Source organism: Monodelphis domestica, chromosome 5, assembly GCF_027887165.1.
Source record: "Monodelphis domestica isolate mMonDom1 chromosome 5, mMonDom1.pri, whole genome shotgun sequence".
NCBI classification, from domain to species: Eukaryota; Metazoa; Chordata; class Mammalia; order Didelphimorphia; family Didelphidae; genus Monodelphis; species Monodelphis domestica.
The window spans coordinates 311,737,727-311,809,313 of record NC_077231.1 but is presented as its reverse complement, the minus strand read 5'-3'; the positions used below and the strand labels follow the sequence as shown (position 1 = coordinate 311,809,313).

At 43.1% G+C, this 71,587-nt stretch overlaps 1 protein-coding gene and 3 long non-coding RNA genes across 5 annotated transcripts; 1 reads left to right on the top strand and 3 right to left on the bottom strand.

The window, feature by feature from the left end:
* Nucleotides 1-19,458: 19,458 nt before the first annotated feature.
* NPVF (neuropeptide VF precursor) lies at nt 19,459-23,066 on the bottom strand. Its single transcript, XM_007505337.2, has 3 exons — nt 22,894-23,066; nt 20,959-21,362; nt 19,459-19,927 (listed from the first exon to the last, which is right to left on the bottom strand). Exons 1-3 carry the CDS (start codon nt 23,029-23,031, stop codon nt 19,834-19,836), a joined length of 636 nt encoding a protein of 211 aa, XP_007505399.2. The 5' UTR covers nt 23,032-23,066; the 3' UTR covers nt 19,459-19,833.
* Nucleotides 23,067-30,182: 7,116 nt separating this feature from the next.
* Nucleotides 30,183-35,414, top strand: LOC103094033 (uncharacterized). Of its 2 annotated transcripts, XR_008912525.1 has the most exons (4): nt 30,183-30,432; nt 31,291-31,387; nt 33,261-33,406; nt 34,811-35,414. It is a non-coding gene; the product is annotated as an uncharacterized LOC103094033 (long non-coding RNA). The 2 variants fall into 2 exon arrangements; XR_008912524.1 differs by lacking the exon at nt 33,261-33,406.
* LOC130454680 (uncharacterized) lies at nt 33,227-36,132 on the bottom strand. Its single transcript, XR_008912526.1, has 3 exons — nt 35,677-36,132; nt 34,202-34,505; nt 33,227-33,365 (listed from the first exon to the last, which is right to left on the bottom strand). It is a non-coding gene; the product is annotated as an uncharacterized LOC130454680 (long non-coding RNA).
* A 13,158-nt stretch (nt 36,133-49,290) lies between these two features.
* Nucleotides 49,291-51,285, bottom strand: LOC103093917 (uncharacterized). Its single transcript, XR_008911929.1, has 3 exons — nt 50,621-51,285; nt 49,983-50,101; nt 49,291-49,799 (listed from the first exon to the last, which is right to left on the bottom strand). It is a non-coding gene; the product is annotated as an uncharacterized LOC103093917 (long non-coding RNA).
* Between the last annotated feature and the right edge of the window lie 20,302 nt (nt 51,286-71,587).

Here is a 71,587-nt window from a genome sequence, read left to right as displayed (position 1 = left end):
ACTCTCTATAGCAATTACTTTCTTATTTCTTTGTTGTTGCTGTTGTTCAGTCATGTCTGATTCTTAGTTAATTCTATTTTATTTTCTTGGCAAAGATATTGGAGTGGTTTGCCATTTCCCTTCTCTAGCTCATTTTACAGATGAGGAAACAGAGGCCAACAGGAGTAAGTGACTTGCCCAGGGTCATATGGATTATAAATGTCTGAAGCAAATTTCACCAGATCCAGTGGTCTAGCCACTATTCCACCTTGCTGCCCCCTAATTTCTTTAGGTCTCTCCTAATTTTTTTTCTTTTTTGACCTTGGCTCCCCTAGACCTTCCCACTTTGGACCTAGGTTTTTTTTTTCTTCTGAGAGGAGGGGTTTAAGAAGTGTTCCCTAAATTCCTCCTAGGCCTGGAGAGTCATCTTTATGTCTTTGAATCTTCAGAGCTTGGTCACTGCTAAGAGACCCTCTTTAAAAAGCTGGGGTGAGTGGGTTAGTTAGATATTTTTCCATGGTTACATGATTCATGATTCCCCCCCCCCCACCCCAGGCCACTTTCTCCTCCCTCCTCCCTCCTCCCAAAGCCGAAAAGCAGTCCCACTGGATTATACATGTATCATTGTTCAAAACCTATTTCCATGTTATTCAAATTTGCTGTAGAGTGATTCTTTAACATCAAAACCCTAATCATATCCCTATTGCACTACGTGGTCACTCATATATTTTTCTTTTTTTCCTCTATCTTTTTTTTTTGAAAATTTTATTTAATTAGTTGATTTAGAATATTTTAGAATATTTAGAATATTTTTCATGGTTACAAGATTCATATTCTTTCCCTCTCCTGCCCCAACCCACTCCCATAGCTGGCACACGATTCCACTGGGTTTGACTCAATCATATATTTTTCTAATGCATTTCTGCTCCCACTGTTCTTTCTTCTAAGTTCCTCTGGATTGTCCTTAGTCATTGCATTGTTACTAGTAGAGAAGTCAGTTACATTTGATTGTGCCACAATGTATTCATCTCTGTGTATAATGTTCTCCTGGCTCTGCTCCTCTCACTCTGCATCACTTCCTGACGGTTGTTCCAGTCTCCATGGAATTCCTCCACTTTATTATTCCTTTTAGCACAATAGTATTCCATCACCAACATATACCACAATTTGTTCAGCCATTCCCCAATTGAAGGGCATTCCCTCATTTTCCAATTTTTTTTTTGCCACCACAAAAAGCACAGCTATGAATATTTTTGTGCAATCTTTTTCCTTATTATCTCTTTGGGTAGACTACACAGTCTTTAGACCAGAGACGATGCTACCTGGCAGCCTCTCTTCAAACACAGCTGAGAATGAGGAAGTAACAAGACATATTTTCTTTTGGGACAAAGGGGGTATCCATCGATGCACCATCAAGCTAAATGGGAGAATTCTTAGAGCCTACTGACTCATATTTTAGGTATAACATAAACAAGCTTGGTTATTTGGGTTATTTCTTATCCTACTACAAATTAGAAGCAGTAAATTTCCAGGGGATTATTATCCTAAACACTTCTGTGACTAAAGTCACAGTGGTGATTCAGGGTCTCAGAGTTCTTCCCTAGAATGGAACAAATTTCCTTTTCTTGGTGCCTGACTCGTCAGAATTAAGCTTTATCCAGAACAGTGAAAGACACGCAGGTGGGAACTCGCTAAGGTAGGATTCATGTCACTGTCTGGAAGGAGCTCTGCTTTCTGAGAAGAACTTCCTCAGCTCAACTCTAAGCATCTCTTTGGAAGAGGAGGCCCCTGACTGGCTCGCCACTGGAAGGATGACTCTCAGGCAGCAGTTTTTGGAAAAGAGAATTGCTTCTCTCAAAGCTGCGTAGCCAGTCCGCAGGATGAAGGATCGTCTCTTTCTGGGATAAGTACAGAGCCATTCATCACTGGGCTAACTACCCTGCTGCCACCATCAGAGTTTACAGGCAGGAAAATGGAAAGCCCTCCTGGAGCGGAGGCAGGTTTTTGGCTCCCCCTTCCTTCCCTCAATACCAGCCATTGAGAAATGGGGCTCGGGGACTGTTGTCCTTCACATGCCTATTAAAGTAACCCCTAGCAGAGCCCAGAAAAAATTCATTTGTCCTCAGCCTGGGATGGCATGAAAGCAATGGCCTGATGGTTAGGTGTAGGGTTAGGTTAGGTATAGGTACAACCAATACTGCTATTTGCTGGTCAGAGAAAACCAGAATAAATGATTCCCCCAAACCTCTGGTGACCCCTACTTCATCTGGATAACTTTCAAGGTCTGAGATGAAAGTGAGCTTAGCTTTTGGCCCCCATGTCTGGGGAAGAGGCTGCCAGGGAGAATGTTCCCCAGGAATCTGTAAATATTTTGGGGGCAGCTAACTATCTCGAGTACTAGACCTGGAATCAAGGAAGACTTATCTTTCTGAGTTCAAATCCAGCCTCAGACGCTTACTAGCTGTGTGACCCTGGGCAAGTCACTTCACCCTGTTGGCCTCAGTTTCCTCAGCTGTCCATAAACTGGAGAAGGAAATGGCAAACCATTCCAGTATCTCTGCCAAGAAAACCCCAAATGGGGTCACAAAGAGTCAGACACAAGTGAAACGACTGAATAACAGCAGAAATAATACACTGGCATACAATATTATTAATCTATACCATATTAACACAGATAGTCTAATATATCAACATAAGAGCACCTACCGCCCAGAGCTGCCATAGCATTAAATGAGATAGTAATCATAAAGTGCTTTGCAAACCCTAAAATCCTATACAAATGTTATTCTTATAGATTGTGAGGGTTATAGGGTGAGAGCACAAAGAAACCTCAGCTGAGAGAACATACATAGAGATTTTTGCAAATTTTAAAGCTTTATTTAAATGTTGGCTGTTGTTCTTATTATAATAGTTTACATAATAATATTAGGTTGCTAGGTGGTTCTGCAGATGGAGCACTGGGTTTGGAGTCAGGAAGGATCTGAATTCAAATCCAGCCTCAGACACTTGCTAGCTGTGTGACCTTGGGCAAGTCACTTCACCCTGTCTGCTTTAATCTATTGGAGAAGGAGATAGCCGACCATTCCAGTATTTTCACCAAGAAAACCCAAGGACAGTATGGTCTACAAAGTCACAAAGAGTCGGACATGACTGAATGACTGAACAACAACAATAAACTACAATAACAGTACCCACTTCCAAGGGTTGTTGTGAGGATCAGATGAGATAATATTTGCAAAGAGCTTAGCACAATGCCTTCTGGCACAGAGTAAACGCTATAGAAACGTTAGCTATTGGGATTGCTAGGTAGCCCAGTAGATGGGGCACCAGGTGGCTTGGAGACAGGAAGACCTGGGCTTAAATCGAGTCTCAGACACTATGGGCATGTCACTTAACCCCCATTGCCTAGCCCTTGGTGCTCTTCTGACTTGGAATTAACACTGAGGGTTTTAAAAAATTAGCTATTATTATTGTTGTTGCTATTGCTAGGTATTCCCCAGGTTACTCTTAACTTCCGCGTCACAGTTTAGAAAACTGGGACCCCCAGAAGGGAAACAGGACTTTGGAGGTCCTATAGGCGACTGCACCCCCATTTCACAGATGAACATGTTGAGACCCAGAAAGGTGAAATGGTTTGTTTAAAAATACAAAGTAAAAAACCAAACAAACCAGGACTCCAGCCTGAGTCTTTTGACTTCACTTCCCACTTGCTGTCTTGCCCACGGTAACACAGGGAGCATCTAAAGGAACATGACAGTCCACCAGCCCCCGTAAGAGAGAGCTGGTGCTGTGGAAAGGATGGAGGGCTGGATTGGGAGTCAGGAAGACCCGGGGGGCCTCAGGTTTTTCCTGGAATTGTAAAAACTTTCACATTATAGAGGGTTCCTTTGCCTTTGTCAATGGGGAGCACGTCTGTGCCGGGAGCTCCATACAAGGGTTCAGTCCAAAGAGCTGACTCAAAAGCGTACCTGAATGCGCGTTTCACAGCTCTCTTCTTCTGGACGCTGAAACTCCAGACAGTCAAGGTTTGTTTCAGACTTTTCTTTGTCATGTTTATCTCATCAGTGCCATGGAGGCTCCTCCTCTAGTGGGTCCCCTGGGTACTAAGTCCTGTGCCCCCAGGCAGCTTGCCTTAGAAGTAAGTGTAAACTAGAAACCATATTTTTTTCTCTTTCTGAAGGGTCATGGCCACTGGGGGTGGTGGGTGGTCATTAGGAAAGGACTCAAGTTAAAGAGGGTACATGAGGCAAGATCTGACCTGAAGGAAGGGAAGAGGGAAAGCAAAGCAAAGAAAGAAGTAGCTGGAGGTCGGGATGTAGATGCAGCGTAATTCAGACCTGAGTTCAAATCTCATCTCATATCCTGCCTTTCTATCTCTTTCCCTAATCAAGTCACTTAATCACTATCGGCCTCAGTTTTCTCATCTGTAAAATGGGGGTAATAGTAATAGCACCCACCTCCCAGGATTAGTGTGAGACTCAAGTGAAATAATATAGGCAAAGTGCTTTACAAACCATCAACAATTCACATTATAATATGATATTTCAAAGGACCTCAGGCCCTGTCTTCTCATTTGGAGCAAAAATTCTTTCTATTGTATCTCTTACAAATAGTCTTTCTTGAACATGAATCATGTAACCATGGAAAAATATTCTAAATTAATTTAAAAGTGAATGAGCATGTAAAGATAAAATTTTAAAATCTGAATTAAAAAATAAATTAAAAAACCAAAAAAGTCTTTCTTTAAAAATTAAAAAAAAAACCCACAAAATAACCATTACCTTATGTCTTAGAGTCAATACTAAGAATCAGTTACAAGGCAGATGAACTGTAAGGGCTAGACAATTGGGATTAAATGACTTTCCCAGGGTCTTACAGTTAGGAAGAGTCTGAGTCCAGATTTGAACCCGTGTTCCTTATTCCAGGCCTAGTTCTCTGTCCACTGAGCCACCTAGCTGCCCCTTGAAAGACAGTCTCAAGTTTTAAAATGTAAGGAATTAAATTAAGGGTTTGACTAAATATATGATAATTCTAAGATAAAACTGTGGTCGCCGATTTAAAAATATTGTCGTTCAAGTCAAATTGACTTTTAATAGTTCTATTTACAAAAAAGTAGAAAGAATGAAAGTAGAGAAATGTAAAAGAGGGTAGAGAAGAATTCTAGCCTATCACCGTAAATGCTGCTCAGGTCCCAGCTCACCCCAGGCAGGGCTCATTAACCCCTCAGCCAGAGGTCTCGATAGTGAATTAAGGAAGGGTTCAACCCCTGTGGCATCCTCCAACAAGGGGAGACCTCTCTGAAACTAATCTCTCCAGAAGTCAGGAAAGGAAGGTCAGTTTCTCACTCATCCAAGCCAAAGCTCCAAAGGGAGAAGATCCAGGAGCAGTCTTATCAGAAGCAGTCTAAGAGCCAGAGTCCCAGGTTGAAGACCTCTTAGGCAGGAAGTTCAGGACTTTTATAGTCATTTTTCCATATCACTTCCTGTACAGGAGTTGATTACAGTCTTTAAATTTGCTTAGCACTGTCTAGGGGGTGGTCAGTCGCTTCTGGAGTTGTCACCCACTTTTAGTAAGTAGCTTGCTGATCTCCCCTACTTAGTGTTAAGTAGGGGTGTTTTCAGTTTTTGTTGATTAATTTAAAAATGGGCAAGGGGAGAGTTAATCCTATCTTCACAGTAAGAATACCTTAAATCAAATTTGTTCCATTTCAAAAGCATTAATTAGATGTCTACCATGCACATTCCATGGACTGAAAGTTGCAGAGCACACACTACATCCTATTTTTTGTTCACTATCCAAACAAGTTGGTTCAGTTGAACAAGATGCATAGGCTTCTGCTTAAATCCCAAATGACTCCTTGAAATATGCAATAGAAATAATCCTATTCAATGGCTGGCAGAACATCATGAATATCCAATCAAACCCAGGAAAAACTGCAGACTTGCATTCACTAAATGTATTTGTCAATGTCACGGATGACAATCATTGGATGGTGACATCCTCAGGTAGAGAACATTGTCCTTGTCATGTCCAACTCCAGAATATGGTAAGTCTTCATGTAGAAAATCCACAACTGCTCTAGAGAGGATGGCCTGACTACCTACCAGAAAGACTAAGTGGAAGCCTGCCTATAGATTAGACCAGTACTGTCAAACTCAAATGGAATCAATTGGTGCCAGCCCCCTGTTGACTTAGAAAATGAAAAAGAATTAAAAATACAGTTTGGCATAGATAATTGATGTTATCTGTGCTGAACTGTATTTTTAGTTATTTTTGAAAACATTTTCTAATTACATTTTAATCTGGTTAAAACCTCATTCAAGAGTTCTGGGGGCTAGTCACTGGCCAGTGGCCTGAGGGTTTGATATTTCATACTTAATGGTGTAAGAGTTAAATTTAGGGTTTTTAACTAAATATGAGAATTATAAAGTAATATTGTGGTCACCAATTAAAAAATACAGCTTAAATCAAAATGACTTTTAGAAGCTTGATTTACAAAGAGGTAGAAAGAGTGAAAGTAGAAAAATGTAAGAAGAAGGTAGAGGATTGTCTAGCTTATTACCCTAAGTGCTGCTCCAGTATTTGGCTCAGCCCCAACAGGGCGTCCCTAAATCCAATCTCCATGTGGATTTCCCAGTAATCCTCAGCCAGAGGTCCTGATGGTGTCTTCAGCCAGAGTTCTACCAATGCAGCCTCCTCCAAAGCCATGGCAGGGATCTCAGCCACTCACTCCAAATGCAAGGAAGGAAGGAATCTCTGAAACCAATCTCTCCAGAAGCCAGGAAAGGAATGAATCTAGACCATGCTGGTTCCTTTGTTTTTATGCTTCTTTTCTCATCATTTCCTATCACTTCCTATCATTTTCTCTTTTTCTCAGAAGTCAATGGTAGTCTTTCAATTTGCCTAGCACTGCCCAAGGGGGTGGCACAGTGGCCTTTGGAGGTGTGAGCTTACTCTAATAAGTGACTCATGAACTCTTATATTTAATAGTAAGTAGGGGTACTTTAAGTTCCTGATTTGATTAGCTAAAAATAGATAAGGAGAGAATTAATCCTATCTTTACAATGCCCAATGGTAGAATGAATAAATTCCCCTGTTATTTTATATGAAGGGTTCCAGGTATAAATGAATCATGAAGATATTAAAGATGTATTCAAAAACTGGCTCTATTCAGCAAACATTCCTGGACCAGACTTATGGATATATTTCTAATATTTCACATGATTTTCAGAATCCTTAAATTATATGGAGCTTAAATTTTGTTGATATTAAAAACCAAACCTCTGCTTTTATCTCTTGTGTGTAAGCTGACAGACAAGTTTCAAGGGTCCGTTGTAATGTTAAAGATTTACACCTGCATTCCTAAGATAAGCCCATTGCCAGCATCCTGGAAAAGAGAAGAGTTCTGTCCCAGACGCCTGGCAACCTAGTGTGTTATCATCTGCTCTTTTGGCTTTGTCATTAACATGTTAAAACTTCTGATGGTGATTGCCACCCTGCCACCCCTCCTTAAACAGATCAGCTCCCTCACACTCTTTCTCTCTGACCATCTGAGGAGGAAGAACTGACTTGCTGACATGCTGAGACCACGCTAAAGTTTTGTCCTTGTGCTCCTTCTCTCTCTCTCTGTTCCTTCTATGACTTACTTTCTCTAGCCTGTAAGCTTAACCCATTACTTTCCACTTTCTAGCTTCTTTCCACAGGTGATTCAAACGCATGTTCTCTACATTATATATATGTATATATGTACACACACATATATGTATATGTGACACATGGCAAATGGACAATGAACTGGGTCAAAAACTGCACAGGAGGTTCCCCAAGGGCTAGACCACCTTCAGCAGTTTTGCAGAATTCTTATGTTCCTCCCTGAAACAGCAGCCCATTTAAAGAAATACTAATATTCTTCTGATAAAAAATACTAATATTCTTCTGATAAAAAATACTAATATTCTGTGTGCCTGGCTGTCATGTTCTTTATGGTTTCCAAAGAATTGAATTTGTAGCTCATTTAAAGGGTGACAGGGGGGCAACTGGGCAGCTCAGTGGATTGAGAGTCAGGTCCAGAGATGGGAGGTCCTGGGTTCAAATCTGGCCTCAGACACTTCCCATCTGGGTGACCCTGGGCAAGTCACTTGAACCCCTTTGCCTAGCCCTTACCCCTCTTCTGCCTTGGAACCAGTATACAGTATTGACTCCAAGATGGAAGGTGATGGTTTAAAAAAAAAGGGTGACAGAGTTGAAGGATGAAGGCAGAGGCCACAAGGTTTCTGCTTCAGCTTAGAACAGAGATCTTTGACTGAAGCTACTGATTGGACTCAAGTCTCCCAGGAGTGAAGGAAACTCCAGAAAAGGGCTGCTTTCCCCCCTCTTTTCCCTTCCCACACCTGTCCAGTAACAGACAGTTTGATAGGTTCTGCTCATTCCTTTTACCTAAATGTCTCCTATATTCTGATTTTGCCTGAAATATCGATAGGTGGGGGATTAGCTGCAGAGAGGCAAAAGTTTCAGTGAAGGCAGAGACCTCCACATCTATCAGAATATTAATACTTCAAAAAGTACCAAGGACTCTGAGCTATGTGAAATGTGCTAACAACTTATTGTCAGATAGAAAGTCCTTAAAATAGCAGAGGAAGGGATCATATAGACTTCTATTTGTTCAGTCCATTTTTTTTTCAGTTGTATCTGACTCTTTGTGACCCCTTTTGGGGTTTTCTTTTTTTTGGAAAATTTTATTTAGTCAATTTAGAACATTATTCCTTGGTTATAAGAATCATATTCTTTCCCTCCCTTCCCTCTCCCCGTCCCTTCCCATAGCTGACAAGCAATTCCACTGGGTATCTCATGTGTCCTTGATCAGAACCTGTTTCCATGTTGTTGGTGTTTGCACTAGGATGTTCATTTAGAGTCTCCATCCCCAACCATATCCCCTCGACCCATGTATTCAAGCAGTTGTTTTTCTTCTTTGTTTCTACTCCCACAGTTTTTCCACTGAATGTGGATAGTGGTTTTTCTCGTAGGTTCCTCCTAGTAGTTCAGGATCACTGCATTGCCACTAATGGAGAAGCCCATTACATTCGATTGTACCACAGTGTATCCGTCTCTGTGTACAATGTTCTCCTGGGGTTCTGCTCCTTTCATTCTGCATCAATTCCTGGAAGTCGTCCCAGTTCACATGGAATCCCTCCAGTTCATCATTCCTTTGATAGTATTCCATCACCAACATATACCACAATGTATTCAGCCATTCTCCAATTGAAGGGCATCCCCTCATTTTCCAATTTTTGGCCACCACAAAGAGCGCAGCTAGGAATATTCTTGTACAAGTCTTTTTCCTTATTATTTCTTTGGGGTATAAACCCAGCAGTGGCATGGCTGGATCAAAGGGCGGATAGTCTTTTATTGCCCTTTGGGCATAGTTCCAAATTGTTGGGGTTTTCTTGGCAAAGATACTGGAGTGGTTTGTCATTTCCTTCCTGAGCCATCTTACAGATGAGGAAACTGAGGCCAGCAGGGTTAAGTGATTTGATTAAGGTCATCATACAGCTAGTGTTTGAGGCTTGAGGGCCATTCTATTTCCCATAGACTAAAAAGCAAGCTAATTATTGTAATAGAATATAATTGATTAACCCTTCAGAGAGAAGGGAATAGTGATGAGAGGGTGGGGACTGAGATCTTTCCCTAAGCCACTCCCAAGGAAAGAGCCAGGTAAGAACTGAGAGTCATCCATCTCTGTTCTGCCTAGCAGGGAGGAAAGAGAAGAAGGATCAACAAGAAGATGGCCAACATTTACCTTTACAGCGATGCCCACTGCTGTTGCCTATGTATACTGAAAAACGACGATGGGCTGTTCAAGGGGGAAAATGAGGGAAAACCAATGGTCACCACATGGATATTGTTATAATACCTATAATTACCTACTATTTGGTCAGACTCTCTTATTGACTGTGAGGCTTTGGGTAAATGTCTTAAGAAGAGAGACTGCTGTCAAAATATCTTAAAAGAAATGCACTAGAGAGGTCTGCATCTAAGTGTGCAAGTGATACAGTGGAAAGAATTCTGGATCTGAAGTCAGAGGACTTGGGTTCAAATGCTATCTTTGCTATGTATTTCCCCGTGCGCTCATTGGAAAGTCTTTCCACCTCTGGGACTCAGTTTCCTCAAATGCTTTAAATTGTTAGATCCTGTGAAGAGAGTCCAAGGACTAGGAAAACTTGAGTGCCCGCATTTGCTTTGGTAGGAAACAAGACTTCAGCAGTGATTTACCATCCTGGGTCAGGTCATCTAGAATTCACCCAGGGAAAAGCCCTAGCAGGTTTGATTGGCAGGCGAAGGAGTCATCCATCTCCCTGAAGTCTCCTCCTCTGTGATAAATAACTTCTGGCGCTGTGCCTGCCATCTACCTCAGCGAGTTAAAGCCATTTTCTAGTCCCTCCTGGGTGCATGATGGAGGAAACAGCCCGATCGACAAGGAAGGGGGTTGCAGAGGTAGTCATTAAAACGTCACCTGCTCAGGCTGAACTTCAAGCAGCTTAATTTAGAATGATGGCGCTTCAATCAAGGCAAGTGAAAAGGGAAGAGGTGAGGGCTTCTCATCAAATTAAATTCCTGGGATGAAAATGCCCTGATTGGCCATGGGGAGAGCGCAAGAATGAAGGACGCCCTGAAGTGAAGTTAGCAGGAAACCAGAGCCAAGTGGGTTTGCCACCTTGTAAGCTCTTCTTTGGGGAGAATATTCAGTGAAGGATGTGAGATTTAAAGATTTCAGGCACTCAACCAATTTACCAAGTAATAAACATTTATTAGGCACCTAATATGTGCCAGGCTGCATTCTGGCTGAAAGGCTAGATTTCGAAGCTGAAGCTTCAAAGTCTGAGGCTTAATGACTGTGTGACTCTTTTGTATTTTTTCCCATTTCTGCTACCAACAATTTAATAGAAAAATGACCAGGCTGACTCCTGCTTTAGAGAGGCTCAGAGCACTGATCTAGCAGTTAGGAAGACCCGAGGTTGAATCCTTCCTTCAATATTGAACAGTTTTGTGATGTTGAGCCAGAAATAGAGAAATGAGAGATGTTGAGCCAGAAATAGGAGAGAGAGAGAGAGAGAGAGAGAGAAAGAGAGAGAGAGAGAGAGAGAGAGAGAGAGAGAGAGAGAGAGAGAGAGAGAGAGAGAGAGAGAGAGAGAAGGTAAGTGGGGATATTTAGACTAGGCAAAGAGAAAACTAAGAGGGGGACATGGGAGCTGGGTTCAAGTATCTGAAGCACATCATGCAGAAGAGAGGCTCAACTTGATTAGAAGCAAAGAAGAGAAGATGTGAAGAGGACAATTTACAAGAGATGGCAGGAAAAACTTCCTCACAAGTATAGCTGCCCAACAGCAGTTAGGGGGCTTAGTGAATAGAGTGCTGGCCCTGGAATCATGAGGATATGAATTCAAATCTAGTCTCAAACACTTACTAGCTGTGTGATCCTGGGTAAGTCACTTAACTCTACCTCTGTTTCCTCAAGTGTAAAATAGGTCCTATAGAACTACAATCAGGATAATGCAAGAGTTAGCAGCTTCTACATTAAAACAATGAAGGGCATGGAATACAACATTTTGAAGAGCGAAGAAGCTGGGTTCACAGCGAAGAAAAATCTGCCCAACAAAGCTGAGTATCATCATCGATTTAACTCAATAAGACTTTCAAAAAATTCTTGAAGGCCAGAACTGAATGGAAAATTTGATCTCCAAGAATGAGAAGAAGCACAAGAAGATAAACATGTGAATAATACATCCACAGAAAAGGGTAAACGTTTTTCTTAACTTGTAAGGAGAAATGTGGATGAAGGATAGGATAAGGGAGGATCTTTTAGAATGGTAGATTAAGAAAAAAGTGGGCAGGGAGAAAGGATAATGGAAGAATATTAGAGGAAGATAAAGGGATGAGGGAGGGAATAAGAGGACATTCACATGAAAAAATATAAAATGCCTGTAGCCAAGATTAGAAGGGAAGCAGAAAATTGAAGGAAAATGGTATACTCAGGTTCTTGGAAGAGGTCTCGTATCTAAAATATGCAGAGAACTTTGTCAAGTTTATAAGAATATGAGCCATTCCCCAGTTGATAAATGGTTAAAAGATAGGAACAGATAGTTTTTGGATGAAGACAAAACTATAAATAACTATATGGGAAAATGTTCTAATGTCATTAAAATGTAGAGAAATGCAGATTAAAACAACTCTGGATATCATTGCACTCCTATAAGCCTGGCTAAAATGACAAGAGGGCAAAATGACAGACCTTGGAGGGAGCCCCAATACACTGTTGGTGGAGCTGTGGACGAATCTAACCATTTGGAGAGTGATCTGGAATTATGCCCAAAGAGTTATAAAACTGGGTAGGTACACCGTTTTGACCCAGCACTACCACTATTAGGCTTATTTTCCAAGGTGATTAGGATTAAAGGAAAAGAACCTTTATGTTCTAAAATATTTTGAGCAATTCTCTTTGTCATAGCAAAAAAGTGGAAATTGAGGGGATGGATGCCCATCGATTGGGGAATGGCAGAACAAGTTGTGGCATCTGATTGTGATGGAAGACTATTGTGCCACAAGAAATAATGAGCAGGTAAATTAAAAAAAAACGGAGTTAAACAAGCAGAACCAAGGAACATTATACATAGCAACAGAAATATTATTTGAAGAACAGTGTATGTGTCCATTTCCAGGCAAAGAAGTGACATAATAGAAACACAGCAAGACACAGTTTTATACAACCAAATATCTTTTTGTTAAATGGTGTTTTCTCTAGTCTGGGAAGGGGAGGGAGGATAGGAGATGGCTGAAAATTTTAATGTAACAAACAAATTGATTAATTTTTTAAAATGAGCTGGAGAAAGAAATGGCCAAATACGACAGTATCTTTGCCAAGAAAACGCCAAATGAATTCACAAAGAGTCAGAAACAACTGAACAGCAACAATCAAAGCTACCCAAAATGAGGAATGAGCTGCCTCAGTTTGGGATGGGCTCCCTCTCACTGGAGTTCTCTGAGCAAAGGCTGGGTGACCACTTACGAAGTGTGCTGAAATGAAGATCTCTTTAATGAAAGGTGGATGAGGTAGCCAAATAGGGTCTCTGCCCACTTGGAAATTCTGTAATACGGTGCTACAAGGCAAAGTTTTTTAAAAATGGGGGTAACTAGGTGGCTCAGAAGATAGAGAGCCAAGTCCAGAGAAGGGAGGACATGGTTTAGCTCATGGCCCCTGTCTGGATTCCAACAAGGTAAAAAGCAGCTGGATAGAGATTTACAAGGTCAGCTCAAATAAAACTGGGTTGAGTTTAGAGAATGAGGTCTTCAAGCTTTATGCCATCACTGCGAGACCACCCTTTCCTGGGTGGATGCTCAGGGGACCACCTTGGAGCCACCCAGCCAGGGACAGCTTTAGGTGGGAGTTCTGGGCTCTGAGTCTCCTTCCCCACCTCGACTTCTTGTCTCAGGGACAGAAATCCCCAGTGATGGCTCTGAGATTATTTGATCTCCCGAAGGATTTAGAGGCACCTGAGAGAATTATTGGAGGTCTAGAGAAAGAGGACAAATTCCTGAAAAGAAAATCCAGTAGGATCAGATCCCGTCTCAAGAAATACCAGTGAGCCTTTGTCCCAACTCCATGGGCAGTGTAGTGGCTGGTGGGGAGATGTGAGGGTCAAGAATGGTTTAAGGCAGGGCTAAGATGCTACAAAGTCTCCTGGGAGACTCCTTGGGCCTCTGCTTTGATCTTTTACTTTAGTGCTTCTTTTTGATTTGATTTTTTCTTAGCGCTTCTGAAGACAGATTTCCTGTGTGTGGAACACAGTGTAATACATTTGCTTGGCACTGCAAACCTCAAACCCTGGTCACTTCATAAACGCTAAGTGCTTGTGACAACGAGAAGAGGCAGGTGCCCACTCACCAGGTGGCCCTTCTCATCTCTGGGAAGATTCCAGCGAGCTCAGGTGCTCCTCTCCTCTTCCCTCCCCTCCATCCCCAGGTTTAATAACACACATAGATCGTGGGCCATCGAGAGGGAAATATTGGGACAGGGCTAACATCCAGGCCTGGGAACTCTCCTTTCCTTTGTTCTCCACTTGTTTTTCTCTCAATTCATGAACAGCATCTGTTTACACAAATAAATCCCAGAGAAATAGACCTTGGTCTGGACCTGAGTATTCCCTGCCTGGCCCCCTCCCTGCCCACCCCACCAAAGAGTGACAGCATCCCTCTTGGTGCTCTTGCTTCTTTCTATTTCTCCGGCTTGAGAAGAAATTTGTCCAGTATCCTATATTTTCCCAAGCTTTTATTTTAACTTTTAAATTTAATTAACCCTGGTCATAGCTCTTTAGCTGCCACAGGGAGAGGGGCAAAGAAAATTCACAAATCATGAATTACCCTTTTCTTGTAAGATTTTTAAGCCTATCATCAGAGCACATCCTCACTCCATGAGGTTTGGCCCTCTTTTTGTATTTTTTCCCATGTCACTTTTAGTCATGAGATGTAGGATGGGCACCTCCCACCCCCACCCCCACCCCCCTTTCCCATTTAATCGAGAGATATGCCTGAATCTGGAAGCCACTTGTTGTGACCAGGGATCCCCTTTAACGGATGGGTCTATTGTTTTTAGCAAATAAGTTGAAAAAAAGCCCTGAGGATTTATCACTGAGATGACAACAACAAAAAAGATAAAGAGACGCAGAGCATGTATATATAATATATATTTATATAATAAAAACAAATGGTAGCCAGAAAAACCCAAAAGAGCCAAGACAATTCCAAGGGACTCATGATGAAAAACACTATCCACGTCGATGGAAGAATGGATAGATCAAAGCAACTTTGTTTTACCTTCTTTATTTTTTTAGCTTTTTATTTGGTCCCCATTTTCGTTTACAACATGACTAATATCGATTTATGCTCTGCATGATGGCACATGTTTAACCCATATCGAATTCCTTGCCATCTGGTGGGGGGAGGAATGGAAGGAGGGAAAGAATTTGGAACTCAAATTTTAAAAAATGAATGTTAACCTTTGTCTTTACCTGTAATTGGGAAAAAATAAAATATGACTTAAAAAGCATCCCCTCAAAATACCCTCCAGAAAGTAACATACACACAGTGGCCACGTAGGAGATAAGGCGGCAGCAGCCTTCCTCCCACCCTGCAGCTTGTCTTCCTCATTCCCAAGAAGCAAATGAGACTGGCAGATGGGGAAGGCATCTCTTTTATATAGTAGAACTCAGCTCCAGCTCAGCACATCCTGGGGGCTGGTTCTCCTGGCTGGACAGCCAATTAGAAGACTTTATCATCACATGGCACCAGCTCCTCTCGGTCACTCATGGCTAGAAACAGGCTCCCAAAGTCTCTCATGTTGGCTTAGAATCAGGCAGAGAATATCCCCACATATTCTGTATGACTCCACAGGAAGGGCACATCTGAGAATGCTCTGAGAACTGGGCAGCCAGGGACCGGTTTTCCATTACAATCACTCTCTGCCAAGGGCAGCAAGGTGGCATGGTGGATATCCTCTGGGCTTGGCATCAGAATTCAAAGAATTCAAATCCAGACTTAGTCACTTACTCGCTCTGCAACTTTGGGCAAGTCATTTGACCTCTGTTTGCCTCAGTTTCCTCAGCTATAAAAATGGTGAAAATCAGCAGCTGCCCCCACCCAGGGTTATCCTGAAGATCAAATGAAATATTTTTTTAAAAGACCTTAGCATACAGATAATAGGGGCTATAGAAATGATTCTTCCCTTCCCTAATCAAGATTGATTAAATTACTAACCTTGTGCTAAACACTGGGTATCCGGTAAGGTAGAAAGAATACTGGATTTGGAATGAAGAAGATGTGGCTTTGACACATCCCTCAGGAATGTTGTTGTCATATGACCTTGGGTAAGTCATTTAACTTCTGTGCCTCAGTTTCCTGGTCTGAAAAATAGGAAAATAGCAGCAGCTGCTTTATAAGGTTCTTTCAAGAGGATCATGTGAGCAAAGTGCTTCACAAACCTTAAAGCACTGTATAAATGTGAGCTGGTCTGTTTTTTGTTTGTTTTTAATTATCCTCACATTCTAGATGGTATTCATTTCTTATTTAATTTTTTCTTTTAAAGTTTTATTGTCTTCTGTTGTTTTTATGACAGAGCTGCTTCTAGATATACTCTTCCCTACCAGAAAACCCCTCTGCATCAAAGACTTTTTCATGACAAGTACTGCCAACTTAATTGGCATAGCGACTGTATCTATGCATACACAACATTCTGCATCCATTATCTCCCAACTCTTTACTGAAGGAAGGAAGTGGGTTTCATCATCTGTTCTCTTGGACCAAGATTGGTCATTGAATTGAATTTGAATGTCGTTGCCTCTTAGTGTTATTTTTGTGTCTGTAATTGTAGTCATTGTGTAAGCTGTTCCATTGATTCTTCTGTCTCCATTCCATCCCAAGTCTCACGTCTTCTTCCCATATTTCGTTTAATTGTTCTCATATCTCATTACTTATGGCACAAAAATATCTCATTATATACATGTAAAACCCAGATTGCATCACTTGTCAACTCTGGGAATGGAGAGGGAGGAAGGGAACGAGACAACACGAATCATGTAACTTTGGGAAACTTATATAGAGATTTGTTATTGAAATAAAATAAAGATAAAACATTAACAAATAAATAAAAATATCTTATTCTATTCACATACCAAGTCTATCCTTCTCTCTCCATTCACATGAGCACTTCCTAGGTCAGACCTTCTCAACGCTTCTTCCTTGTATCATTACAATAGCCTCTGGATGGATCTCTCTGCCCTTAATCTCTTTCCTTTCCAATCCATCCGCCATGATGCTGCCAAAATGATTGTCTTAAAGCATAAGTTTGCTGTGTTGTTTCCTGGTTCAAAAAGTTCCAGTGATTCCCTATAGACCGTAAGATAAGACCCAAGCACCAGTGTCTGGTCTGTGTAGCTCTTCATGTTTGGGCTTCAGCTTTCCTTTCCAGGCTTAGCCTTGGAACCAACACACAGCATTGATTCAAAGATGGAAGGTAAGGGTTTAAAATAATAATAATAAAAAACCACACGCAAACATCATGCCCTCCCCATTCCAGTCTGACTGGACCGCTTGATATCCCTTACACAAAACATTTAATCTGCTAACTCTTTGTCTAGGCAAGGCTGCCCCAAATGACCAGAGTTCACTCTTCCCTCAGAATCTCTGGCTTCCTTCAAAGTGAGGCTTGTGGCACCTACTATCTTGATTCCTCTCAGTTGCTATATCCTCTCCAGGAAATTCCTTTAAATGTATATATATTTAACACGTAAATTTCTATGTATATATTTATTTTTCCTCAGTAGAATATAAGTTCCTTGAGGACAAGGAAGGACTGTTCTCAGTTTTTAATTTGGATTCCTAATCCTCAGTGCAGTTTCTGGCTCATTTTGTTGTTGTTGTTAAGTCATTTCAATCACATCTGAGTCTTCGAGATCCCATTTTTGGCTTTTCTTGGCAGATACTAGAATGGTCTGTCATTTCCTGCTCCAGCTCATTTTACAGATGAGGAAACTGAGGCTAACAGGTTTAAGAGACTTGCCCAAAGTTGGTAGTGAGGCCAAATTCGAACTGAGGTCTGCCTGACTCCAGGCCCCACTCTTTAGTCACTGAGCCATCTAGCTGCCCCTGGCACATAGAAGATGCTCAATAAATAGATATTGAATGAATAACCCCGGAGGTCCTTTCACTCTAGTATATGCTATGATTCTGTGAAAAATGAGTTATAGGGGGCAGCTGGGTGGCTCAGTGGATTGAGAGCCAGGCCTAGAGACCAGAGGTCCTAGGTTCAAATCTGGCCTCAGACACTTCCCAGCTGGGTGACCCTGGGCAAATCACTTGACCCCCATTGCCTAGCCCGTACCACTCTTCTGCCTTGGAGCCAATGCATAGTATTGACTCCAAGATGGAAGGTAAGTTTTTTAAAAAAAATTTTAAAAAAAGAAATGAGTTATATCTTAATTCAATTAATATAATTATATCTTAATTTTTAATAATTCTAGAATAAGCAATATTCTCTGAGATAAAAATTTCTGTGCTGAGCAGGAGGATACAATGGAGAGAATGCTGTATTAGGAGCAAGAGGACTTGTGCTTAGATCCCTGCTTTGTCATATAGTTACTGTATAACCTTGGCCAAGTCCCTTGACCCCACTGGACCTCAGTTTCCTCATCTGTAAAATAAGGATACTGGACTAAATGAGCAGAAGGATTCTTTGCAGCTTCAGATTCATGGTCCTTGGGGGCTGGGTTCTCATCAATGTTGAGGGAATGTGGATTGGACAAGATTTCATAGTTAGAAATAAAGGCAATTCATGTAACCTAGACTTCCATGGTAGTGTAGAGATGATTTATTGATAGAGCTATGATTTCATCAGGTTGAGTTAACCTTTGGTACAGAAACTACCTTCATTTTTTTTCAGACTTGACCTTCCATCTTGGAATTGATGCAAAGTATTAATTCTATGGCAGAAAAGGGGTAAGGGCTTGGCAATGGTGGTTAAATGACTTGCCCAGGGTCACCGGGCTAGGAAGTTTCTGAGACCAGATTTAAACCCAGGACGTCCTATCTCTAAGCCTGGCTCTCAATCCACTGAGCCACCCTGCTTCCCCAGTATATCCATCTTCTGAGGCAGATCAATTCCTCTTTGATAGACTTATAGCCCTCAAGGGTTGCCCAGAACCCCAGGATAGTAAATGATTTGCCTAGGATGAGTCAGAGGCAAGGATTGACCCTTAGACTCCCTGTCTCCAAGCTCAGCTTGCTATCTGCTATTCCATGTTGTCTCTTTTTATGTATGTATATATTACGGCATATTTATCAGATGCCATATTAAGAATGACACGCAGTCACTTTGCTAAGAATGACAAACTGGCAATAAAAACAGGGGGAAAGTTAATGAAATTAGTAGGGATGCAATTATCCCAACAGGGGTCCAATTTGTCAGCATGGTGCAGGAAGAAAGAGAGAAGGCTGGGCTTTGGATCCTGGCTTTTGGACAAACCATTTCATTTCCTTGGGAATCGAATCCTTCTCCTTGTTTATCATATGTGGGGACTGGATTGAGTGACCCCTCAGGTCCCTTCAGCCAGAAATCCATTTTTACACAGACTAAGGTAAGAGACAAAGAGGAAGGGCCTTGTTAATGTACCTCTATAAACCTGAGGGGTGGTTTTTCTTTTTCCCCTCCTCACCTCCCTCCTTCCTCCCCCAGTCCCTGGCTTAGGGACTCCGTGCAGGGCACAGGATTTCTCTGAAGTTTCCTCATCTGTAAAACTTAGGTCACAACAGCTGCTCTTCCACAGGCTTGTGGTGCTGCTCAGATGAGTGAATATGTGTAAAATGCTTGGCAAACTTTAACGTATCAAGTACCATTTGGACTGTTCTTATACACTTTTTTTAAAGAGAGGCAGAGAAAACCATCTTTTGGGGTGCTTTATTATCCATTGCATGCATTGAGGTCAGTGACAACACTGGCTTGAATTTCCCAATTGTGTCCAAGGAAGTCACTTAACTTTTACTAATACATCTAAATTTGGTTATTTTTATTAGGGGAAGCAGCAAAGCTGTGTCTAGTTTTTTGGGGGGGAACCTTTCATATGGTCCTGGTAATACCATTTCTACTTAGAAGAAGAATATATCAGGGCACATTGCAGCCATCCTCAAAAAGTATGGTTTAGAACTGGCAGAGGTTAGGATCAGTGATGTCTTCATCAACGGCCAAGGAAACAACATGGCAGCCACCAAAGACTTCTATAATCCCCTTGCTGCTCATGGTGGACATCTATTCTATCACATCACGTTGGGGTCAGGGGCCTCGCTCCAAACTTCCCACTCTTCTTGATTCATTTCACCATCATGAGCTTTCTTATAGAAGTTCAGGGTCCTGAAATAGAAGCAAGAAGAAGCTTTGGGATCAAAGATGCTCCCAGAGTGACTTGGGTATGACCGTGATAATCCTTTCTACTTGGACTTCAGTGGAAATAGGCTCCGGAGAAATGAGTAGAAGCTAAATCAGAGAACAGAGATCTAGAGCAGGAAGGGTCCTTAGAGACTCTATAGTCTGAGGGGGGGGGGGGTGGTGTCTTATCCTGGGGTCTACGTACTTTTTTTTTAGTTTTGTTTCAGAAAAGTATCTTGATAACTGTATTTCAATATAATTAGTTTCCTTTGCAATCCTTTGTATTTTATATTATGCTTTTAAACATTTGTTTCTGAGAAAGGTAGAAAATGAGAAATGGGTCAAGACCAGAAAGACCTAAGTTCAAATCCACCCTCCAACCCTTGGCAAGTCACTTAACCACTGTCTGCCTCAGTTTCCTCATCTGTAAAATAAAGACAATAATAATAATAATAATAATAATAATAATAATTGCACGATCTATGGTAGGATCATAGATATAGAGTGAGAGGGGACCTTGGGATATTATTATTTAATACCTTCTTTTTAAGGAGGAGCAATCTAAGATCTAGAGAAGTTAAGTCATTTCCTGGGGTAGTCAATGATAAGCCTAGGACTCCAGTCTAGATCTTCTCTGATGCTCTTTCCCTCACCCTTGCTGCATATCTCACATCACAAGTTTGTTCTGAGGACTCATATATGCTTGCTGAATCTGAAATTATGCTATAAGATTACCTTCCATTTACATTGTGTATCTCAGATGCAATAGTTACTCACATATTGTCTCCTTCATTAGATTGGGAATTAATTCCTTAAGAGTGGGAACTCTTTTTGCTTTCCTGTGTATCTACAGTGCTCAGCCTGGTACTGGGTCCAGAGGAAGCACTTTATAAATGCTTAATTAATTAATTATTCTGTGAATGGGAATTATTCTAAGAGTAATTAGACTATGTGAAGTTGATATCGAGGGGATTAGTCCATCCTTGGTGAATCCTGACTGGCAGTAAATCACTTACCTGGACTTCCTTTCATCAGCAGCCTGAAGCTCCAGATGTTGGCTGGCCATGGGGTAACTTGTCTTCTCTACAAATGGCGACCCCTTAAACTTTTGTGGTGAATTGTTGGTAGATTCCATCATGCCCTTGACAGCTGCTCTTCCAAATCTTTGTGGCAGGTTAGGGATGCGCCTTGAGATTCCACCATCCAAATTCCTTCCAAATCTAAAGGGCAAGTTAGCCACAGACTCAATGCTTCTTTCTTCTTCAAAAGATCTTCCAAACCTCAGGGGTGGGTGGGGCATCAACTGGGGGATTTTATTCAATTTTAGGTTCCTCACTTTGTAGATGGTGTTGGAACCCCAGTGTTGATGCTCTTCAAGGGGGAGGCTCTTTTGCTTCTTCTCTTTGGGGTGATCTCTGGGCTGTGATTAGAAATAATGAGATCAATCATTTTTCTTCCTCTTACCAGGAAAATGTGAGTCACCAAATTAACTTGAATTCTGATTTTAACCTCAAAAAAACTCAGGCTTGTAAATAATTCAATTCCATAAACATTAAGCACTGATTATGTCCAAGCTACTATGCTAAAATTATAGTCCATTGGTATATCTAATAGACCCAAAGATCAGCAAATATGAAATATATAAAAAGTAACCTACTTAGATTATTGGTGGTTTTTTTTACATCACTATCTCTAGCTATATCACTTCCTTCCTCCTCTGAAATGAATCCTTCCTTCTCTATAGTAATATTGAGAGGAAGAGGAACTAGATGGCACAGTGGATAGAATGCTGGGCCTGGAGAGGGGAAGACCTGAGTTCAAATCCAACCTCAGACATTTACTGTTTGACTCTGGGCAAATCGTCTGACCACTGTTTGCCTCAGTTACCTCATTTGTAAAATGGAGAGATAGATTTGATAGCCTCTGAAGTCTCTTTAGCTCTGGTGCTCTCTTTGATGAAAGTATGCAGAAGTGTTATGGGATTATAAGTCAAGGTATTTTGATAGGTTATTGATGGGCCATTGAATCCAACCCTGCCAGTTTACAGATCGGGAGCCTGAGATGTAGGGAAGTGTGGTGAGTTTGCCTAAGCTCACATGGGCACTAAGTCTCTAGGAATGCTGTTATCCTGGTTTTTGATATTTTTACTCATGATATCAATAGTAGCTGAAACTACAGAGATATAATCAGAGACAGAGATGAGGCTTTTTGTATTTCTAGGGAGACTTCTCCCTTTATAAAAATTTCCCTCATATTTTGTCTCCTCTATCTCCATTTCGACTTGTGACATATCAAAATGGTGGGTGAGTGCTGTAAAAGTGTGGGAAGCAATGACCAAGTCTTGGGGCACAATTTGGTGAGGAAACACTCCCCCTATCACTCTCTGTCCCCAAGTCCATTAAAAGGTCAGTGATATTTAATTAATTCAAATAGCAAATGTTTAATTACATTTTTGTCTAATCCTAAACATTTTGTCCATCCACTGATGTTTGTTAAGTTATTAAATTTCTGTGCATATTTACCAACTGGTTTCTACTAAGCAGAAAACTCTGTCTCATTACATTTGCATTTATCGTTAAGAATACTTAAATCACTCCTCTTTAAAATGCATCCAACCCTTTTGGAGTCTTTAGCAGTTTATTACAAACATGTTTTCGTACGTTAATTGCAGCTCAGTAATGCGCCTTCTGCTTGCTAAGTATCCTATTACATGCTATCTATTTAATCTGCGATTACAGATGCCAGGCTGGCTACCCCTGTGCCAGCGGGAGCCACCAACCCACGGATGTCACCACAGACCTGACGAGGAAAGCAAAGTATATTATTAAGTCCTACCTTTCGGGGGACAACTTTTTAGTAAAGTTGTTCCCATTATCAGTCAATTACCAGAACTCCTCGGTATAAACATTCTAGTTAATGCCAGGCACGTCTGTGCAAATTTAAAGAGTTACCTTTAAATATTCATTATAATGTTCCCAGTTGCGCAGATTGGACATCACGGATTCATCGGCACAGACAGACTCCGAAGCTAACAGGATTGAAGTGGCCAGAGTCAATATGACAAATCGCTTTGATGAGATGATTTCCATTGTCCGTAAAAACTCCAATGAAGTTTCTACGTGCTGCTCAGGCTGGCACATGGGACATGGAGGCCTTTTTATACTGGCAAACAACAAAGAAAGAGGCTTTGAATTGAGGCGTCAGTCCCACATGGCCGAATTTCTAATATTAATCATGGCCAGTGACTGAAATACACATTCGAAGAATGTCAGTAATTTGTTCTGCAAAGGCCATAGCAGGTTCCACTCACAAATTAATTAACTTTGAAAACAATTCCCCTTATTGTGAAAAAATATTTCTAATTAGGTAAGATTGAGGATTCCGGTAATTAGAATTTCAAGTGAACTATGTTCCATAGCTCCCCACTCCAGCAAATGGAATTCTGTTTGGGGTCTTTGCATCAATCTACATCCATTTCTTGGAAAAGAAAACCAGTATTCAATATAGGCTATTTTGATTTTGATCAACACTACAGAATTAGGTATTGTATTTTCAAAATGTCAAGGGAAATTCCAAACGAGAACCACGTGAAACAAAAGCCAACATGTCATTAATTAGCTTTCGGTAGCAACCAATTTGTTTATTACCAAGTTTCCTAAGTTAATGACAGAGATGTGGAGTCAAGATGGCGGCTTAGAACCAGCAAAGACTGATCCTTCTGTGAATTCCCTTCCACGCCAATCAAAAACAAAGTTAATGACAATCTGTCCGTGATATATTTGTGTGTGTGTGTGTGTAAACACATTAGGGATGTTCACAGGAAATTCAAGAAGCATCTTGGACACTTAGCGGGGGCTTGAATTCTTTCAGGGTTTTGGTGTGTTTGCCCAATGGGCCTTGATTGGCAAAACTGTGAAAGTCAACAAAATTTTAAATGAATGAAGCTGCTGATCCCACCTCCTTCCTCTGAGCCCTGGAAGAATGTAGCAGAACTTTGGGAAATCCATATGTGTGCTGGTTTTGTTACTCCCCTGACTCCTATTATTCTAGTAATCTTCATGACCATAGGCTTACTGACAATATACGAGAACTTAATTTGCTCCTAACAAATACTTTGTTTTTCCTGTAAACCCAATAAGAGCTGCAGTTCACAGACTCTCAGAATTGGAAGGGATTTTAGAGGCATCAAGTTCAACCTTGCACCTAGTAAGTGAGTACCCACCATTCAAGGAAGATCTCTAGTCAGGGAGGAGGAGCTCACCACCTCTGGAGGCTACCAATGTCTCTTTGGGAGAATTCTTCTTATTAAGACATTTCCCCCTACATTGAGCCAGAATCAGTCTCTCTGCAGCTTCCAAACCAATGCTCCTAGTTTGTTCCTCAATGGCTAAGCAGAAGAAACAACTCCTCAAACACTGTATTTTTTCCAGGCTAAATAGACTCAGTTCCATGACCTTATCCTCATCCTGCTTGTCCTTCCATGGATGCCCTCCAATTTATCACTGTCCTTCTTAAATGTGCCATCCAGAACCGAAGAAAGCATTCTGTAAGTAGTCTGACTAGAGCCAGGAAGGAAAGGACCATCATTTTCTACAACACAACATGGCGCCTTTTCCTGTAGTTTAAGACCAAAGGAGTTGGTTTTGGCTGCCATATCATACTTTGGACCTTTATGGAAATTGTCAGAAGCTCCAGCTTTTTTTCACATGAATTGGATTTTCCCTTTTTTCTATGTGAACCTAAGACCAGGACTTTAGATTTATGCCTATTAAACTTAGAATGAAATTCCAAATTGGAAGCAGCAGACTATGATCCTAATTTATCAATGAGATGCCCAAACACTTTATCTCATGACCTCTACTAACACAATGAGAGGTTATTCACCTTTCTTACAAGCATTTTCTTTATTTGTGCCATGTATTCTTTTTCTAATGAGCCTATATTTTTATTCTGAACTTAGCAAACACCAAATAAAATGAATATTTATATAGAGTAGAAAATAAAAAGTGTTTTAGGTTTTATGGTATCTCAGATATATATATACATATATATATATATATATATATATATAGTATCTCATTTCAAATGTTTGAAATTGACCAAATAAAATTTAAAATAAATAAATAAATTCAATCTGCAAAAAAAAATTATCTCATTTTGTCCTTGGACAAAAAATTGGGGTGCTATCATTAAATATAATTGTATATAAATAATATAAACATATATAAGATATAGTATTTTGTGTGATGATATATATGATACCTTAATATGTATAATATATAATACTTCAAAACATAACATTCAGTTATTTTGCTTGTCTGATTTTCCTGACTTTCCTTCTGTCTTACACATTTAATTTAAAATATTTTTATAATTACATGTAAAAACAATTTTTGACATTCATTTTTTTCCATAAAACTATTACCTTCTGAAAAACATATGATTCATTACTTGTTTATATGGGTATATGATTTGGAGTTTTGGTTTTAAAAGATTATCACAAAAATGAATGATGTGAAAATAGGTTCCAAGTGATAAAACATGTATAACCAGTGAAATTGCCTGTCAACTCAGGAAGGGAGGAGGGAAGAGGGGAGGGAGATAGCCTGAATCGTAACCATGGAAAACTATTTTTAAAATAAAATTATATTAAAAAATATTACCTTCTGTCTCAGAATTGATACTAAGTATCTGTTCCAAGGCAAAAGAGCAGTAAGAGCTAGGCAATTGAGGTTAAGTGACTTGTCCAGGGTCACATAGCTAAGTAGTGTCTGAGATTAGATTTGAACTCAGGACCTCCTGTCTCCAGACCTGGCTCTTTATCTACCAAGCCATGTAGCTTCCCTTTATCTTCATAAAAATGTTTTTTGAGTTCCCATTTCTCTTCCTCCCTCTTTCCTCTTCTCTATCATTGAGAAGACAAGCAATTTGATATAGGTTAAATGGGAAGTCATGCAAAACATATTTCCATATAAGTCATATTGTGATAGGAAAAAATACCAAAAAAAACACCAAGAAAAATAAAGAAAAAATTGTTTGTTGTTCCATATTCAGACTCCATCACTTCTTTCTCTGGATGTCGATAGCATTTTTCATTTAAGTCCTTCAGCATTGTATTAGATTGTTGTATTGCTGAGAATAACTAACTCCGTCACAATCAATCATCAATGTGACAAAGTGACTGAGAAAACACAGTTTTAATCTTCTGAGCATTTCAGTTTATTGAACAATACATTCCAATTGCCTGACAATTCGGAACCAAGCCCCTTCCTTAGTTTAGGGCTAGACCTTGAATTCAGGGGGAAACAGATATTTTACACTAAAAACAATTAATCAAATAAGACCAATTAATTAAAAGGAAACAATACATCCTTAGATAATCTGATTTCTAATTGGATGAAAGATTAGAGACTTTCCAAGTTGGGAGGAAGAGCCTGAACAAGTACAATTCCCTAAATGCAGAAAAAAGAAGTGTAGGAGCAGCTAGATAACTCAGTGGATAGAGAGTCAAGTCTGAAGATGAAAGGTTCTGGGTTCAAATGACCTCAGATATTTTCTAGATGTGTGACCCTGGGCAAGTCACTTAAGGCTAATTGCCTAGCCCTTTCTGCTTGTCTGCCTTGAAACTGATTCTTAGTATTGATTCTAAAACAGAAGGTAAGTGTTTAAGAAAAAAAGAAAAAGTGTCTCACTCTTCAAATCCACACAGCCAATTTTTAATTCCTTTTTTTTTATCTTACCCTGAAAATATTGCCAGTATACAGAAAAGTTTCCCCAATTTTGACCAACTCATTGCCACTAAGTGAAAATTTTTACTGCCTTTGTGTTCTTTATGACAAATAGTCAAACTGCTTAGAGGCCATCCAGTTCAACCCCTTCACTTTTATAGATGAGGAAGCCTCATCTATAAGAGGGTAATGAACTAATTTGTACATCCTTACAAATACAGTATGTATCAAGCACTGGGTGCTTAGCCATGCTTGTTTGGCGCTCAAGTATCCTGCTGTAATAGTTAAAATTAAATTATGAGGCCGCTAGTAGCTTTATTACATCAAAGTAGTGATAGTAAAGAGAGGGAAATGTAGGAAAGAGGTAAAGAGTTGCTTAGCTCAATACCCTGTTTATCATTTGATGGATTGAAGCTCACCATCAACAGGGGTTCCTTGAAGAGTAAACAGGAGAGAGCAGTGCCTTGGTCTCACCTTATAAGCAATTTTCTCCACCCACTAGCTCTCTCATGTTATATCTCAGGAACCAATCATAGTTCCTTATTTTGCCTGGCACTGCCCAAAAGTGCCTATGGGATCAGTTTCCTGTCTCACTGGCTTCAACTTCCTTTCTCTGAGGGTTTCTCTATATTTGTACATCTCAATGGTAAAGGATCTTCAGGTCCCTGGTTGATGACATCAAACAAAGAGACACAATGGGGAGGGGAATTCCCTTCCCACACCGTGAAGTGGATATGTTGTTCTTACAAATAATTTCTGGATCAGTTGCTGATGGAACTTTCTTTTAAGTTGTCAGTGGATCCAAATTTTTCTGAGATTTGTGAAGTCAGTGATATGTCACATGTCCTGGATTCACCACCACATGGGATGGGGAAAGGGTTGGGCATAAGTAAGTCTCTTTAACCACAGTTTGGTAATGAATGTTGTTTGTTGTTTTCTGTCATTCCATACAAAGTTTAATAATCCACCCACTTTCAGCACTGCCATGATTTAAGATCTTGGCTTCCAGTTCTGAGCTAGTCTGATGATTCTGAGTATTTACAAGAACTATCCCGACTTGAAGCTCCCCTTTCTTTATCAGTTCTGCATTTCCTAGTTGGAATGAGTGAATAAAAGAAGCTCTATGCCCCATTCTTGGAGAGGGACGTTCCCGAAGCTCCCTTAACATCGGCTCACATTTCATAGATACAGACCACCTTCCTCACAATACCTCTAGGAATCAGAGCACACATTGTTATCCCCATTTTACAAATAAGACAACTGAGGGCCAGTGATTTCCCATAGTCCTATGACTGGTCAGTGGCAGAGCTAGAAACCCATGTTCAGTGCTTTCCATTAAACCATGTTGCTTCTGCTTTGTCTAATCTTCAGATTTAATGGATTCTCTTCTGAGGAATGAGTGAATCAATTAATTAACAAGGAATTAACAAGCCTTCAGGGCATTAGACAAATTATTTATTTAGTAAATGCACTGAGCACTGTGCTAGGAACTGGGGTTATGAAAACAAAAAGAATCTCTCTTGGCCCAGCCGGTGAGGTGTGACTGTGCCATATAAGGATGAGTGAAGGAATTGGATTTATTTAGCCTGTAGAAGAGAAGACCAAGAGGGAACATGGCACCATCCTTCAAGTATCTGAAAAGCTGTCACATGGGATAGGGCTTAGTTTATTCTGCTTGCATTCATAGGGCAGAATTAGTAGCAGTGTGAGAATATAGAGAGAAGCAGATTGAAGTTCAACATAAGAGGAAACTTCCAAATAGTTGCAGATGTTCATAGTGGACTGAGCGGGCTGAGTGAGGTGGTAGTGAGGTCTCTGTCACTACTGTAGATGTCCAGGGTGCAGGGTCTCTTGGATGAAATGATAGCGGGATGAGCCAAACTGTGCAGCTGTAAAGGCAAATGAAGAAAAAAAGAAGAAAGGGGAGTGAATGTTAATATCTGACAGGTAGCAGGGGAGTGATATGGTCAGCCTTGTGCTTCAGGAAGATTAATTTGGCACTTGTTTGGAGGACGGATTGGAGAAGGGAGACACTGGAGGCAGGGCGGGGGGGCTGACTAGAAGAACTATTTGTACATCTATTGATGAGAGATGAGAAGTCTCACTGAACTAGAGAGAAAGCTGTGTGAGTTAAGATAAAAAATGGATAAAAGCTATATTGCGAGTTGGACATCTAGTAAGAAATGTTAAATAGGAAGTTGTTAAATAGGATAATTCAGTGGATAGAGAGCTAGGCTTGGAGTCAGGAGGTCCTGGGTTCCAATCTGACCTCAGACACTTCCCAGCTGTGTGACCCTGGGCAAGTCACTTAACCCCCATTGCCCAGCTTTTACCAATCTTCTGCCTTGGAACCTCTACACAGTATTGATTCTAAGTCAGAAGGTAAGGATTTTTTAAAAATGTCACATAGGCAGTTAGTGATGCAGATCTGGAGCTCAGGAAAGAGACAAGGGCTGGATACAAAGATCTGGGGCCTCCTGCTTAGAGTTGATAATTGAATCCTAGTTTTCTCTTTGGATGAAGATCTAGTGTAGGGGTAAGAGGACGAGCTGGAGCTAGAGGGAACCTGTGTTTGTGCCATGCCTCTAAGTTGCAGTGTGACCCTGGGCAATAACCTAACTTCTCTGGGCCTCAGTTTCTTTATCTGTAAAGTGAGAGGTTTGGGCTAGATAGCTTCTAAGACCCCTTCCAGCTCTATGATCTTCTAGCCTCAGCAAAATCACTTTTAAAAAAGTGATGGAGGGAGAAGGAGGTAGGGGAGTGTTTCTCGCCCTTCCTTTTCCCCCTTTCTCTTCCCCCCCCCTTCTCTCTGAGAAAATCAGGAAGGAATCTTGGGGGACATACATGGTTAAGGGATGGGACATGGATGAGGGTCCATTAGAAGTGACAGGATGGCTGGACAGATAGGAAGAGAATCCAGGAGGAGAGAGTATCAAGGAGGAAGGAGTGATCAGTGGCGTCAAACTCTTAAGAGAGGACAGAAAACATGAGGATTAAGAAAAAGTCATCAGACTGAGCAATGAACAAAATAAATGTTTATAGAGCACCTACTATGTGCCAGGCTAAGCATCTCAATTAAAAGATCCTTGGTAACCTTGGACAGAACACTGCTGTATGGTGGAGGGATGTGGTTTGGGGGCTAGATGGCAAGCGAGCTGAAATGGAGTGAGAAGCAGGTGCCCGTTTCGCCAGCATTGACTCATTCATTCATTCATGGATTCATAAAGTTTTATCGGTGCCCTTCCTCTAGTCCTCTGCCCCACCTCTCTATAACTCTTCCTGTCAGCCTTCTTTGGCAACAAAGAAAAGAACGCAGTTAAACCGAACCAAGTGACAGATTTATGGAGGAAGAGAGTCTTGCTTTGTTTTTTTCCTACGAGTTTCGTCTAGGAAAAGAGAGAGATCAGCGGAGAGCTCGGGGAAGAGCAGGTCAACTGAAAGCTTTTTTAAGGATGGGGGAGAAACGAAACGTTTCTCTCCCTCCGCCGGGTGCCTCTCGGCGGATTGATCTGCTCGGGATAAGAATTACCATTGCTGGCCGGAGCCCTTTGTACATATAAAGTGCTTTGAAGCCATTTCCTTGCTAATTTCAGACTGATCCTCCGAGGCAGGTGGGCGGCGAGAGTTATGCTTTTCTCATTGATTTCAGCACAAAGAAAAAAGGCATAACCTACTTTTGCGAAGTAAAAAGAAAACTACAAGAAAAGCCTCCGCAAATTGTCCCGCATCGGCATTTGTAGGGCTCGCTGCTTTCGCTCCCAGGTGGGTGACTGGCTCCTCCAAAGAGCTTGTCCCCTTTGGGGAGCCGCCCTGTATTTACTTCTTGCTTTTCCCCAAGACAGATGACCACGCCGGTGCATTGGAAAGCGGCCGACATGATACATGGGATGGGATAACCCTGCGGGGCAGTAAAAGCGATTGAAATTCAGTCTGCTTTGAAGTAACTTTAGGAATCCGTTTCTCTAACGGAGGAGAAAGATTAAATATTTATAAATACCCATCGCGATGATTTCCCAGGGTTTTTTCTAGGCCTGATGACGGGGGAAGGGCCATATGTTGACGGAACATATGTCAGGGCTCCGTCTCTAATAAAACTTCAGGTCGAAGTTTGTCAGGACAATAGATGAGTTAAAAAAAGAAATTGAGCAAGACAGGTTAGGAAGCCACCATCCTAACGGACCACTCTTCGGGTCGAGGCTTTCCTTTTATATATACATGCATTTTCCATTTTTATTGGCTTTTTTCTACATACGGGAAGAATGTGTGAGTTTTATGGGCCTGGCAGAGGGTTGTGGTGTCTCTTGCCAAAGTGTTGAGAAAATTCAGAATTCTGTACATGAGGGACAAATACCAGATGTTTCATTCAAACAATGCATAGATTTTGCACAAATATGGGTAATGGAAACCGAGGCTTGGACTGGGATTTCTTGGCCAGTCTTGCTTTTTTATGTTTTCATAATAAGCAAGCAAGCAGCCAGCGTGTTATTCCAACTGGGATGGAATGATTTCATCTTTTTTGAAAGTCTGGACTGTTTGTGTGTCTTGGTTTTTGTTTTGAGGGTCTTGGCTCCTAGGTGATGGGTGTTGTGGGGCTTAATCTTTATATGCTTTTCTTTTAAGAAACAGAAAGTTCAAGACCTCTCCTAACTCAGAAATGCCAGATCCTCTCCCTTCTGTTTCTGTCAAGCCTTCTCTGGAGCAGATCACTGACATGCTGGTGAGGAGAATACCTTTCCCACCCCTTCAAATGGGAGAGATGAGGCTCTGTTCCTGCCTGTAGGTTTCCAGGAAGTCCAGGGGCACAACCAACACAGGCAGATCTGCTGTGTGAGTGAGCCCAAAGTGTCATCATGAGCACACACTCAGGGCAAACAATGGAGTTACTGATGTCCAGGAGGTCAGAAATTTTAGAATAGAAAAGAGAACTAAAAGGATCATAGATCTAGTGTAAGAGATCTAGGTCATCAAGATCAACCATTACCCATGAGGAAATGGAATTTTAGAGAGATTAAGTGATTTATCAAAGGTCATACCAAAAGTAAGTGCCTAAGGTAGGATTTGAACCCAGGTCTTCCTGATTCCCAGGCCAACACTCTATCTTGCAGACCAAGCTAACCTCTAGCATCTAAGCTGGGACATATTTCTGACTTAAGGATCATAGGATCCCAAATATAGAGCAGGAAGAGGCCACAAGAAGTCTTTTAACCAACTCTAAAGATAAGAAAAAACTAAGAAGCCAGAGTGGTTGTCACTTGTCCATGGTTGCACAGGGAGTAGCAAAACTTAGATCACAGAGTCATAGGGTTTGAGCTGGAAGAGATCTTTGAGGTCATCTACAAGAGTTCAATCCCCTCATTTTATGAATGAGGAACCTGAGGACCCAGAGAATTGTGGTGACTTGCCCCAGAGTCATATAGCTGATCAGTAGCAAAGTCAGATTTTGAACCCAGGACTTCAGGTCCAGATCCAGTCCTCCTCCCCTGTTACCATTTTGTTTAAAGGACACAATGTTTTCCATTTCCCCGAATGCCAGAGATAAATGTCAGGATTGGGTGTGAAAGTTTCAGGACTAGTTACTAGTAAGCTGATTTAGCAAGTTAGATACGAAATTAGTTTAACCATCCAGAAGTAAGCTGGTCCGTTTTAGGGGGGCAGGGAGGGCACAGGGAGGAGGCAGACTGGTTTGCCCTTCATCTAGGTGTGAAAACTTCCCATTCTGCATCCTAACAAGTTCATAACAGGCACCACATTTTAGGAAAGACAATGATTAAGCTGGAAAGGGTCCAGAAGAGAGCACTCAGAAGTGTGAATGGCCTCAAATCCATGACAGATGGAAATTGCTTGAAGGGATTAGAGACATGGAGCCTGGAGAAGAGAAAGACTGGGGGGAGCACAGGGGAGCAGGGGGCAAGAATCTCTGCCTTCAAAAGGCTCATGGGGAGGAGAGATCAGATTTGTTCTGTTTTGCCGCAGAGAGAAGAATAGAAGCAAAAGGTAAAAATTTCAGCTTGGAATAAAGGGGAAAAAAACCCTAAACTTCTAAATGGCTACAATTATCCCAATAGCTAGTGGTCTGCCAGGAAGTTAGTAGCTTCTGATCACTGGAGATCTTTGATCAAAGTCTAGGTGAGAACTTGTAAGGGATATCATAGAGGGGCCATAGTCCCTCTGCTCTATGAAGCAGGGGAGGTATCTGAAGGCCAGGCTCGATTAGGAGTTCTTGGCATTTTATTTCAGCTTTTGACTATTGTTTTTATTCCCACTTTTTTTTTTTTGGTGTGAAAGGAGCAGTATCTGCCATGAAAGCTAGGCTAGTTTTTCCTTATAAGGTATATAAACTGTCTCTTAGCTTTAATGGTTCAAGGGACTAAGGCTCAGGCATCAGCTCAGTGTACTGGTAACTCAGAGACAAAATTCAGCTGCACATCCCCCAGGTTTCTGAATGGCAAACCAGAATGGTCAAGATAGAGGCAGGGAAGCAATACCAACTGAATCAATGCTGTATCCCTGCCGAGTATGCCTTCTCCTAATGTAGTTAAACAAATGCAGGTGTTTTGGCAGCATCTCATTTTGTTTTAATCTTGTCCCAGAACTATACAATCAGCCAGGGTCAGGCTTGGCTTACTTCAGCAGATATGGGTTGGTCCCTGAGATTCCTGCCATCTCTAAAATTTGGGCTTCTGGAAGAGTTAAGCCTGAAAAAGATCATCAAATCTGTTTTTAGAGAGGCAGAAAGGTAAAGTCCCTTCTTTTCCTAACCCTTCCTAGGAGAGGTTAAAACACCTTTTCCTTTCCTTTCCTTTCCTTTCCTTTCCTTTCCTTTCCTTTCCTTTCCTTTCCTTTCCTTTCCTTTCCTTTCCTTTCCTTTCCTTTCCTTTCCTTTCCTTTCCTTTCCTTTCCTTTCCTTTCCTTTCCTTTCCTTTCCTTTCCTTTCCTTTCCTTTCTTTTCCTTTCCTTTCTTTTCCTTTGCTTTTCCTCTTCTCTTCTCTTCTGTCTTAGAATCAATAAAAAATATTGAATGGTAAGAGCTTGGGAACTGAGGGTTAAGTGACTTGCCTAGGGTCACACAGCTTAAAATTGCGTGAGGTCAAATTTGAATTCAGGACCTCTGGTCTTCAGGTCTGGCCTTCTATTCACTGAACCACCTAGTTGCCCTTGGTTAAGGGAGTTTCTTCCCAAGGTTACACAGATAACAAAGAGTAGAACTGGCTCCTCTGACACCCTTTGCCCCACCATCCATTTCGTGTTCTCTTCCCTCTATCACATACTGCTTTTTGAATCAGCAGCAGGTGTTCTCTCCCAGATTTCTCCTTTTCTCCTGGACATCCCAAAACAAGTTCACGGAGAGTTTTCTGCTGCAGAATAGGAACATAACTGTGTGTCCCTGGGTGAAAGGGAGGAGCATCCCTTCGTCTCCAAACACCCCCACCCACCCCCACCCCAGTATCTAGGAGCCAGTCATTTCCTAGTGTAAGGGAAGATCCTGTTCCCTTGTGGACAAAATTAAGCCTGGGGTTGGGAAGAAATTTACCAAGATCATCCCATCGCTGCATGGACTTCTGGGTAGCTCTCCCTGGAGGAGTGAGGACTAGTTTCTGTTCTAGGTCACCTTTAGGAGCAGATGGCGCATTCTTCCATGGCTGCTGTCTCTGGGTCTGTGTCTCCGGGTTTATACCCAGTATCTCAGGCAGGGCTTTGATGGCAAACACACACACACACACACACACACACACACACACACAGAGTCACAAACATACACTCAGTCACACACACACATACACAAATCTTGGGTCTTCTTTCCCCAGTATTATTGAAAGGCATAAGTCTGTGCAGCACTGAAAAAAAATAAAAGAGAGCCTGCAAGAGTTGGCTACCCCCCACCCCCCCACCCCCCACCCCCGCCGCCATCCCCCCCTCATACCCCAATGAAAGAGCTTTTTCTCTTTTTGGAACTCGCTGGTGCTTTTGTTTCCAGCAATAAGCTTAGCACCAGATAGAAACCCTGCCCTGAGATTTGCAGGACCAGATGGTTAAATCCCCAAACAATCCTTAACTTCCCTCACTGAGCCTCCTTCTCTTGACCATTTCATTCCATTAATGACTGCTGGAGATGACGCCTTTGTCTTATTTCTCCCCACAGAGGCTTAGGAGGTCCTGGGGGAGACCCCGGTGTGCAGGAGAGGGACTCATTGGCTTTTGGAGAAGACGAAGTTTGTTCTTCTATTCCCCCAGAAGATTGACCAGCTTTGGGCTATTTCTGGGTCCCCTTTTCTCCAGAAACAGAGCCCAAAGTTTTCTTTTCCTACCTAATATTCGTGTAGGGCTCTCTGCAAGGAGTGTTTATTTTGTCTTTTGGGCCTTGTTCCCGATGTAAGTTCTGTATATTTTCTGTTGGTAATTAACTTCATTGGTCTATGTCAATTTTGTCAGTATTTACATTAAAATGTAATTAGTAATAATAACTTTTATGATTTCCATCCTCAAAGCATATTAGTCTACAATAAGATATTTGCTGTCTGTGACAGAAAGTGTTTTAAAAGCCTTCATTATCCCATAATTTGATAACAGTGTATTCATTATTGATAACACGGTGCATGAAGATTACATACAGCATCACTCATGTGACCAATAAGAAGCCTCCCATTTCCATAACAATAAAGAATTCATGCCCCGTTCATCCCACTCTCCGGCATCCTATGACCCATTTAGGGCTCATTGCAAAAAGCATCAGATTTAAAAATTTATAAAGTTTTTTTCAAATACATTTTTATTGATATCTTTTGTTCCTCACATCACCTATATTTCCCCAGGCATCCTTCTCCCAGAGAGCCATCCCTTTTTCACAAACTCTAAGACCAAACCAGGAACAGCCCTAATCAACAATCCTCAGCCAAACGAATCAACACCTTGGAAGAGCATGGCATCATCTGCAGTGTCCCAACCGTCCTCCCTCCCTCCGCTCTACCAAGACGTAGGGACGGCTCTCTTTTGGGAGGCCAGACTCACCTTTAAGATTTCTTGGCATTCAGTTTCAGCTTTTTGTTGCTCTTTTCCTTTGCATGTGGCAGTAATGTGTGCGTTGTTTCCCCGGTGCTTCTTTCTTCCCTCTCTATTCAGGAGGCTCCTACTTCTCTGTATTGATCATATTCATCATTTCTTGCCACACAATGATATTCCATGACATTCATTCGCAGCTTGGTTAGTCATTCCGCAATTGATGGGCTCTGCTTTGTTTCCAGTTCTGAGCCACTATAAACAGTGCTCTTATAAGTCTTCTGGTATCTATAGGCATCACTTCCTATCTTCCTAAAGGTATCCTTTAGTAACTTTAGTGGCTTCCTGATGCCTTCAGGATAAAATGTTCACTCCTCTGTTTAGCTTCGGAAGGACTTCACAGGGGCAGCAGCTAGGGGCAAAGTGGTTGGAGCATCAGGCCTGGAGTTGGGAAGTCCTGGGTTCAAATATGGCCTTAGATACTTTCTAGCTGTATGGCCATGGGCAAATTGCTTCATCCTGTTTGCCAGAAAGGAAAGGGAAGGGAAGGGAAGGGAAGGGAAGGGAAGGGAAGGGAAGGGAAGGGAAGGGAAGGGAAGGGAAGGGAAGGGAAGGGAAGGGAAGGGAAGGGAAGGGAAGGGGAGGGGAGGGGAGGGGAGGGGAGGGGAGGGGAGGGGAGGGGAGGGGAGGGGAGGGGAGGGGAGGGGAGGAGAGGAGAGGAGAGGAGAGGAGAGGAGAGGAGAGGAGAGGAGAGGAGAGGAGAGGAGAGGAGAGGAGAGGAGAGGAGAGGAGAGGAGAGGAGAGGAGAGGAGAAAAAGAAAGCCTCATAACCAGCCTATCTTTTCAGTCTGGTTGGACATTCCTTTCCCCACCTGAGTTCCATGAACCAAATTACCTCTCTCTTTGTTCCTCATGGGAAACTCTTATATTCCATCTCTGTGACTTCACACTGGTGACACCTTACCCCACCCCCATGCCTGGGATTCAAGCATTCTTCACCTCCATTTCATAGAGTCATTCTCTTCCTTTAAGATAAAATTCAAGTACCATCTTCTACATGAACATCTTCCTGATTCCCCCAAATGCTAGGACATCTCCCAAACTACCTGATTTTTATGATTTTGTATGTATTTGTATATATTAACTTTATATTAATGGGGAACACAGTTATACCTTTACTAGTTGTCTTCCCCAGTAGAATGTATGATGGTTGTGAGTAGGGATTGTTTCATTCCTTGTATTTGTATCATTAGTGCTTGGCACTGAGCCAGGCACATAGTCAGTGCTTAATAAATACTCCTCAGCTGACTGATTGGGAGATATGCCTGGCAGTGGTTATAAATTTTTTGAAGTGAAAAATGTGACAGGTGATTTTTCCATTACTTTGCTCACAATACACATCTTCAAGTCAAAACCTCCAGACCCATCATCTATTTATCTTGTTAAAGCCAGGATATCATGAATAAAAGAATGTAAGCTCTCCCACTCAAATGCAAACTCCCTGAGATCAGACTGCATTTTTTGGCTTGCCTTTGTGTTTTCAATGTGATTTGCACATTCTGGGGGTGTGGAGGTATGAGACAGAATTAGGGCTAGAGAGCTGGGGTTTCACTGGTGTAGAATATGGCAGGTATGAACTCACCTTCCACCCAATCACATGTACTATTCTTTGTCAACTTGTAATTCTAGAAAATTGTCTGTGCATTCAAAGATTAAATATTTTGTACACATTAGAAGTAGGATTTTAACTCACTTTTTCCTGATGCCATTGCTGGCTCTCTATCTCTCATGCCTTTCACCTAAGAGTTAAAAACAAACAAACAAAAAACATTTGTTGGTTTAGACAGGATTCATCTGAGCTAGAGAGCTCCAATTCTTTACAGAGGGGGAAAAGTAGAATGGAGGCCTCACTTTGAGCCAACACTGAAGCTGGACAGTGTGAGTAAACTTCCCTTCCACATCTCCTGGTCATGAAGCCCCACCTGGTGACTCTGAAAGAAGCTCAGAAAAGGGGTTAAGCCATTGGCCAGCCTGCCTGCTGCCTGGTGGAGAAGGCTTCTTTAATAGAGGAAGGAGAAGCTAAAAAGAGACATACTGTGGGAAGTGCACAGAGGAGCATCTCTCCTCTCTATGTGCCTCTCTTCATAATCATGGAAACCCAACTCAACCCAACCTACCATCATTAAGTATCTTCTCTATGTCAAATCCTGTGCTAGGTCCTGGGATCTCAAAGACAAAACCATAACAAGTCTCTAACCTTGTCCTTACCCTCCCTGCTTCTGTCAGAGGCATCACTAACTGACCTTCAGATCACACAGATTTTTACCCTCAAAGTTAAAACTCTCTACTCTCCCTTTCATCGTAGTATCCAGTCCATTACCAAATCTTCTTGCTTCCACTCCTCCATTATCTTGAATCTGTCCCCTTCTATCTCCTCTTGTAGACAACATTTTATATCAGACCCCAGTGACTTCTAGCATGGTCTATTGCAATAGCTTTCCAATTTCCTTGTTTCTTCTCTCTCCAATTGCCAAAAGGCCATTCCCTTAAATTTTTTTCTTTATTTTATTCCAGTAACAAATTACCCATGTTTTCCAAGGATGCATGATTCATGTTGTCTCTCTCCCCTCTTTTCCTCCCCACTTCCTGAGTTGACAAACAATTCCACTGGGTTATACGTGTATTATCACTCAAACCCCATTTCCATATTATTCATTATTTGTAAGAGTAACCGCATAACACCCAAACCCCAAGTCATATACCCAGATAAACAAGTGATAAATCATGTGTTTTCTTCTGTATTTCTTCTCCATCTGTTCTTTCTCGAGCTGTGGATAGCAGTCCTTTTCATAAGTTCCTCAGAATTGCCTTGGGTCGTTGTACTTGATCATCCTGTGATGTTTCAGTTGCTCTGTACTATGTTCTCCTGGTTCTGCTCATTTCACTCCACATCAGTTCATGGAGGTCTTTCCAGCTCTTTCTGAAATCATCCTGTTCATCGTGCCCAATAGTATTCCATCACAATTTGTTCAGCCATTCCCCAACCAAGGGGCACCCCCGTTTTCCAATTTTTTTGCCACTACAAAAAGCGCGGTTACAAATATTTTTGTACAAATAGGTCCGTCCCCATTTTTTGCAATGTCTTTGGGATACAGACCTAGTAGAGGTGTTGCTGGATTAAAAGGCATGCATTCTTTCAAAGCCCAGAGCGCCATTCCTAAAATACAAGTCAGTTCACATCACTCCCTTGCTCGGGAAGCCCTTGTGGCTCTCTGGTGCTTTTGAAATCAAGTAAAAACCCTTCTGACATTTTAAACCCTTCACAATCTGTCTGTAGCCTACCCTTCCAGCCTTATTACACATTATTACAGTCTCTGTTCCAATAAAATGGATCTGCTCGTTCTTCCTTGCATATAACAGTTTGTCCTGCATCCCTATTCCTTTGTACAAGGTCATTCTCAGTGCTTCACTTTCATCTCTTGGGTATCCACCTTTTCTTGAAAACTCAGCTCAAGTGACGGCTCCTCAACAAGATCCCTCCCAAAGTGCTAATACCCACTTCTCCCCAGCTTACTTTCTTTTACTTTAGATATATTTTCCAAATACTAGAGTGGCATAGTGGCTAAAGCACAAGGTCTATAATCAGGGAAGTCCTGGGTTCAAGTCCAGTTTCAGAAAGTCACTTAATCTCTACCTGCCTCTGTTTCCTCATCTGTAAAATAGATGATAGTAACCTCTATTTCTAGGAGCAGGTGTGAGGATAAAATGAGAAAACATTGTGAAAAGCTTAAGGTGCTACTTAAAATGCTAGCTACTGCTATTACATTTGTGCATGTTTTTCCTCTGGATAGAATGTGAATTCTCGGAGAGCAATGGGTTTTGCTTTTGTCTTTGTGCGTTCAGTGCTTTGTACAGTGTTTGCTATAGAGGAGACGGGCAATAAAAACTGGCTTGATTGGCACTCTCAGAAAACTTACATTCTACTTCCTTTCATGGAAGAAGGGTCTCAGTTTAAAACTGTAGCTCTCCTGGCCATAATGAAGACATTTGAAAGTCCAAAAACAACTCCTGGTCTGTTTTTCATTTCTATTGAATACTAAAAATAGCCCAACTTGGAAAGACATTGGGGCTTCCAGGACTTAAGGCCAAGGCTAATTGCTGTCCTTGTAAACCTTAAAACACATTTGTTGCTACAAAATGGACTAGCCAGCACTATGGGATAACGACCCCTCTGTCCCATTAGCCCTCCACTTCACTTTCCGCCTTTATTCAGAAGTGCTGAGGAATATCGCTCGTTGATGAGATTCTGATGAAATGTGACATTTGCGGACTGTGGCCACTCACCAAAGAATTTGAGTGTTAGTTTCCAACATTTTATAGGCTGCAAAATACAAGCTTTCTGGCATCTGGTCCATGTACTGACAGCTCTTGCAGAGTCCCCCTGAGTCTTACAGAGGCCATTTCTTTCTGCTCAGTCAATATGGTCAGTAAATAAGGAGTATGTAGCTAATGGGGCTGGGGGGGGGTCCTAGTGAGTGAACCCAAGTCTCCGGAGAGTTTGGCAACCCAGGAAGAAAGGGCCATGGGCCACACAGTGACAAGACACAGCAGAGAGTACATGAGGTGCAATCTAGGAAGAAGAAGTTCTATTAGAATTTGGGATTAAAAAAAAAATCCCTTCCCAAGCACAAGCCAATGGAGGCATGGCTAGACAAGAAGAGTTCATGTGTAAAAAGCTCTTGGATTCCTACTGATGCAAGTCAACAGTACGGAGCTTCCCAGAAAACAGGATGTGAGGCAGCCTTAAAGAGAGAGAGAATATCCAGGATTTGGGCAGTGACGGTAATGATGTATTCAGCCCTGGTCAGAGCACAAATGAAATGCTGGGGCTAGTTCTGGGCACCAGATTTTAGGGAGGACAGAAATGAGCTCAATTACATCCAGAGGGGAGCAGCTGGCTTGGTGAGGGGTCCCAGGATCATGCCACATGGAAGACTGCTTGAAGAAGCCTGGAGAAGAGAAGACTTGAAAGGAGAAACCTTCGCACATGTCATGGGAAAAGAGTGATTAGCACTGATTCCAGAGGGGAGAACTAGGAGCAATCACCGCTGGAAGTTAGAGAGAGGCAGATTTTTGGCTCAATCAATATAAGGAAAAACTTCCTAACGCTGACAGTTTTTGTCCAGAATGGAATAAGCTGCCTCATGAGGGAGCAGATTCTGCCTCACCAGAAATCTTCAAGGGAAGATCAATGGTTACTTGTTGAAGATATTAGAGAGGGAGATTTCTTCTTAAAATGCTTGACTTTATATGTCTTGATTTAAAATGTTTTCTATTTAATCTTATACGTTTTTATAGTCGCTTTCATTTCCAAATGAATCCTTCCCCCTCTGATCCCCACCAAGCCATCTCTTGTAACAGAATAACAAAATTAAATAATTAATTTACATTTAATGAATTAATGTTAGTAAATCACAAAGGAGAAGAAAAACAGGTTAGCAAAATGAATGAAGGCTTTAATAGAGTCTGACAACGCTTTAATAGTGCCCCACATCCATATATGGTCCCCCAGCTCTGCAAAGAAGGCAGGGAGGTGCATTTCCTCATCTCTTCCAAGGCCAAGTTTGGTTATTAGCATTGCACACTGTTGGTTTTGTAGAAGGGATTCTTGCTCAATCAATCAATTGACAAGCACTGATTCAATCCCTACTATGTGCCAGACACTGAGTTACAAATGCAACAAATGAAATAATCCCTACTTGCAGGAAGTGCACATTCTGAAGGGGGAGATAGTCAATGCATGTAAGTATCTACAGAATAATTATAAAGAGAAAATACAAATAAAGTTAAAGGAATTAAATATAAGGCAATTTGAGAGGGAGGGCACTTAGCCCTTGGGAAGATCAAGAAAGATGTCACCTGGAAAATGAGATGACTTCTGAGAGAGTCTCCTACAGCCAAGCTTCTGTGATTTGGGGTCACTGTTCAATGAAAAGGCAGCTAGGTGCTCAGTGGTTAGAGTGCTGGGGCTGGAGTCAGGACGACCTGAGTTCAGATGTGGTCTCAGACATTCACTCACTAGCTGTGTGACCCTAGGTAAGTCCCTTGGTCTCTTGTTTGCCTTAATCCACTGGAAGAGAAAATGTCAAACCACTCCAGTATCTTTGCCAAGAAAACCCCGTAGACAGTCCAGTGGATCATGGAGAGGTGGCCATCACCAAACAACAATAACTTTGGATGGAAGAGTCATGGGATCACTGCAAGGGAAGCACCTCTTCCAAGCCTGAGGAGCACGGAGGTCCCTGGAGGAGGAGAAGGGTGAGGATGGAATTTGTTCCTGTCTTTCTCTTGGAGGTCAGCTAAGCACATTCTTCAGCTTCTTGGAATTGAATGAAAGTATGGGAATGTAAGCAGATCCTTTGTGTCTTCAGGGCAACTCCAGCAACAGACAAGATGGTGGGGATGGCACAGACCTCCGTCTCAAACACTGATTGGCTCTGGGGCTCCAGGCAAGTAATTTAATCTTGTTGGCCTCAGTTTCCTCATCTGTAAAATGAGGTGGAGAAGTAAACGGCACATCATTCCAGTATCTGTGCTATGAAAACCGCAAATGGGGTGGCAAAGAATCAGACTCGCTGGAAAGGACAGCACTTGATTCTTAATTCAGCTAGGAGGAACCGTGACAAGGAAGTGAGTGACACTCCAGAGACACCAGAAGACCAGACAGTCAGAGCCATCTGGGCCCCGGGGGCTCGAGAGCTTCCAAGAAGAAATGGGATTCCATTCCACACGACTGAACCAGTTTCTTTGGTGCCCGACATTGGGCCCCAAAGGCACAAACAGCGCCTGCCCTCCAGAAGCTTCCATTTTCCTGGAGTTTTCGGGGATGAAGTAACACAAGGGAGGCCAGGACTGCAGGGAAGGGGGAAGGTCTCCGGGAGAAGCTTTCCCACACGCCCGGCTTTCCGTGAATGGCAATGGAAGCTCCACAGCTGTATCGGCAACGGCATCCTCTGGGAAGGGCCAGTCACCGCCCATGCTACATCTGCCCCATTGGGCGTGCCTTCCCCACGTGAGCCAGGTAGTCCTGGTGTTAGCGAAGCTCTCCGCCTAACGATGCACGCGGCTTCCTTCCTTCGACTGATTTAGTCTCCTCAGATCGTCCCTTTTGATTCTTTTTCTCAGTTACAGCAGATGGCGTGGCGCAGCAGAGGCAGGATCAGAGGCGGCTCAGCCAGGCGGTCGGGTCTGGGAATCACTTTGCCTCCAGATCACTCCCTCCTTTAATGACCTTTTGCTGAGAGGCAGCAGCGAGGGGGAAGCCTCGGGGAGCCAGGCGGGAGAACAAGAAGACAAGATCGAGGGTCACAGCCCACCCCTGACCTTGTCTAGAAGCAGCGCCCCAGGCAAGTCTCCCAGGCTCTCAATTGCAGGGAAGGGACTCATCTACAGGGAAGGCAGTTTCTTCATTAGGACTTTTCTGGGCCAGAGAATTCCGGTCTCTGAGGAGAAAGCTTGGAGAAAGCCCAGCTGCCATGCGTAGACCTTCATGTGTAGCATGGATATGCAGTCATATCTATAATATGTGTGACCAACATACAGGTACAAACCCACATGCTTAGCACATAAAAATCAACATTAAAATGTTCATACACATGATGCACACATGTACAGACCAGCAGTCCAACACACATGTAAACCACATGGCCAACATATCAGTCCACTTCTAGCCAGCATATACATACATACCACATGTATAACACATACTCATCTAACACATGTAGAGCCCCCATACACCTATATGTCCAACATACACCTGCGTCTAACATGTATGTGCACACACAATCACATGTGTCAAACACAGCCTAGGTCTAACATGCATGTGTAGACAGACCTGTCACACACATATGTCCATGCAGTCCAATCACAGCAGCTCTCTCCCCAGCCCTTTGAAGTTTGTCAAGCACAATTGTTTCCCAGGGAAACAGGGACCGTGAGGCACCTGGTCCTCCCCTCACGGAGGCACCAAAGAAGCCAAGATGTTCTGGCTGCTCTGAGGGCGGCGCCCCATCAGGAATTATTCCCAGCATCCCAAAGGGACCTTGGGGATTGTCACAGCCAAACCTGCCCTTTGATGTGGGAGGAGGCAGGCTCAGGGGTGCACAGTCAGAAGGCAGGCCCTTGAAGTTGGGGCTCATGGTAACCTAAAGGGCTGTTGTACTGTGCCAGGCAGTGTGAGCCATTGGAAAGAGTGTAAGATTCTTAGTCAAAGGCTTTAAATTCCAACGTTGCTCTTTATCACCCCTGTGATGTGGGGTGCACCTTCACTTCTGTGGTCCTCAGTTCCTCAGCTATGAAATGGGCAAGGTTGAGCAGATGGCTCCTGTGCTCCCTTCCAGATTTAGAACCTTGTCTGTAATTTATAATCTTAGAAAACTGCCTAGGACACTGAGCTTTACAGCTAACTGCTAATGAATGGATCTGAGGAAACACTTGAACCCAGAGCCTCTTGACAACCAATCTGGGCCTCTGGCCATTGTTCTACTTTTTTTTTCTTTCACTGATACATAAAGAACATTATGAAAAATGGACTAGATAATTTTGATTACATTAAATGAAGTGTTTTTGTGCAGATAAAACCAATGTGACCATGATTACAAGGGAAATGACAAAAAAAAATTCTTAGCAAGTGTCTGACAAAGCTTCATTTCTCAAACATTTAGAGAACTGAGTCAAATGTGTAAGAATAAATAAATAAAAATGATAAGATTAAGAATAAAGAAAAAAACACTCCCCAATCAAAAAGTGGTCAAAGGATATGTATGAACAGGCAGTCGTTAGAGTAAGAATGAAAAATCTCCATAGTCATTTAAAAAGAAAGCTCCTGATAACTATTGATTAGTGAGATACTGCTCCACCCCTATAAGACTGACTAACATGACCACAAGGAAAATGATAAATGTTGGAGGGGATGTAGGAAACTTGAGACACTGATACATGATTGGTGGAATTGTGAACTAATATAACCATTCTGAAGAGCAATATGGAACCAGGTTCAAAGGGCTACAAAACTATGCCCTTTGACCCAACAAATACACTAGGAGGTCTGTATCCCAAAGAGAGCAGAGACAAGGAAAAAGGACCTATCTTACCAAAATATTATTAGCAGCTCTTTTTGTAGTGGTAAAGAATTGGGAACTGAAGGGACTGGGAGAACAAGCAGTGGTATATGATTGTAATGAAATGCTATTGTGCTATAAGAAATGATGAACAGGATGAGTTCAGAAGAACCCAGAAAGACTTATATGAACTGATGCAAAGTGACTTGAGAACCAGGAGCACAATGTATTCAGCAATAGAAATATAGAATGATCAACTATGAAGGACTGAACCGTTATCAGTTGAGTAAGTCTCCAAGATAACCACAAAGGACTCATGAAGAAAATGCAATCCACAGCCAAAGGAGGAACTATGGGAATCTGACTGCAGATCCAAGCACACCATCTTCCATTATTTCTATTATATTTCTATTGGATGTGATATGTGTCTTCTATAATGACATGAACAATATGGAAATACACATTACATGAAAGACTCAAAACTGGTCTCAGATATGTCCTAGCTGTGTGACCCTACACAAGTCACTTAACTCGGTTTGCCTAATGCTTACCCTTCTGTGTTAGAGTTTCTACCAAGATAGAAATTAAGGGTTTAAAAAAAATCTGAGGAGTTAATGGTTTGTTATTTTTCCATTTCAGGGACAAGCCCAACAGAAATAATATTTGGCTAAGTTATAACTTGTGGAAAGGTCAAAGTAAGTGAATCTAAGGGGCTATTAAGAGTTGTTAGAGTGTCTCATCTGATGGAAGAGGCAGAGGAGAAGATGAACTACATGGGAGATTTCCACTCGAGACTACTCTCACCTGGGGTCTTCTTCCTAGAATGAGAAGGCTCCAGTGGTGTGAAGAGAAACCAGTTGCAGCATCTCAGAACTGGAAGGAACCCATTCTTGCCAAGAGTTCTGCTTCATTGTTGACCAGTGCTCATCCAGACTCTCCTGGAAGAATTCTAGTGAAGGAACTGAGGCAGGACAGACATGCTAGGAAAGCCCATCTTTGCTAACTAACCACTTTGTTCTTGTACTTGCATGCATGAATCTCAGTAAAGAAGAACCCAGAGTGGATGAGAGATCAGATCCTCAGCTCTGCATCTTTCTTTCTTCCTCCCCTTCTGCCCTTCCTCCCAGGCCTCTACCTCACCTTTACTGATTGACTCTGGACCTGCTCTAGTTCTAAGCCAGGCTGCTTTGTCCCTCCTTGGCCAGCCTGATGGTCTCTCGAGGGAGTCTGCCACACTGGCACCAGACCGTGAGGACTCCTGATTGGTTTTAGCCTTACTGTAGCTCAGAACTTTTTCTATGGTGTGTGTATGCACACAAATATTTTTATTTTTAGTTCCAAATTGACTCCCTTCCTCCAGACCTTGCCCTACCAAGATATTCTTTCTATCTAGGAAGACGTGCAAACATATTTCCACATTAGCCACATGGCAAAAAAAGGAAGAAAAGGAAAATTTTAAAGATATGTTTCAAACTGTCCTGAGTCCATCAGTACTCTCTTTGAAAGTGGATAGCAAGCAGCTCAGAACTCTGAACTCAAGTGATTCACCAGCCTCAGCCTTCCCTAGTGGCTGGCATTATAGGCACAGCCCCCCCTCCCAGCCTCTCCTTCTTAAAATAAGACATATCCATGCCTTGAGTTTCTACAGCATCAACACTTCTGGAGATAATCCTCTTCTCACACCCAGAGCTTAATCCTCTCTTGTAACAAAGAATAGTTAGCCAAGACAACCAAAATACAGATGTGTCCTCCCAGATACACATGTAGTTCTGTTTTGGCAGCCCCCCTACTTCTCTGATGAGAGGAGAGATAATTGCCCCATTCTCCATTCACTGGATCCAGACCATCAACTCTTCATTTTCAATCGGTACCATATTGGAAGGGAAAATCAGAGACAGAGGGACAAAGAGACAGAGAAAGAAAGAAGCGAGACAGAGGCTGAGAAAGATAGGGGGGGAGAGAGAGAGAGAGAGAGAGAGAGAGAGAGAGAGAGAGAGAGAGAGAGAGAGAGAGAGAGAGAGAGAGACAGAGGCTGAGAAAGATAGGGGGAGAGAGAGAGAGAGACAGAGGCTGAGAAAGAAAGAGAGAGAGAGAGAGAGAGAGAGAGAGAGAGAGAGAGAGAGAGAGAGAGAGAGAGAGAGAGAGACCAAGAAGGAGAGGCAGAACAATAGAGAAACATAGAACAAGGGAAGGGAAAAAAGGAGAGAGAAATTGACTGCTTGATAATTACTTGTCCAATGACTGATTGATTTGCTTAAGCTCCAGGATTCTCTGGATCCATCCTATAGACATCAATTGGCCTCCAACCAGAGTTACATATCAGAGCATCTGAAGGAACCTCAAAGTTCATTGCATGTGACCAGGAGCCCCCTCTAGAGCAATTCAACAAACTGGTCATCCATGAGTTGCTCAGAGGCCTTTTGATGGCCAAGGAAAGGCCAAGGCCTTCTGGGCCCCCATTCTTGTCCTCCTGTCTGAACTTGGTGGGAGTTCTGAGGAGAGAGAGTTCATGGCCTCACATATAACCCTACAGAAGGAAGTCTTCCCACTAATTCTTCATGGGTCGAATGAAGCCAGTGTGCAGGGGTGGAGGCTGTTAGTGGATTCCCCAGAAAGCACCTCTCTGAGGCATTCATATTTTTACATATGGTTTATCTGAAAAAGGGATTATTTTGAGATTGCAAACATTTTTAGTTTTATGTGCCTCTGAAGGCCAGATACTCTTTGTTCTCTACCGAGGCTTGAAAAATATTTATCCTGGCTCTTTCCCATCTTTTTTTTCCCCACATGATGATCTCTGATATTGCTAAGTCCAATTATGTGACCCACCCCAGGTCTGTGCTTGGATTTTAGATATTTGGGATCACTTTAAGGGCCCCAGAGCTGTCCAATGCTTGATGGAAAGAGCCAAATTCAGAGCTGGGAAATCTGGCTTGGATCACCCACTCCAATACTTCCTCGTTTAGGACCATGGGCCTCAGTTTCTTCTTCTGTAAAATGAGGGGGCGTACATTAAGTGGCTTCCCTCGGTTCCAAATCTGTGATCTTGTGAATTTCCAAGCTTTCTTCCAGGGATAAACCTACTCTCTTGTAATCCCAGGAATGACAGCCATAATTCTCTTGCTGATCAAAACGCAGCAAAAGGAGCTGGCACCCCCTGCGCTGGCAGGCAGCCTTAGCCTGGGTTAAGATATTAGAAAATCACAGGAGAGATCCAAACACAATGGGAGGGGCTTCCAAACGTGCGCAGTTAATGAAGTCGAAGCCATATTATCTCCTCCGTGAATAAGACATGAACAGCCATTTCAGAGTTGACACACTCTTCAATTATGCATTCAATTTGGGTAATAAAATAAAACTTGGAAATATAGAGATACCCACATACATCCGTGCACACGCAGACACGTGCGCCGAGGCAGGCTCGCCGCTGCCTTTTTTCTCATTGGCCGTTGTGCCCTCTGGTATGTACCAACGTAGGCGTTCTCTCTAAGCCATTAAAAATTAAGGGTCTTTGTTGTAAATTATTAAAAGTGCTCCGTTGGCTGCAGATCAGTGGAGACATCATAAACCACCGAGCCGACAAGCAAGGGAGAAGCTTGAGGAAATCTCGGGGACCAGAAGCCAGCCCACATGCCCCGAGGCAGCCGTGCCCATTCCAAGTGTGCCCAAGCAACAGTGAGCCTGGCCCCGTGATGTCTGTGATCTTGGTCAGGACTCTGGAAACCCAACAGGGTCATTTCTGCTCAGTTAAATATTCGCCAAGAGCCTTTGACTGTATCTTAGCATCGTCCCACTCTTAATTAAGAGGGCCACAGAGCTCTCCCCACCGTAGCGGCAAAATTAGAACATAGTTACTGCAAGTATGCTTCATAGGAGAAGCCGGGTGGCCCAATGGACAGAGCTTTGGGCTTGGAGTCACCAAGACTCATTTTCCTGAGCTCTACTCTGGCTTCAGACCCTTACTAGTTGTGTGACCCTGGGCAAGACATTTTACCCTGTTTGCCTCAGTTTCTTCATCTGTAAAATGGTTTGAAGAAGGAAATGGCAAACTATACACTAGCTGTGTGACTCATCAAGTCACTTTTCCCTGTTTGCCTCAGTTTCCTCATCTGTAGAATGATTTGGAGAAGGAAATAGCAAACCATACACTAGCTGTGTGACTCATCAAGTCACTTTTCCCCGTTTGCCTCAGTTTCCTCATCTGTAGAATGATTTGGAGAAGGAAATGGCAAACCATACACTAGCTGTGTGACTCATCAAGTCACTTTTCCCTGTTTGCCTCAGTTTCCTCATCTGTGGAATGATTTGGAGAAGGAAATGGCAAATGATTCCAGAGTTCCTGCCCAGAAAACCCCAGATGGGGTCATGAGGAGTCGGACATGATGCTTCACTGAGGCATGTTTCATCACATAGGGGTTAGACACTCGCCTTGGAGCCAGGCATGAATGAATCAACAAGAATGTTGTGCCAAGCACTGAGTATACAGAGATAAAAATGAGGCAGTCCCTCCCCTCAAGAGGTTTATTGGGGAGACAACATGGAAAGAAGAGAGCGAAGCCTTTGGGCAGCCCATTGATGGACTCTTCTCCGAAGCAATGACAGGGACTTGGAGGGGGAAGTTGGGGAGACGGGGCGTGTGGTCTGTGGCTGGCCAGTACAGACAGCAGGATGTCCCAAGATGCCTAGCCTAGCTGTGTGCTGAGCATGATCACAGGCTGGCCAGATCCAGTCTCTGAAGGAGCTCACACTCACGCTCACTCCCTGGTCAAGGGCAGCCTGGCTTCCAGTGTGGCCTCCAGCTCTCAGGCCCCGACAATGCCCTAAGACTAAGCTTACCTGAGCAGGTGCCACTCTGCCGGGGGGGGGGGGAGGGGGAGGACGTTTCCTCGCCAAGAACTGCTTGCCACAAGGAAATCCAATTAAAAATGAATTTGGTAGAATAGATACAGAACGTCTGATTTGGGCAAACACATCTTACTTCTCTCCTTAATTCCATTATAATATCCGAGATGCATTCTATCAGGGGGAAAAGAAAGAAAAGAATGGTTCTGGATACAACACTTTATGTAATAAAGAGCTGAACCAGGGATTGGAATTCAGATCTCACCTCTGACCTACAGAGCTCGGGGACCATGAGCAAGTGACAACCTCCCTCCCCCAACCTCAGTTTCCTCATCTGTACACTGGAGATATACAAACCTCAGGAATGTTGTGAGGCTCTAAAAAAGAGAACCTATTCAAACTGTAGTATACATTTCAGCTCTCTTCAGAGGGAGTTCTGGTTGGCTTCAGAGATGCAGGAGTCCTGGGTTCAAGTTCTGCTGAGAACACACATATTGTCTATGTGACCCCCAGCAAGTCACTTTACATCTCGGTGGCCCAGCCATCTTCCTATGACTCTGGGTTGGGGAGTTTCCTGATCTAGGAGGTTCTCAGAGTGATAAATGACAAATTTGGACCAAAAATGGCTTTCATCACCATCTTCTGGCATTTTCTGATACAGTCACCCCACCCCACCCCTTAATTTTCCAGATTTTCAATTGTCCTTCCAGCTTTCCTCAGCTCTAGATTTCAGCCAAATTGGGTGCCCAGGGTGATCCCCAGAAGCCGGAGCTCCCTATCCTGCCTCCCCCTCCTGACATAAGCTATGGGTGCCCCGCCTGGCATGCCCTCCCTTCTCATTTCTGCCTTTCTGAATTTTCATCCTCTTCAAAGGTCGGGGGCATTTCATGGAGCCTTTCCTGCTGCCCCTCAATCAATGAGGAAATGATAATTTTAGAAACAGTTTTGAACTTGATGAAGTTTTAAGAGAGACGGGTTCTGGTTTCAAATCTCACCTCTGAGGGCACTGGGCAAGTCATGTACTTCCCGGGGCCTCAATGTCTTCCTCTGACAACGGATGGCACTGGCCCAGGGAATCTAAAAGCCCGCTCACGTCCACCCTTCTTTAGCAGACCCCATCGGCACCCCATTTTTCTCAGGTGTCTTTAGTAAGAGGCAAAAGAAATCGAATGAGCCTCGGAGCCCCGTTTAGCCCAGGGCTGCGAGCTGAAATATTATTTAGCCGAGAGGAATCCGAAGCTCCCAAAGAGCCGCTTTGGCCCAAGGAGGCCAGAGCCGGAGAAGCCTTTGTTCTCCCCCTCTCCCAGGCGTGCCTCTGCCCCCCCCCCCCCCCCATGGCCGGGGAGAAGGAGAGGCTCCAGCTGGCCTGCCCAAGTGAACAGGGCCCGCGCCGCTTTCCCTCTCCTGGTCTCCTGGTGACAACAACAGATGGGCGATAGACGGAGCAGATTAATCACGCAGGAGCCCGCGCGCTCGCAGATTTGGTTTTCAAATTCACTCGGTTGGCTGCCCAGGGCCGGCTGTCGCGGTTGCTAGGAAGGAAGCGGAGAGAATCGTCCATTCTCTGGCCATTCCTCCGGATGGTCTCGGCTGAAGGACGGCCGTGTTGCGTCGCCCCAGGGAGCTCCGTCCAGGAGTCACGCGGTAGAAGGTCAAAGCGACGTTTGACGTGTCTCTCCTGAGCGATTGCGCCCCGTAAGGGAGGCGGGAGAGCTTGAAGACACGCCAGGCAAAGGGGAAGCGCGACTCTTATTCCTCCTATTATTGGCTCAGCCCTAGGGTTTCGTGAGTGTAGAAAACACTCTGTTTCCTGAGCAAAGAAAACAAGTTGTCTAGAGTCCGTGGTCTTGCCTGGAGCCCTCCTGATGCCAAGAGAAGCACAGGAGGCCCCCGAGCTGAGAGCGCCTCCTGCACAGAGCTCCTGGGAGGACCGAGACGCTCAGACCGGGCTTCCTTGCACCCTGGAGGGGTACCTCACGGCTGAGACCAAGAGCTGCTGGAGTACTGCGGAGGGAATTTCCTGGAAACTACTTCTGGCTACTCAGGATGCAAATCGTCCAAACTTATGGCTTTAGAGTTACTTGGGGCACTTACAAGTTAAGTGACTCTCTCAGGGTCACTTGCCCAGTAGGTGTCGATGTATGAAGTCATTTCAGTTGTGTCTGGTTCTTTGGGACCTCCATTTGGAGTTTTCTTGGTAAAGATGTTGGAGTAGCTCCGGCTCAATTTATAAATGAGGAACAGAGGCAACCAGTTAAGTGACTTGCCCAGGGTCACAGAGTTAGTAAATGTGTGAGACTGGATTTGAACTCGGGAAAGTGAGTCTTCCTGACTATAGACTTGCCATTCTAAGCACCATGATGCTTCCCAGCTGCCTAGTATCTGTCAATAACAGGCCTTGAACCCAGGTCTTCTTGATTTGGAAACTGGCTTTCTATCCATTACCTCCTGTTGCTCTCCCTTCAGCAGAATGTGATAATAACAAGATAGATAGATAGATAGATAGATAGATAGATAGATAGATAGATAGATAGATAGGTAGATAGATGGATGGATGGATGGATGGATGGATGGATAGATAGATAGATGATAGATAGATAGATAGATAGATAGATAGATAGATAGATAGATAGATGGATAGACAGACAGATAGATAGATGGATGGATAGATGGATGGATGGATAGATGGATAGACAGACAGATAGACAGACAGACAGATAGGTAGATGGATAGACAGAAAAATAGATAGGCAGACAGATAGACAGACAGACAGATAGAAAAATAGATAGATAGATGGATGGATGGATAGATGGATAGACAGACAGACAGACAGACAGATAGATAATTTGGTATAGTGGAGTCAAGAAGATCTGGTTTTAGTTCTAACTCTGAAAACACACAGGCTGTGGGTCCCTGGGTAAATGGCCTAACCTCTTAGCTCTCCAAATGACTTTATGTCTTTAGGTGGCAGAGCAGGGCCCAATCTGCACTGGTGGAGAGAATTTCCTCACTGGGAGTTTCCTCTTGCAATGAACTTGCTGATTCAGACCAACAGGGGAAAATGAGGATTTCTATGCTTAATGTAAGAAGATCCTCCACCTTCTAACATGGCCAGAAAATAGAACAGCTCGTGCTGTTCTGTAGAACTGGGGCTCTTGAAAATCTCGGTGACACTGTCCTGTCCTTTCCTCTGAGGATTGCAGGATTCGAATCACAGGAAGGGACCGTCAACATCATTGAAGCCAAAGGACTCACCTCCAAGATTAGGAGGGGGCGAGTCCACGCGCTTAGTGCCACACAGACGAGGAGTCACAGGGCTCAGCAGTGACCGCGTGTCCTCTCACTCCAGTTTCTGGCTCTCTCTCTAAGAACGTCAGGATTTAGACATCGTTCAGTCCAGTTCTATCAGGGCTGTAGATAAGGAAATTCCCATCCAGCCGAGGGGAGGAGGTTTGCTCACAGTCACACAGCCAATCAATGGCGGAACAGAGCTTCAAACCTACATTGTCTGAATCTGAATCCAGGGCTTTTCCTCTTCCTCTTCCTCTTCCTCATCATCTGAACCAGCAACTGAGGGGTCATATTGGCTGGTTTTGAGTCATTGGCATCCCTTATATAATAGAGTCTTGTGTGACAGAAAAGAAGTCTCTGGAGACCTTTAAGATTACGGAGGGCTGCTCTGGCCCTTTCACTTTTAGGGGTTTGGCTTTCCAGGCACATGATTTCTTTAGTCATTCCCCGGTCAATGGGCATCTACACAAATGCTTACCATTCCACCGGACCATAAGACCGTGAACGTCCTGGATTTGAGCTGGAATGGATATTGGAGAACATCAAGTTCAACTCTTTCAATTTACAGGTAAAGAAACTAAGGCAGAGAGAGGTGACATTATTTGCATCTGAATACAGATTTGAACCCATGTCCTGTCTTGTTGAATCCAAGTTGAGCTCCATTCAATACACCACCATCTACTTTACCTCTACAGAATGTGCTGCTCTAAATATATATTTTTAAACCCAAACCCTCTGTCTTAGAATCAATACTATGTTTTGGTTCTTAAGGCAGAAGAGCGGTCAGGGCTAGGCAGTGGGGGTCAAGTGACTTGCCCAGGGTCACCCAGCTAGGAAGTGTCTGAGGCCAGATTGGACCTCCCATCTCTGGGCCTGGCTCGCCATCCACTGAGCCACCCAGCTGCCCCCTGCTATAAACATTTTGATGTACACAGGGTCTTTCTTTCTCATGCTTTTGCCAGGGGACGGACACTTCAGCTATTTTCTTTGTAGCTCCACCAGGAATGGATTTCTGGGCTCGTCTTTTGGGATCCCCTGCAGCCCTAACCCTTCCTATCTGACGAGAAGCAGAAAGGGACCCCTGAGCTGAGTTCCTAGAAAGAAGCTCGGGGTTCCGGGAGGTGGGCTTGAGTAAATGCCTAAAAAATGCAAGAGCTACCAATAGAAAAGCAAAGCTGCTGCCTGGCCTCCAGAAGCTTCCTTTTCTGGCTGAAGCCCAGGAGACCATCCTCTAAAGCACACGAGGGAGAGAACGTCCTGGATGGAGACTCCAATGGAGTGGACTCACAGGGAAGGAAGGCTTTAGAATAAGACCATCAAGGTCTTTGGGAGGCAAATGGTGGAAGGGGCCCAGCAGAAGAGTGGGAAGCTAGTATTTTAGCCTGGAGATCCCAGGGAAGCCCTAACGAAGGGGGATTCTTTTTGGTGGCCACATTGGTGGTTTAGGAATACCAGTTTGGTAGCTGAATGAGGAGGGCCCAGAGACAGGGAGAGCAGTTAGGAGACCACTGTGCTCACTAGTCATGGCCCACACTGGTCCAAAGTCACAAGGAGCCCAGCCCCCCCACACAGATGATTTACGGAGCCCTTTGCAAAGACCGCCTGATATTTCTTGTGCCTGGGAGGACTGGGGAGCCAAGTGGTGCATCCTCCTGGGACTGAGCAAGACTGACCTGTTTGGATATGGGAACAGCAGCTGGGTGATTCATAGCCCAGGCTGGTTTGATAAACAGCGAAGTGGGACTGCAGGAGGCAGGAGAAAGAGCACTGGGGGGAGGGTGGGGGAGCCGAATGCCCTCCTCCCCCCCCCCCCAGTTCAAAAAACAAACCAGAGACCGAACATCCCTAGTAGTACAGGAGGCTGAACTAGAGGGCAAACTTATTGGGAGGCGGGATGGAGGGAGGGAAAATGGTGACCCTGTACAAGTCTCCGCTACATGCATTAGGGAACAAAAAGCCCAGCCAGACTTTGAATTATGGGGCCGTAATTCCATCTCAGGGTCCTGTCAGGAGTATACACCACTCGTATTCTGCTCTTAGAGTTTATGAATCAGCTCCTCCTCCCCATCTCCAGGGAGATTAACAGCTCCGTAAATTACAGTTGCATTTTAAAAAATGTTTGTTATGTCTCAAACAAAGAACCAGGAACTGAAATCCTTTCAACAGATCTGCCACTCATCAAGGAAGCCTGAAGCAGGCACTCTAGGACCCCTAGGCTTGGCGAATGGGGATGGAGTTGAGGAGTAAACCAGGGATGACTGAGGAAGCTGTTTTCCTTTGATTTAGGAACCCATGAATGCTCTGAATAGGTGGGTTGATTGTTGCCTTTATGTCTGCAAGGATCCAGGCAGAGAAGGAAGGATAAAATGAGTCCAATTAGACAATGGATGATGGGATTGTTCCGAAAGGACTGAACCAGAACTGAAATGGAGGAAGAGAGTAGGCTGGATGGATGTTGGGAAATTGCCCAGTTCTTTTGTCTTGAAGATAAATATATAGAGAGATATAAATTACGTATTAATATATAAATATTATCTAATGTATAATATTCATATATAAAATAATATATAAATTGATTATAATATGTTATAATTAATATATTAAATATAAGTATATATGTTATTTTTTTTAACTTATCTACATTTCTCTCTCTGCCCATTCCTGCCCAGAGAGTCATCCCTTATAATAAAGAAATAACAAAAGGGAAGAAAAATCTTTCAACAAAATGCTATGCAATATGACAAAAATCTGACATTATATGCAATAGCCCAGCCTTTGCCACGAAGTGAGGGCGAGCACATTCTCCCTTCTCTGCTTTGAGACCTTGCTTGGTCCCAAATTTCATAGTTAAAATGTGATGAACATTTCTCAGCCTTCAAGAGTGAAAGTTTTGTTGTTTTGGTTACTTGCATCTAGATTGTCAGAGTCTCCCTCTTTCTCTCCTCCCCAGTGCTGCTTGCTTCCCTCCACCCCATTCCTACAAGCCTTCCCATGCCTCTCCGTCTCCATCCAAGGTACCATTTCTTATAGCCTGGTGATAATCCATTATGTTTGAGTCACTCAGATTCTTTCATCTTTCCCCAGTAGATAATGCCCAATTATTTTAATGAATGCAAACTCTCCCCTAAGGTAAGATCATTTCATAGTAATATTCTGCTGATAATCGGGATGAGGAGGGAGTAAAATCCAGGCTAGGGGACAGAGAGCCTAGGCAAAGACACCAAGGTGGGAAAAGAAGTTTTGTGTATTAGGAACAGCAAGAAAACCATTTGGTTGGATTGAGTGGAATATGTGAAGGAGGGTCATTGAACTGACTCTAGGTCAGATGGTCTTTAGTGTTAAGATTAACAAAGCATTTTGGGGAAGTGGAGCAAGGACTTCTGGGTATTGAAGTTCTGGATTCGAGTCCATTTTTTACATTAGACAATAAGTGCTCCATCCAGATGGACAAGGTCCATCCCAGCCAACCTTGTGTTTTAAAATGGAAATTAAATGGAGAGTTTCTAGCTAGTGCCTTTGGGAGCTTGAGATGGAGAGGCTGCTTGGAACCCTGCACCTATGACAGTCCCACAGGGACAGGGAAGGCAGAGGTGCCCTCCCTCAGTCAAGAAAGGAGTGTGGGGCTGAAAACCCAGGACATATTTCACGAATCAGAGGATGCCTGCCAATGATCTTCCCTTGGCCACTCTCACTCCCATTCTGCCTGATGGGGTAAATTAGATCACTTGTCACTGACTGATCCAACTTTAAGTCTTGAGGAAAATCCATTAGAGCTTTCAAATCCATAACTCAATTTGGAGAGTGGCATTTCCCCCCTTGCAGGTTTCCCGTGATGTTATTTCCTTCTTTCTCCATAGCCTGTGTCTATCAGACTTGAGCATGTGTTGGGCAAGGAGGGGGAAGCATGGATACTGCAGATCCACCTTTGTCCCACTCCCCACTGCTTGTTTTTAAAGTCTATATGGCAAAGGAGATTGGTACTGTCGAGGAGCTGAGAGATGACTAGCCCTGTTTGACTTTAAGTTCACGTCCTCTCATAATAGAGTGTCAGCTCCAAGAGAGTAAGAACTGCTTTATATTTGTTTCTGGATCTTCAGTGCCTGGCCTAGAGTAGGAATTTGGCTTCACAGAACCTAGTGCTAACCCTCCAGCCCCCCATCATCTTGTAACTATTTTGTTTATACTTACAGCACCCTCTCTGGGTTTGCTCCCCCAAACCACCCTGAGTCTGGCATTTGGGTCGCTAGAGGGCAGCTGCTCTTACTTTCAGGCTTCTAGAAGCATCCCCTGTAGATGGTTAACCTCCTAACACTAGTTCAAGAGCCCCCACCAGTCTATTTCCCTTCAATAATCAGCATGTAGACTCAGCTCTTTGGCTAAGGCATTTACTCAAATGGCATCGCAAAAACAGCAGCTACAAAGCATTCCCTCTCAAACCAGAGGGCACTCTCTCCCACAAACATCCAGTACAATGGCAGTACCAAGGTACAGGTAGGGAACCCACAACCAAGACGACTCACAACTCTGTAACTTCCCGTCCTTTCTTCCCAAGGTCCTCACGAAATTAGCTGTGGAATGGTGCTGGTGAGACAAGTTCCCCTGTTCTCAGCTAGGCTTACACATCAGAGATATGATGTTCTGACTGGACAGCTCAGGTAACTTGAATGGTTCATTAGCCTTGGCTGCTGCTAAGCTGGACTTGTTCCAATGCTTGGCCATTAGACTACTGCCATTGGGCTATTATTGCCAGACTGGATCATACAGGTTGGGAAGCAAAGTGAAAAGAGAGCTGGCTTTAGAGTAATAAATCTGGGATAAAATCCCATCTCTGGCTAGTTATTAGTCTATTTTGCAAGTCACTTGATGTCTTAGAGTCTCAGTTTTCTCATCTGCAAAATAGGGCTAATAATAACCTCTATACCAAACTGAGTACTTAGGAGGAAATCAGCTTGTCAGCCCAAGGCAAAGGTATTTGAATTATGCTTGGTAGGCTTTTTGAGTTGGGGCATGGTTCCACCAGAATGACTTTTAAAGCAGACTAGTCTGACATCCAAATTCAGAATGACAATGAGGAAGAGGATTGCTAGCTTTTATATACAACTCTGAGGTAGGCACTATTATTATTCCCACTTTACAAATGAGGAAATTGAGGCTGAAAGGAGGTAACTGACTTGCCCAGGGTCATACTACTAGTAAAGGTCTGAAACAAGATTTTAATTCTGTCTTCCTGATTCCAGATCTAGTACTCTACCCAGCTGCCTCATGGCTACTCCTGTATGCAATGGAGAGAAAAGATTCCCTCAGTCTCTCTGATGGAACTGTGCTGGTGCCCAGATTACTGGTCTTGTCTACAAGTCTATACCTGTCTTGGAAATCCACCCTGGGGTCAGGGCAAGAGGGACCTGGGCTAGTTTGGCTTTCAATCTACCTTGAAATGATTTTAAGAGTGGGATTGTTTGAGCTCATATTTTTAATTAAACAATTATAAAATATAATATTTTAAATCTCTTAATCATAAGGACAGGGAGAGTGCCCAGACTTGGGATTTCTCTTGTCCAGAGATCCCCCAGGTTGGGAAATTCCTTTTTTCCAAGAAGGCTGATACCTTCTCTATAATTTATGGTCTCAAAGTTGCTTGGGGCATTGAGGTTAAATGACTACACAAAGGTCCTGTAGTAAATACAGTATATGCCAGAGTTCTGACTTGAACTCTAGTCTTGCTGACTCTGAGGCCATCTTTCTTATATGCTACACTATACTGCCTCTCCAGTACATTCCAGACACATCCTCAATTTGGCATGTCAAAAATAGAACTGACTAAATTTAGGCTTCTTGCATACTTTAGCCTGGCATTCAAGGACCTTTAGTTATTAGTCTTAAATTTAAATTCAATCAATTCTGCTTTTTCCATTTAGACAGAGACTGAGAGACAGAGACAAAAAGAGGGAATAGGAGAATAGTAGGCAGTAAGAGGAAAGGAGTAACAGAGAAGAGAAAGGAGAAGAGAAAAGCTAGAAGGATGGAAGCCCAAGGGTTGAGAAATAAGAGACCCGTTATCTCTGCTGGGGAGAGCTCTCTGGGGATTGATACCAATTCTTCCGTCAGATTCCACACGGTGGCAGCAGAGCCATAACTGGAAATTGGTACACAATTCAGTGATGCTGGAGGATGAAGGCAATGCCTCACATTCACCACAGGGTGGAAGGCTTTGCTCAGGAAAAATTGTCTGCCTCTGCATGGAAATGGTACCCATGAAAGATGCCATCTTGGAGCACAGAACACTGATGAATGAGACACTCCCTGTCCCTCATACCATTTTCCTTTCTTCACAATTTGGAAAGTAGAAAACCCCCCAATTTTTAGACCTCTGTGCTGCCATGGAAGCAAAACACTAGGGCCAATTTTCTCTGACTTGTTAAGAGGCGAGGGAGGGCAGTTAGGAGTCAGGCTACTTATGTGATCATGGGCAAATTCCTTCCTCTCTCTCCAACTGGGTCTTCATGCTTCATATATAATGAGGAATTTGGACTAGATGGCCTCTGAGGTCATTTTAAGCTCTGGAGCTCTGAATCGTTTTATGACACCTATGACTCTGGTCAAATCACTTCACTTTTCTGAACCTCAGTTTCTTCATCTGTAAAATGAGAGGATTAAATTAGATGGCTTCTAAAATCCCTTCTGGCTCAAATCTAGAAGCCTAGAGGTAAGAAGAGCCTTAGGAAACCATCTTTCGGGTGGACTTGGGTTCAAATATGGCCTTTGACACTTCCTAGATGTATGACCCTGGGCAAGCCACTTAACACCATTTTCCTAGCCCTTGCCCTTCTGTCTTAGAGTTGTTATTAAGAAAGAAGTTAACGATTTTTAAAGGAGATAATATAGTACAACCCCTTCATTTCACAAGTGACTAAGGCCACTAAAGAAGTCATGACTGTCCAAGGTCACACAGGCATGATCTAACAGATGAGATATTTAAATTCCACCTTTCTCACATCAGATCTAGAACTCTTGCAGTAACCCTGTGTGTTCCTATATGAGCTATTTTATTTAGCTTCATTTTTCTTTTTGGCTTTGTTTCCACAGCATCTATCCCAGCACTGTACACACAGTAGGTACTTACTAAAAGCTTTTGGAATAGAATTGGATAACTGATCTCAGACACCCATGGCAGTCTCCTTTGGGGCAGAATTCACCCGTAAGTGAACCCTAACCACTTGGCTCTGGTGAGGCTGTCTATTTTCTGAAATCGAATTTCCTAAGTATCCAATTAAAATAAGCATCTTTTAACAACACTCGTATTCCCTTCAAATGTTGATTGGCCCTCTGAGATAAAGAAAGCCATTGCCAAGTCTAAGTAGGTGATGGGGAGGGTGGAGGGAGAACTTTTCCTGGGCACTGATTGAGTTGGGGCTGCATAACTCACAATGCAGCTCTTTAGAAAAAATGAAATAGTAAATTATGTGAAGAACAACTTGTAAAAAATGCTGTCAGCAGCCTGTTCTTTGATGTGGCGAAGCCATCTCTGATGTCCTGCTCATGGGAGGAGGCACACAAGTCAATGGTTTTATTCTAATCATCAGTGTAACTTGGCACAAGGAGAAGGTCAAGTCTGGGTGACCTAAGGTAAGTCATTGCACTTCTCTGCCTCAGTTTCCTCATATGTAAAGTGAGGGGGTTGGATTAGATGGTCCCTAGGAACCCTTCCAGCTCTGGATCTGGGATTCTTATCACTATTTTCGAGACTTTGGTTGAGTCACAACTTTTCTCGGTTTTAGTTTCCTCCTCTGTAAAATAAAGGTGCTGAACCAGCTGCCCTCTGAGGTGCCTTCCAATTTAAAATTCTACCTGTGTAACCTTTCACAAGTCACTTGCCTTTTCTGGGTCTCTGTTTCTCCCTCTGTAAAATGAGGGGGTTAGGCTAGATGCCTCTGAAGTCCCTTCCCACTATACACCTTGGCAGGATACTGTCCCATAGCCAGTGCCTGAGGACCAGGAAGACAGTCCACCAGCATGGAGAGAACCAGTTCCTTCATTTAGGATTGACACAACTGTTACACCCCCTTCCCATTCCCCACCTTCCCCCCCATCCCAGCACTGGTGATGGCTGTCATGTTTCTAATCTATTCAAGTGACAGGGAAGTGATTATTTCCGGATATGGCTCCCCTCTCTTGCTCTCTTTAGCAGTCAGGCTGCATATTGATGGTCCGGAGGCCTCAAATGGAAAAGATGAAATGCCTTCTAAGATGATTCTTGTTCTTGGGAGTGGGAGAATGGGTGACAGAGGATGATTTAAGGTTGGCCTCTGTCCAGTTTGGTCAGCATCTTCCCTCCCAGATGAATATTGGGTTCCAGTGAGACATTCTCTGATCTGGGGATGTTTCCATGTCTTGAGAGCTGGAGATTCAGAACAGGCCACCAAAGAGGGGGAAAGGTAAATAACTCAGAGAATAGGTAAATAAATAAGCTGGAGTTGTCTTTGCCAGCTGACAGGGTCCTTCCTCTGAACCAGGGGGCTTTCATTCCAAGTCTTCATCCCTCCTCTATCTCTCTCTTAATTTGGTATCATGAAGGAAGATTTGATAGTCTCTGACACCCAATTCTGGAATGCCCAACTCCAAGGAGGCTTATCTGCTGCCACTCAGCCTAGCCCCTAGCCATCAACTATCTCTTTGATTTTGTGTCCCCTGAAAGCCTGGCTTCTTTTTAGTTCCTTTTCCCCATTGTTCACTCTTGATAAGCTAGAAATCTCCACAACTCCCACAAGTGCTATGCAGGCTTTCTATAAAGACTTCCTTCCTCCGTTCGTTCGTTCATTCGTTCGTTCGTTCGTTCATTCGTTCGTTCGTTCGTTCGTTCCTTCCTTCGTTCCTTCTTTCCTTCCTTCCTTCCTTCCTTCTTTCCTTCCTTCCTTCCTTCCTTCCTTCCTTCCTTCCTTCCTTCCTTCCTTCCTTCCTTCCTTCCTTCCTTTCTTCCTTCCTTCCTTCCTTCCATCCTTCCTTCCTTCTCCAGGTTTCTCTATTTCATGCTGCTTGGAAATCAATGGCTACTCAGGGGCCAGTCTCACTAATCATTGGCACAAAAGATTTAACCCACTCAGTTTGTCCCTCTTAGGTCAGTTCTCCCCTCCTTACAAAATCTAGAAGTCCTCTGCTCCCAGGGACACACATACTGAGAGTGGATTTAGTGTAGACATACAATTGTCTAGCTTTATTGCAGCTCAGAGCTCCTGAATCCACCAACTTCAGTCTCCCCAGGAGCAAAGACTACATGTATATAACATCACACTTGGCCCAGATAAGTTCCAAAGTGCTGTCTAAACATGCCTCTCCTACTTCAGTGTGGAAGCTTCATAAAGCTGATTTTTTAAATCAAGTGCAATATAAACTAAACATCTTTCCCTATAGAATGTTTTCTGATTCCGTTCAGCCCAGTGCGCTAGCCTATCAATATCTTTTTGCATCTTGGCCTTGTGTTGATCCCCTTCTGATGTCATCCGACTACAATGATACTGACATCAACTACTCCTGAAAGTCAGTCATTCAAAAGTATTTATTAAGCATCCTCTATGGTCAAATCTTTGTTCTTGGTGCTGGAGATACAAAGATATGGCTGCCACATATCCCAACTCCAAAGAGCTCCTAGTTTTAATGAGGTGGGTGGGAAAACCAGTACGTACACACATATAATTATCAGGATAAGTGGAGCAAGTATAAAGAACTCCAAAGAGGGTTCTGTGAGTGATTTGAGTTTGGAGATCACTTTGACCTGGGACATGGGGGCTATCAGAGAAGTCTTCATGGAGAAGGTGGCATCTGCATTGGATCTTGAAGAAAGAGAAGTATCTTAACTGTCACTAAGAGAAAGAAAAGCTCATTGGCTTTAGTCATAGAGAGATCATTAGTGATCTGAGTTTAGCAATGCTGAAAAAACAAGGTCACAGAAGGTTGAGTAAACCAGTGATGATAGAATAGAGTCTCTGGTGGATATAACTCTTGTTAGAAGTTAGGAAATGAAGATGACTTCATCCTGATTATAGGGATTCCCATAGCCTGACACAAGAGAGGACCCCCAGGGTCCTGGAATAGGCTTTCTTGAGCGATATACACAGAAATAGAGACAAGTTATCAGTTTTGAGATGGTCCTAAGTAGTCATAGCTACTCCCAAAGAACAGTGGGAAAAGCACTTGGAATCAGAAGACCTGGTTTTGTTAGTCTCTATCATCTCTAAAATGAAGATGTTGGACGTACATGTTGTCTAAGACCCTTCTAACGCTAAATCGTTGGTCCCCTCCCTTCTCTACTGCTTCCCTAATCAGTCCCCAAACAGAAGAAAGCAATAGTTAGTCACTGGGTGTTTAGAGGGTGTTGATACAGGGAGTGTGATAAAGCTTTGGGGAAAGATGAGGTCTGTACAACAATAGCCAGGCAAGATGGCTGGTCCTTCTGTCTTTTAATACCCCCAACAATCCAATGACTTCCTGAAGACTCTTGTGCCTTGCTTTATCCATTATCATCTCATTACCGTGGATTGTGGGTACTTTTGTGCAAACAGCGTTTGCCAACGGAGAGGTTCAGAAAAAGGTCCTGGGTCTGCTGCCTCACAATTCTGCTCAGGATACGCCCTGGCTTTTCACCAATTATTTCTTTGAAGGGGGAGAGGTCAAGAGCAACCTTTTGATTGGAAAATCAAAGTAACATTTACGAGGCACACAGAGCTCATGGTCCTTTGGTGATAAATACGCCTCAAAGAAGAACATCCCCAAATCACTCATTCCCTGGAAGCTGCTGGTGAGTAGGGCAGATTGGAGACATTTGCTGTTTCAGCCTCTTCCACCTGAAGTGTCCTTCCAACCTTCCTCATTCCATTTTATTCCATTCCATAAACGCTTGACCATCAGGAAGTCAGGAAGTTAGCCAGCACACAGTCACTAAGTACCTAGCCCAGTGACTTCCTAGTGCCTCTAGGAACAAATACAAGACCTTCTGTTTGACATTCAAAGCCAAACTCCAGCCTGCTCCTATCTTTCCAGCCTTCTTTCACCTTATCCCCCAACTCATACTCTTTGATCCAGTAATGCTGGCTGTTTCTATCAATAATATATAGTAGGACCTCGTTTTACATGAACTTGACACATGGAAATTCAGGCACATACCATTGGCAACTAAAACAAGGCAAGACAGAAAAGTACATAGAAAAAAATTAAAAAAAATAATGAAGCCCTAAATCCAGGCCATTTCCCCAAGCGCCATGAAGTCTTGCAATGGTTGATACAGTCACACTCATGATCACTCTGAGAAGCATAGGTGGGAGTCATTACATTGCTTTGTGCCCACTGGAGTTTTCGCTTGTAACATATCATGTTCACCTCCAAGCAGTGTTTCTCTTGGTTTCATTGATGCTACTTAGTTATTGATAATGGCCCCAAAGTACAGGACTAGTGATATTGGGAGCTCTGAGAAGCCCAAGAAGTCATCACGTGCCTAGGTATGTTGTATAAGAAATGCATATTCAATAATCGGGTTGGCTATTGTGTGCCATTTTCAACTTCTGTGAAGGATCTTGGAACACACTAGTCACATAAAATGAGGTCCTACTGTACTTCTCTTGTCTCTGGGCAATTTGTCTGTCTCTCCCCACTGTCTGAAACACTATTTCTCCTCCACTCTGACTACTGATCTCTTCCTTTAAGTACCAGCTAAAATCTTACCAGAAGGTGTAGAAACAAAAGATTTTCCCTAAATTCTCTTAATGCCAGTATCTTCTTCCCTCTGTTCATTATTTCCTAGTTTTCCTGTCTAGAGCTTGCTTTTCTATATTTATCTGCATGTTGGCTCCCCTTTAGATTGGAAGGTCCTTGAGGGCAGGGGCTACCTTTTCCTCTTTTTGCATCTTTGGTGCTTCTTAGCACAATGCCTGACACAGAGCATAGTAGGTGCTTACTAAATGTTTCTATATTGAACCATTGATGGGCGTACTTCTGGGTCATGCACTAGGGATCTAGAGAAGAAAACCAAAGAATTACATTTTCCTGGGAGAAAGAACATGATGTCAAAAAGGTGCATAAAAAAGTAAAGAGTAATTTGGGCCATATAGAGCCTAGATAAGGATATTAACCACTGGAAAAATCAGTAAAAGCCTCTGGTGTGTTTTTGTCACTTAAAAGTGGCTCAGACTGGAACGACCTCCAGGAAGTGATGCAGAGCGAGAGGAGCAGAACCAGGAGAACATTGTACACAGAGACTGATAGACTGTGGTATAATCGAACGTAATGGACTTCTCCATTGGTGGTGGTGTAATGTCCCTGAACAATCTGCAGGGATCTAGGAGAAAAAACACTATCCATAAGCAGAGGATAAACTGTAGGAGTAGAAACACCGAGGAAAAGCAACTGCCAGAATACAGCGGTTGAGGGGACATGACAGAGGAGAGACTCTAAATGAACACTCTAATGCAAATATTATCAACATAGCAATGGGTTCAAATCAAGAAAACATGTAATGCCCAGTGGATTTACGCGTTGGCTATGGGGGGTGGGGGGGGGAGGAAAAGAAAATGATCTATGTCTTTAACGAATAATGCTTGGAAATGATCAAATAAATTTTTTTAAGTGGCTCAGTAGTCCAGAAGGCAGAGGTCTCTCCTCTCCACAGTTCTCTGGATGACAGCATACCTCTCTGCTATGAATCCTTTATCCACTGCCATCTGGGATAGACGCCCAATGACTGACAACTTGGGTTTTTCTCTAACAGTGTCTCATTTCCTAGGTTTTTCCTGCTACTTTATTGTATGTTCTCTGAGGACATAGATCATGTTTCACATTTCTTTTGTAGTAATAATGATGATAATGAATGCCCAATACCAAATTGTCTCATTTGATCCTAGCAACAATGCTGTAGGGCAGATGTTACTATTATTTGTTTTTGCTTTTACATGTTGAGACACTTTTTAATAACCATTTTCTGACATTTTGCTCTCTGTGTTCTCTTCTTCCCTCTCCTCTTCCCTCTTCCCCAGGACTGCAGGTAACACGATACAGGTGATACCCATGTTAGTATGCCATACGTATTTCCATGTTCATCACTTTGTGAAAGAAGGCACATGTTGGTTATATAAGAAAAAAAGCTCAGGAAGGAGATAAAATGAAGAATGGTATGCTTAAATCTGCATTCAAACTCCATCGGTTTCCTCTATAGTGGTGGATAGTGGTAGATGCTACTATTATTCCTATTTTCAGATGGATAAACTCAGCCTGAGAGAGATTAAGTGAGTTGTTCAAGGTCAAATAGCTAGCAAGGATCTAAGGCAGGATTTGCATTTGGGTCTTCCTGACTCCAAGTCCAACATGGTATCTTCAAGAGACATCTCCCATAGCCTAGCCCAGGGTTGACACATAGTTGTCACTTATCCTTAGAGAAAGAACTAGCATGAAACAACAGAGACTTGGCACCAGGGCTCTGGCTTCTGTAGGGGATGCTAGTCTTTCTTCCTGAGAAGGCATGCTTCCTTTCTAAGGAAACTGTCCTTGCACCTCTGGTTTCTCTAGAACAGCCCCCTACAGGCAGCTAACCTTAGGCTCCTCTCCATGACCAACTATTTTTGCTCCAAGTGAAAACATTCTGTTCAGTAAACACTAGCAGCTTTCTTTTCTTTTCTTCAGTTTTTTAAATTTCACCTTCCATCTTTGAACCAATACTGTTATTTGGTCCTAAGACAGAAGAGCAGTAACAGCTAGGCAATGGGAGTTAGGTGACTTCTCCAGGGTCACACAGCTAGGAAGTATCTGAAGTCAGATTTGAACCCAGGTCTCCCTGGCTCCAAGTCAGGTGTTCTACCTACTGTGCTACCTACCTGCTCCAGATGATCTTCATTTTTAAACTGAGTAGACTAAGGCTCAGAGGAGGGAATCTCCCTAACTCCCTTTCAAGGGAGCAAAGCCTTCTTTAGATCATGGCTCTCAATAGAGTCTTTGGGGGAAAACACATCAAACCTCTATCCCTTCTGAAAGATTCCAAGTGGACATGTCTTAGTGAGCAGCCTTTCTTCCCCTTCCCCACCCCTGTCCCCTTCACAGTATTGGATAGGAGATTCAATGGCTGCCATTGAGACCACTTCCTATAATTCATGCCTGGTCTGGATTGGCCTTGTAGCAGACTATGTCCTCATTAGTATTTCTGTAGAAATTTACATACTGAAGATGCTGTCTGCCAGATAATTAAACGATAACCTGGGATAAGTCAGTGGACACTGGGGAATCCAAGAAGAGAAGGAATCTGAGAAAGCAAAGAATACGCCCCCCTCCCTTTACAGATCAACATGCGTTCTATATGAACTGTCCCTGACAACCCCAGAGCATTCACTGATGCTAACTGCCCTGAGCCTCACCAAATCGACTTGAAGTGGGAAGGAGAGGTTAGAACTCCTGTATTTCAGGTGCGGTACCTGCACGAAGCTTGGGTACCAAGCACAAAAATCAAGACAGTCAATCCTCAAGTGTTCCATAAGAGCCTACTATGTGCCAAACACTGTTCTAGACTTGGGGGTTGCAACTACAAAGAATGAAATAATCCTCATTGACAAAGGCATACATTTGGATGTACCAGGACCCAGATTTTTGGATTTGTTAGATTAGGGACCTTACTGGAATCCCATGCTGCCCCTCTTGGTACCCAGAGTTAACTGATATGCCCTCAGAGACACAAGGAATCAGTAATAGAGTTAGGACCAGAACATAAATATCTTGACTGGGGTCAATAAAAACTTTAAAAGTTTAGGCAGAACCTCTTCACACCTTCATATCCATCAAAGAATTTGTAAGACCACTGGGAATGAAGCATTCTGGGTTCCTAAAAGTTAGTTACCAGAAATGTTTCATGGGAGATGGTGAAAAAAAAAACCTCTCTGTTTATAGAAACCATATTTCTTCTAGCTTTAGTTCTTCCCTTCCCTTCCCTTCCCTTCCCTTCCCTTCCCTTCCCTTCCCTTCCCTTCAACATCTTCCCTTCCCTTCCCTTCCCTTCCCTTCCCTTCCCTTCCCTTCCCTTCCCTTCCCTTCCCTTCCCTTCCCTTCCCTTCCCTTCCCTTCCCTTCCCTTCCCTTCCCTTCCCTTCCCTTCCCTTCCCTTCCCTTCAACATCTTCCCTTCCCTTCCCTTCCCTTCCCTTCCCTTCCCTTCCCTTCCCTTCCCTTCCCTTTCCTTCCCTTCCCTTCCCTTCCCTTCAACATCTTCCCTTCCCTTCCCTTCCCTTCCCTTCCCTTCCCTTCCCTTCCCTTCCCTTCCCTTCCCTTCCCTTCCCTTCTCTTCCCTTCACTTCCCTCTTTTCTATCTATGTGTCTTTGCACTGGTGATCCTCCATCCCTCTTCATCTCTGCCTCATGGAATCCCCTCGTCTTCTGAGGTGATGCAGTAAATAGAGCCCTGGGCTTGGAGACAGGAAGAGCAGAGTTTGAATCCTGCCTCAGACAAATTACTAGCCCTATGAGCCTAGGCAAGTCCTTTAATCAGTCTCTTTGAGCCTCAGTTTCTTTCTCTGTAAAGTGAGTGAAGTTGGAGTGGATGAGCCCTGAGATTCCCTTCCAACCCCAAATCAATGAAGCTATGGTCTTAAGCTTTTCTTTCCTGGGGTCCCTAGATGGGGCTCTGCCCCAAGCCTGTGCTGCATTAGCTTATCATACGCCATGTCACAGAATGGAGCTGTGACGGTGGACATGCGGGGGAAGGCAGGAGACGATGGCAAGCTTTGTTAATGTTGGACGCGGAGGTAACAAATAGCACCGCTGGGAGCTGTGGCTGCCCAGGGAGAGGAATCCCAAGCATGGTTATGGTGTTTCATTAGCTGCTAATTAATTGCCATGATGTAAATAATTCAACAATACAAGTGACCCATAAACAAAGAAGAAACAGCATCCTTCCCTGATGGTGGCTTCACATGGAAATGAGGCTGTTTTGTTTGAGAAGAGGGGGGTGCTGGGATAGGAGTGACAAATGTCTCTTTGTTGACAGAATCCTTGTGAGTTATTTATTTCTCAAATAAATAATACAATTTCATAACTGGCTAGAAACCCATTTTTTTAACCCTTACCTTCTGTCTTGGAATCAATACTGTGTATTGGCTCCAAGGCAGAAGAGCAGGAAGAGCTGGGCAATGGGGGTCAAGTGACTTGCCCAGGGTCACACAGCTGGGAAGTGTCTGAGGTCATATTTGAACCCAGGACCTTCCATCTCTAGGCCTGGCTCTCCATCCACTGAGCTACCCAGCTGCCCCCCATAAACCCATTTTTGACTGCAATTCGCTAGAACATTTTATAGAAAGCCATAGAGAACCCCGTCAGGTAAATGTATGTGTTTATCTAGCACTTGGCAAATGAATGAAATTGCTTTTGATCACTGTCAATATGGCTTAAAGTTGTACTAATTATCAAGTGACATTTGGTAGTATGGAATAGATATGAATAGATTACTATCTCCCCTTTTCCTCAGCACACACAGAGCACAAGCCGACATGCTCCCCTCAGTAACACCTAGCTTTTATCAAGCACTTTCATGTTTGCAAAGTGCTTTATGAATATGTTATCATCTGATCATCACGACCACCTTGGGAGCTAGGCGCTATTATTAGTCCCATTTCACCGAGGAGAAAACTGAGGTACCAGAGTTTTAGTAATTTGCCCAGGGTCACCCAGCTACCAAGGCTCAGCCTCTGAAGCTGGATCCAAACTCAGATCTTCTGGAGTCGGGGTCCGGCATTCTGCCCTTTGTACCATCTCCTTGAGGGCTAAGTGCATTTCATTTTTGTCTTTCATTCCATGCCTAACACATAGTCAACGTTTATCAAAGGAATGAATCGTTAGTCCTTTCATTCTGAAGTTGCTTGTTTTTGCCTCTCAGTGGACATCTTAAATAAAGAAGAAGGCGGGCTCCATTTTGTCCTAGTCACAGAGACTGGTACAGAGGAGTTGTGCAATCAATCACTTGTTGAGAGGATTGAACTACAAACACACTGATCAACGCACGTAGACATGCACACACAGGTCAGCAGGAAGGAGGGGTTCCAGCCCTACAGATTCTTTGAGGCCAGCATGGATGAGACACCGGTTCTCGAGCCGTAGTCCGTGAATGTTTCAAAAACCGTACCATTCTAGAACTGAAATGGACCTTCATTGTCATCTAAGCCAACTTGTAATTAGCCCATGGACCATAATGTATGGAAGCCCATAGATCTATGATGAGGAGGGAGCTTAGGCCATTGTACACCCCTCTCATACAGACGAGGTCCAGGGAGATCAAGTCACACAAGAAGTATCAGAATCAAGATTTGAACTAAGTCCTCCGCCTTCAGAGTAAATGCTACCCTCCTATCTCCCTACTTCTATAGCACCCTGAGTCTCAGGTTGAAGATGCTAAGTGAGACAGAACCATTATTTCCAGCCCCTTTCACTGGTGGACAGCTCTCATTTATGGGAAGGTTTCCTGACACCCAACCTAAAATGGCATCTTCCATCCCTCGCTCCAAATTTTGCCCTTAGCGGTTAACTAGGACACAAAGATCTGTCTCCCAGGTGGCATCCCTGCATGCACTTGATGACATCTATCTTGTGTCTTCTGAGTCTCCTCTTCTTTGGGCCAAACATGCCCATTTCCTTCAGGCACTCCTCATGGGTATGGACTCAAGGCTCTTCACCACTCCAGCTGCCCTCCCCTGGAGCCATTTGCTAGTTCATGGCATTTTGAATCATGTACTTTTCCATCAGTGACTTTGATAGTTTCCCAAACAAATCTGACTTGTGCTGGAGAATAAGGAAAGCCTCAAAAGCCAGTCCTTTTGCACTTAGAAATTTTCTTTGTTTGCAAAAATTATTGCTAGCAGGTTGGAAGTGAGTGAGTGAGTGTGTGTGTGTGTGTGTGTGTGTGTGTGTGTGAGAGAGAGAGAGAGAGAGACAGAGAGAGAGAGAGAGACAGAGAGAGACAGAGAGAGACAGACAGACAGACAGATAGACAGAGAGACAGAGAGAGAAAGAGAGAGAGACAGACAGACAGACAAACAGACAGACAGACAGACAGAGAGAGACAGAGAGAGACAGACAGACAGACAGACAGACAGATAGACAGAGAGACAGAGAGAGAGGGAGAGAAAGGGAGAGAGAGAGAGAGAGAGAGAGAGAGAGAGAGAGAGAGAGAGAGAGAGAGAGAGAGAGAGAGAGAGAGAGAAGAGAGAGAGATTGAGAGATTTAAATGAGAAACAATCTAAATGCTTAATTAGTTGGGGGGAAAAGTAGGGAACAGGTGGTGCATCAGTCTGCCAGCAATCTTCAAATTGGAAGTTGGTTCAAATTATTTCTTGGATTTAAAATGAAAAATGGGAAGCCTTTAAGTAGGAAGATTCATAATAGCCCAGGAGCTTCTGGGAGAGCACCTGATTAGGAAGGAGATGTGATTTGAATGGGAGACAATGTGCCCATTTTTGTTTTTGTTTTCTGAGGAGAGCTGATCCCCAGGTCACTAAAGAGACTGACATGAATTCCTCTCCATCTAATTAGTGGTGCTTGCATCTTGCTGCACAGCCCTCACAGGACAGTAGAACAATGGCCAACCTGAATAATTTGACATATTACATCCTCCCCAAGTGCCCTGGGAGGGGACCAGGGCTCCTCTGGCCTGGCAAAAGCAATACCT

Bases quoted from the DNA above. Each gene is read 5' to 3' on its own strand.
- NPVF (XM_007505337.2), bottom strand. From the start codon at position 23,031: ATGGAAATCATCTCATCAAAGCGATTTGTCATATTGACTCTGGCCACT. The intron at 21,363-22,893 runs GTAACTCTTTAA...TTCTAATCACAG, and splicing joins ATTATAATGAATATTTAAAG to CCCAGAGATCACCCCAAAGA. The intron at 19,928-20,958 runs GTAAGTGATTTA...CTTCTATTTCAG, and splicing joins GCTGATGAAAGGAAGTCCAG to GACCCTGAACTTCTATAAGA.